Raw genomic sequence first — 72,089 nt, 5'->3', positions numbered from 1 at the left:
ATAATATATAATCTATGTATTCAAGATAGGAATGTTTCTGAAGGAAAAAGCAAGAGAAACCACTGATCCTGCCGATACCTGTAGCCATGACTTCAGAGCCTCCCAGCTGATGGAATAAGAGATCTACCAGAACTTCCATTCATTTATTTGCCTAACATTTACATAGGTCCTACTGTGTGCCAGGCACGGTGTCAGGTGCTAAGAATTCTGAGACAGAAACTGCAGTACTTGCCCTGAAGAACTGCATTATCTTATAGGGAATAAAAGAAATAACTTCAATATAGTAGGATAGAGATTACCATGGGCCACTCTGGAGCATCCCGGATGTTCAACCCTACCCTTGCAGACATTTTCAGTTACTTTCAGGTAAGCATGGAGCTCTTAGGAACAGGCCATACATATGTTACACAGGGCCCCATCCTAGACTTGCCTCTTTCCTCTCATTTTTGGTACACTTGATATAGGGATTAAAATAAACAATGTATGTAAAATACTTAGATCAGTGCCTGGAATTTGGGGAGCACTTGAAATGTTAGCTAACGTCATTTCTCCGTTTATGTATTCATTATACTCTATGCCAGTCACCTTACTAAGAGCTGAGAATACTAAAATGAAAATACAACCCTTGACTTTAAGGAGTTTATAAGACTAGTGGAGGAAATAGATATGCACATAAATAATTTCAATGCACTATGGTCATTGTTAGATTAGTGTGTTAGGAGTAGGAGGGAGAACTATATTAACCTTGGGGAGCCATGTATAGCTAGCCTTTGAACTGTCAAATATAAACTAGATTCGGCCAGGGTATCAAGAAGAAGAAGAACATTCTAGGTAGAGGGCACAGCATGAGTACAGCATGCAGTGCAAGAGCACATAACCTATTCAGGAAACTACAATAATTCAGGACTACTGATGTATAAAGTGCAAGGAGAGAAAAGCTGGTACAAGGCTAGACGGGTAACAAGATCCACATCAGGAAAGGCCTTGCAGGACATACCAAAGAAATTAGAATGTATATGGTAGACCAGGGGTGATTCAGACTGGTAACCTGAGGGCTTTTTGGCTAAGGGACATTTTGTTTGGTTTGCACAGAATTTGAAAAAGTAACATACCTAGACAGGTCACAGTGCAAACAGCTGAGCACATATTTTACTAACAGTCCATGCCATGAGTTTGTGTTGCCTGCAGGTGTCTGTGTTGCAAATCCATTCAACCTGATGGATCATAAAAACCACTGGAGTGTTTTGAGCAGGGGAACATCACCATATTTGTGTCTCCCTGGTGGTAACATGGCACATGAGGTAGGAGAAGTAAGAATTAGCAATAGAGACAAGTAAGAGGCTTAAAATAGTCCAGATGTGAGAGCCAGAATGAGGGCAGCAACAGAGGGGATGGACATAAGATTGATTTGAGAATTAGAAGAATTGGCAGGACTTGGTAAGTGATTGTTTACGGATTTTGTCGGTTGGTTGGTTTTTTGGTAGTGGTGGTGAACAGGAACAAGAGGGAGGAGTCTAGAATGACTCTCAGGTTTTTACTTGGGCAGTTGAGTGGATGGTAGGTGGAGGTACAACAGGATGTACAAGATGTGAGGGCAGCTTAGGGAGCAAGACTATGTGCTGGGTTTGGACAGGTAGAGTTTGAAGATTGTGCTGGATATTCTGGCAAGGATGGTGGTTGGGATGGATCACAGACCAGTGACAAATTGTAGAGTTGAAACTGGAATTGGAAAGGTTCTCAGGTACTAAGTACATATCTCTTACAACTCACAGACCAGGGCCTCAAGCCTGGAGTCAGGGTAAGAATGCATTAACTCTCCTATGGCTGATTGAAAGAATTATAAAAAGAATAATAGTGATAATAACAGTAACAGTAATGCAATAATTGCCTTTAATAGAATTCCAATTGTGTGAAAGCCTGGATTAATTCATTTATTCTTCATAATAACCTCATATAATAAGTGTGTTTAATGTCCCCATTTCATAGATGTGGAAACTGAGGTTTAGAAAAGTTAAACAGCTGGCCCAGGTCCCATAGTAGTAAGGGGTGGAGCTAGAACTTAACTGTCTTCAGAGTTCCAAGCTGGTTACCATGCCACTATTCTGACAGTGTAAGCAGATAGTGTAATATGTGGGATACCAGAGAGGTTGGTCTCTTTTGATAAAGCGTCCACCCTCTCTCTCAATCTGCACCTGTGCCTGAAATTTTAATTTTAGAAATGTATTTCCTAGGGTCTATAAGGTTTAGGAGAGAAAGTTTCTCTAATCCCACTATTCCAGGCCTAAAAATCTCTGGGAATTGAAGACCAAGTCAGAGTTTATAGAGGTTCTCAGCCTGATTATGCTTTAGAATCACACAGGGGACAGGGCTGGCCCAGTGGTGTAGTGGTTAAGTTCATGGCTCCACTTTGGTGGCCCAGATCCTGCCGTTTGCGGGTTCAGATCCTGGCCGTGGACCCCCACACAGCTCATCAAGCCATGCTGTGGTGGCATGCCACGTATAAAATAGAGGAAGAGTGACAACAGATGTTAGCTTGGGGTCAGTCTTTTTCACACACACATACAAAAAGAATCACTTGGGGAGTGTTTTTAAAAACTACTAACGGGCTAACTGGTCTGTGGATCACTCCCAACATACACACATGCACACGTACACACATTTTTAAATGATGATTCAGATTTGCATCCAGGATTGAGAACTCATGTTCTCAATGTTCCGTGAGATGCAAATTCTCAGTAAAATGCAAATCAGAATGGACCTCTGAGGGTGGGCCTCAACAATCTGAGTTTTATCAAGCCCTCCTGGTGATTCTGGTCAGTGCTTTCATGGAGTTAATGAGCAGCCAAGGAAGAGTAAAACAGGCACAGGGAGAGGATTCAGCTCCAACCCTGGAGCAGGAGGGAAGATGATGAAAGGGGAGCCTGGCCAGGTGACTAACTTCTCTTCTGGACAGTTGGAAAAGTCTGATCTGTCCTTCTTGAAATGTGGGCTCGCTGGTTGTGTTCATTCACACAACCACTTTTGGGAAAAGGGAACATGGAAGAGACATTTGTTAAGTACACGTTACATGCCAGGCAATTCCCATACATAGTTTTCCTTAATCTTCGCAACCACTCTGTAAAAGGGACCTCTTTTATCTTCGTTTTATAGAGGTGGCTAAACTGAGTGGAGTTGGTTCTGCTTCTCCCCCCGGAGGTCTTGTGGGAGGTGACAATAGCCAGCTGGAGAGAAAGGCCAAAGCCTATCTCCTCCCTGGAGCAGCTACTAAGAAAGGTGAAGTGGAAGGCACTGCCAGAAGGTGGCTCCACGCTCAGTCTCTCCCTTCTGTCTCCCTGGGAGTCAGGAGTCTAAGGATCAAGGAGACCGAGGCTAAAGCAGACACTGTGCGGACTAGGATTCGGGAGACCTGTGAGTTGGAAGACTAGGTTAACCAGAATTTATTTTTTCATAGTTTTTGAGGGAGAGGAAACAGATACCACTTGCTGGGAAAGTTATGTGAAGGGAGGATGCCTTCTCCTCATCCCCAGAGAGCTAAATGGAACCATATTGGGCCCTCCCCATGCCACTCAGGGGAGATGCCTTTCAAGGGAGTGGAGTGAAATGTTTTATTGAAGAAACTCCAAGAAGGGAGGAAAGCAGCGCAAGAGAGGGGCAGCCTGACAGGTCGGCAGATGGCAACAGCCCCTTTCATGCATGTGGCTGAAAGCTGGGAGCCAGTCCCTCTGAAGGCATAGCAGTAGTCCACAGGTCCTGATGCCTTTCATCTGCCTTCTCGCAGCTTTGGACTGACGGGAACTAGGAAATTCACAGCAATCCTATGAGAAACAAATGGGGGCCCACTTTCAGAGTCTACTTAGCTGATAGCAAATGGAATGGAAGCCCTGGAATCTGCAAACTGGGGCCTTCTACTCAGTTTAGCCACCTCTATAAAACGAAGATAAAAGAGGTCCCTTTTACAGAGTGGTTGCGAAGATTAAGGAAAACTATGTATGGGAATTGCCTGGCATGTAACGTGTACTTAACAAATGTCTCTTCCATGTTCCCTTTTCCCAGAAGTGCTCAACAGCTATATGGTCAAAATATCATTAACTAGTCAGTTTACTTTTCAGGCCAGTTTTCTCAACTGAAAAAACAAAAAAAGAAATAATGATACCCTCTTCTCCTGGGGCACCAGGAAACCACAAATTTGAGTTCCCAATTCAATCAAAGGAATATTATTAGTTAGCAATAACTGCACTGTGGATAAACTTCTCAAGTCCTGATATTGCCACTACACGAGGATATTAGTGAATAATAGGTAAATATCTCTTTTCATTTGACAGTTTACACAGCTTAGAGTCCATTTCAATTATCATGGTCTGTACTTTTACAGGTGTTATCTTACCCAATTAGATAGTCATCAATTGCAAATTTATTAAGCATTTTAAATAATATTATGAGATAAAGATGGCCTCCCTAACTGAATTGCCATGATTACTTTTAGAATGCTTCTAGGGGCTGTGGCCTCAGGAACACAGCCCTTCCCATACGGCTCTAGAGTCACCATGCTTTCTAAAACAAAAATCTGGTTAAATATTCTCTCCGTGGAAACACGTCTATTGAAATGTTCTTAAGACTCCTCTACCCATCAAATCCACCCTCCTACTCTAGTCAGAGTGAACATCTAAATTATAACTCTAACTCTGCTTAAGACCATTTACAGCTCTCTGTCACCTACAGAATAAAGCCTGAGCTGCTTGGCTTGTCATGGAGGCTTCCTGGCACACACGCCCTAGACCCTACTCACACCTCTAGCCTCCTATCTTACCCTCCCACACTGCCTTTCACATTGTAATACTGCCTCATTACTTGTAACTCCACCCACATTATGTGGGTTCATGCCTCCTTCCCCAACTTTGCACCTGGCTGGATCCTATGAATTCTCTAAGATTCATCTAGACATCATCTTTGCCAGAATGCCTTACTCTCACCTCCACCCTTCCTCTGCGTCTCCAGAGCACCAGTTTATATTTTCATCATATAGCCCACAGATGTGAAGATGAACGAGCTTTACCCTATGGCAAGGATAGTCCCAAAGATCTTTCCTTGACTCCCTCAGGACATGTTTCATTTGGAGATTATTTCGTTGTGGATCTCTAGTTGCCCTCCCAAGGTCTCAGAATAATATATCTGAGAAATACTTAGTATATAGACTTCCTTCCTTGTTTCCTTTCCTTTTTCCCTCCCTCCTTCTATCCCTTCCTTATTCCCTCTGTCTCTGGGGTCAGAATGACTGGATTCAAATCCAAGCTCCACCACTTATTAGCTGTGTGACCCTAGAATAGCTTCTTATCTTCTCTGAGCCTTATTTTCCTCATTTGGAAAATGGGAAGAGTCATATTCTCCAGAGAGATATTCCTCTCACCAGATTGTCTAAAGGATTAAATATAAGTACGTATAAAATACTCAGAACAATGCCTGATACAAGGTAAGCACTCAAATATTTGCTAATATTATTACTAACTTTCTTTGACCTGTTGAATGAACAACTAAATAATAATCAACATTTAATAGCAATTCCTAACCCTGGAATCTAAGTTAAGCTGACTGGTATTTTGATGTGGGCCCAACCCCCATTCACTTGCACAAATCCCTCTGTCTAGGATGCTGCAACCAACATTCCATACCAGAACTTCAGTCATTTGACTTCAGACTTGTTCCCCCTTAAAGTCTTATCAATCATTTATAATGCTCTCATTGAAGTAGTCCTAGACAACCCCAGCTGGAAAGAATAATAACTCATATTTGTATGGCGCTTTACAATTTACAAAGCACTCTCACAGACTCTTGTTCTTTTGATCCTCCTAACAGCGCTGTGGGGTAGGAGGAGCAGTTATGATTAGGATTGTTACCATTTTAAAGAGGAGAATACTGAGACTCACCGAGTCTAGGAGCCTTGGTTCCCACAGCTGGCAAGGCCTGGAGCTGGGCTCATCTTCAAGTTTTGTGGTTCCCGGGTCTGAGCTCCTCATGCTCTACCACGCTTGTGTAAGCTCTGAAACTCTCCAGCAGTGGTACAGGACTGGGGCATCCTCACACAGGGGCCTAATACAGCGTTGTGGAGGCTGGCAACTTATGCTTTTGTACTGATCAGTTTAGAGACTCGGAATGTCAGGGTGAAATGGGACTTTAGAGACGATCTGCTCAAGAACCCAGGACTGGAATCAGATTTACTGAGTCCATACCCAGCATTGCCACTTACTGATTAACCTTGAGAAAGGTATTTAACTTCCATGTGCTTTAATTTTATCAGCTGTAAAACACGGCTAAAAATAGTAGTCACCTAACAGAGTTGTTGACGGATCGAATGAGAGCATTCATTTACACACTTAATTATGAATATTAGCCATCATCATTAACATGTTCAAGTCACAGCTAGTAAGACTATTTGTAAGTTCATTGTCCATTAAAGATGTAGAAGACTAGGTCACCTGGACCCATCCTCACATTTTATAGGCAAGGACACTAAGACCCAGTGAGCCATGGTAATTTGCACAGCCTGGAAAAGCAGAGACTGGAACCCAGAGACTGGATCCCTCACTGGGACCTTTCACCATTTACTGTGAGTTCCATCCTCTGCTAGGTCTGTGGGAAGGTTACTCAGTCGTTCAACAAATATTTATGCCTAGCCCTGAAACAGCCACTGTGAAGGATTGCAAACATTTCTAATTTAGTTGGATTGGCAAGTGTTAAGTAATAACGCATTTAAATCAGCACTTAATTGTTAGAACAATTCATATAAGGCCATTGGTGGGATGCCTGAAGCATGTGGGAGAGGAAAGGGCTACATTAATTAAGTAATGTAATGATTAGCAAGCATTTTATTGAGCTCCTAATTGTGTCATGCATTTACTAGGCTTCAGAGATCCATGGTCTCTACTCTTAAGGACTTCACAGTTTAGATGAAATGACATATGTGTAAATGAATAATTTCGACACACTATTTTATAAAAATCCACAAGAAACTATTTACAAGGACTGTGAAAGCACAGATGACTATAGGAGCACTAAGGAGATTATTTCTAAGTCTGCCTAGGGAAAAAAAGGTCCAGGAAGTAACGCTGGAACTGGGTTCTGAGGTACAAATAGGAGCTTGCTAGTGTATAGAAGAAGCCACTTACAGGAAGAAGAAAAAAGGCTTTGCAAAGGCCTAGACAAAGAGCATGGCTCATTATGTAGGGAACTGGAAATTGTTGTACAGCTGGAGTTTAAGGTGTGAGCTAGATTGTGTCAGGCAGAGTCAGGAGAAGCATGCGAGGCCAGATCACGGCAGTCTTGACTACCATTCTTGAAGTTTGGATCTTATTATGTAGAAAATGAAAACCTGGCACAAATTTTGAGTGGAGAAATAACCAGGGAAGACTGGAATCTTTTTCTTTATTCCAGTGGGAATTTTCTGATGTTTCTATAATGAACATGGATTACCATGATCGTCAGGAGAAACATCTTATTTCAAAAAAAAGCAGGATCACTCTGGTATCACTGTGGAGGGTAGACACAAAATCAAAATGGAAACAAACAAGTTAGGAAGCTGTTGTAGTACCTCAGATGCAAATTGTTGAGAAAATAGACCAAAATTGGAGAAGGAAGGCAGTGAAGGCATCTAATAGAACGTGAAAGAGGGAGACTGGCCGGGGGGGGGGGGGGGGGAATGCGTGGATGTGAAGTGGCTGGAGAGGAAGGGGTCCAGCACAACTCCCTGGGGTGCTGGTTCAAGACTCAAGTGTCTGCCAGCTGCTTTTCATGATTTCTTTATTTTCAGCTAGACTGAGTATGCTCAGAAGAGAGAAGTCTCCCTCAGTCTCTTCCCCTGTCTCATTCAGAGCCCCGCTCCTCTCTAGCTCTCTGTGCTCATGGACCTGAAGACTGGGGAGCATTGGAATATGATGGCTCTGGTTAGAGTTGTCAGATAAAACAGAGCACACCCAATTAAATTTGAATTTCCTATAAACAACAAATAAATCTTAGTATGAGTATGTCCTATGCAACACTTGGGATATGTTTATATTCTTAAAAAGCCACTGTTTATGTGAAATTCAAATTTAACTGGGCATCCCGCATTTGTTTTTGGTAAATGTGGCAACCCTAGTGCTGCAGGTGTGTGTGTGTGTGTGTGTGTGTGTGTGTGTGTGTGTGTGTGTGCGCGCGCGCGCGCGCGCAGTAGAGAGCAGGAACAGAGAGCTATAGCGAAGTAATGGAACGTACAAAAGACTAAAGTGACCTTAAGGAGCCTTCATCCTGACATAGGAGGCAGGTAAGGCACAAGACACAAAAAACGCAGAGTCACACTAAGGGAGGCAGTAGAGCGGAGTGACTTACAGGAGAGACCTTCTGAGGATCGCTGGCTCCCTTCTTATCCCATCTCTAGAAGCAACAATCTGAATCTGGCTTCCTATGTGATTTCCTCATGGACAGAACATGCTGATCTGGGGACAATCCCTTCTGACCCACATGAACAGGACATAGAGGACATTATTTAGTGCATTAATTTTGTGTTCAGACAGTCTGGGTTCAAATTCTAGTTGCATGGCCTTTGGCAAGTCATTTACCCTTTTAATATATTTTCTTCATATGTAAAATGAAAATAATAGAACCTACGTCAGACAATCCTTTTAGAATTAAATGGATGTAAATGCAATGCCTAGAACCTATTAATAAGATACAAATATCATTGTTTTCTCATAATAATAACAAAATCTTACCTTCAGAGACTACTTTAGTGCTTTAACATTCATTTTTTTTATCATATCCTCACAATAGCTCTGTGACATAGACAGTACAGGACAAGTTTGATTGTTTCCATAACACAGATTTTTTAAAAAATTAACCAGCTTGGGGGTCCTGCCCCATGGCCAAGTGGTTAAATTCGTGCACTCCACTTGGGTGGCCCAGAGTTTCTCTGGTTTGGATCCTGGGCGCCGACATGGCACAGCTCATCAGGTCTTGTTGAGGCAGCATCCCATATAGCACAACCAGAGGCACTCACAACTAGAATATTCAACTATGTGGGGTGGGGGGAGGTGGGTTTGGGGAGGAGGGGGGAGGGAGGAGGAGGAGGGAGAGGAGTGGGAGGAGGAGGAGGAGGAGAAGGAGGAGGATAAGAAGACGAGGAAGGAGAAGGAGAAGGAGAAAAGATTGGCAACAGATGTTAGCACAGGTGCCAATCTTTAAAAAAAGAAATTACACAGTTTGGCCAAAGTCACAGTGGAGCCGTTGGTTAGCACCTGAACCAGGACTCCTAAACTGATACAGTACTAGGACTAGAAGAGAAATGGGATCATCCAGTGGTTCTCAATGAAGGGCGTTTGGAAATGTGAGGGCATTTTTTATTGTCCCAATGCTTGGAGCTTCTGCTGGCGTCTAATGCCTGGGCCCAGTGCTAAACATTCTTTAAGCACAAGACAGTCCTGGCCCCAGATGCCAATAATTCCCTATTGATAAACACCAGTATTCCTGCCTTCTCAATTTGTATTGAAAAAACAAGAGGCCCAGAGTGGTTAAATGACAGGCTCTCAATGGCTTTCACATGGGTGATGATCAAAAACTATTTGTTGAGTGAGGGATTAAAAAGAGAAATGGAGCCCATTAAGGGAACTTTCTGCTTTCACTCCTCTACATGGTGAATGTGGTACCTGAACACGTTGGCATGGCTGTGGGAGGGGAAAGGCCACTAGGTTCCAGTCTGTGATGCACAGTTGACCATGTGACCAAGAACACTTCCCTCCTTAACCTTGAAGACTCAGGTTCTCCATGGCAGAGCTACGGTCTCCCATCCAGTACCCTGTGGTGCCCCTCACACAGATGTGATGAGGACTAGGAGGAGCTTTCCAAATGCCTCCGAAGGGAGGCACTCACCAAAAGCAATCAGACTTCCCAGACCTATGGCTCTTGCATCCTCATGCTAAACGTGCACAAGAGAACTGGGGGCCCCAGGTGCCTGAGCAGGTGGCCTGGCTGGGTAGGGGTGGTCAGCAGCACTAGGACCCATTGCTGGAGCTACGCCATTGGCTTTGGGTGCACAGTTTACAGCTAGAAGTGGTCTTAAACGGTATCTAATCCAAAAGCAACATATTATAGATGAGGAAAATAATAAAAATGCAACTATCATCTTTTCATTATTTTACTACATGTGGTGCCATGCTAAGCAATTTACACATATTGCCTCATTTGACTCTCACACCGACTCTCTGAGGTACGTGTTTGTATTCCCAATTTACACATGAGGAGAGTATAGAATACCAGTAAATTTACTAAAGTCCAAAAGATGAAAGTGGCAGGGGTGGGATTTGAATCAAGGTCCATCAGATTCCACAGCCACTATACTGCCTTCTGGAAGAAGCTGAGCACAGAAGGGGCCTCACCCAAGAGGGCCCCTCTGCCTGGAGAGTCTGGCACTCCTGTTTCAGTGTGTTCTACCAAGCGGCTCTGGGTCAAGCGTAGATGTCAAGACAGGGCAGCGTGGTGTGAAATTCCCCTGCCTGTCGTCGTGTTGCGGGGAGCTCGCAGAACTTCCCTTATAGCTTTCATTCCTCACCAAAAAGCTGCCATGAGGACGCGATGCGAATATTAAAGCCCTGGGGCTGGAGGACTTGCCTCCCCACCCCCAATCCAGAGCCGCAGGACATCAAAGCGAAAGGAAGCGCGCGCGAAAAGGGGAGGAGGTAAATCTCCCGGGCCCCTGGGCGGTGCGAAGCCCTGCGGCGCCCCCGCCCGCGCCCCTCCAGCTGTGGGTCCCGAGCTCGCCGCCGCCGCGCTCTCCTCGCCCCGCCCCCTCGCCCCACCCCTCGCCCCGCCCCTGCTGCTGGCGGCTTTCATGTGGATCAAGGCTGGGAAGATGACAAGCCTCCTGACTGATAGATACACGGAGACTTCGCTGGTGATTTATTGGCTTTCTGCACCTGACGAGAACCACTAGGCCTATCTAAGGAGGGAAATATATGGGCTTTCATGACTCCAAGTGGCAGCCGCAGGGCGAGCATGTGATCTCAAGCTGGGCAGGGAAACCGGAGCTGTGCACCGGCCTGTGTTTGTAAGCGGGCCTAGGTCATAAAAGCGTCAGCACGCGATATATTTCTTGCGGGGGATCCTCTCTGGGCTCTTGCCAGCGCCTTCGCTCCCATGGCTGGCAGCCCAAGCCGGGTGAGGGTGTCCCCAGACACCTTATCCTGGGCTTTATTTAGCCGGGTGCCCTGAGTTCGTGATCCCTCCACGCTGCTCCTGAGCGCCTGATGCTGGGATACCGGCTGGCGGTGGCCGCCAAGTGCTCTCGTCCATACCCCAGCCTGGAGTCTCACAATCACGGCTGGCGCTGGGGACTTACTAGCTCAGAGCTGGAGTCAGACCTACATGGGAATTCTGGAGCTATTACTCATTAGATGGGAGCATCTTAAGTAAGTTACTGAATTCCCTTGTATCTACTCCCTCATCTGTAAAATGGGAGTGATACTACTACACATTGACCGTGGTAGGGCAATGATTTATTTAGGAAGTGAAGTTCCCACCCAGCTCTGAAGGGTGACGTTGTTAGGAAGCAGCTAGGGAAAGAAGCAGGAAGGACAGTGTGGCTGGGCTACAGAAAGTTAGCAGGGGAATGTTGGACGTGAGGCTGGGAGCTCATGGTATGGAGGCTCCCAGCTCCTGCTTCCCAAAACTTAAAAAGGTCCAGGGACAGAGGGGGACAATTGGGACGCAGAAATAAAGTTAGCTTAAGGAAGAGAGAAGCCTGGGCTCACAATCCCAGCTCAAATCAACAGCCAGAAGAATTGCAGAGGAGGTCTGGTGTTGACGTGGCACCGTGTGGTGATGCCGGAAGCTTCTCCAGAACCACCTGCTTGGCACAGTGGTTCCATTTGTGGGGGAGGTGGATGAACACAGGAAGGTGAAGCTAAAATCTCTATAACTAGGAGAGGCACAGGGGTCAACACTACCAAGGACATTCCAGGAGCCCAACCCAAGCTGAGGTCTCAACTGGGAGAATCTGTGTTCAAAGGCATCGTCAAGGGCAACAAGATGAGCAGCCTAGTCAAGTGATCAGACTCTAGGCCTTATATCTTTAAGCTGTGAGTCCTCCACATTCTCAGACAATTCAGGGTGAGGATGGGGGCAAAGAAGAGGACACTGGATTTACCATTCAAGGGTAGGTGGGGAGGGGCTTGAAAAAGAAAGGGGATTAAACTGCATTTGGACCTCAAACTGGTGAAAAAGATTTTATGATGTTGATGAATTCCAGTGCTTCTAACACCAAGCATTCTCTCTTCAGTTAAAGTACAGGCTTGATACTGGGCCCACAATGCTCAAGAAATGTTCGTTGGTTGTTCTTTCGTAGAACTGCATTCTGCCACGATATTTGGAGACGGGCTAACTGAATTTTGCTTGCAACAGTTTTTGAATGTTTAAATTGATAATATGCTTTACTGTTGTCACTCATCTTCTGTTCTTTATTATTATTTTATTGAGGTCAAATTGGCTTGTAACATTGTATAAATTTCAGGTGCACATTATTATATATCAGTTTCTGTCTAGACTGCATTGTGTTCACCACCAATAGTCTAGTTTTTACCCATCACCACACATATGTGCCCCTCTTACCGCTTTTACCCTCCCCCAACCTCTTTCTCCTCTGGTAACCACTAATCTGTTCTCTTTATTAATGTATTTATCTTCTACATGTGAGTGAAATCATACAGTACTTGTCTTTCTCTGTCCGGCTTATTTCACTTAGCGTAATACTCTCAAGGTCCATCTGTGTTGTCGCAAATGGCACAATTTTGTCTTTTTTATGGCTGAGTAGTATTCCATTGTATCATCTTCCTTGTTTTTCATCTCCTGCCTTAGTCTTGGAAAAAATATTTTATGAGTAAATGTTCTGCTGGATGACTTCATATAGGTGTTCCATGAAGAAAGAAGTGGCCAAAGCAGGGAAAGCCACAGCAATAAAAGCTATAATATGAAGTAGGTATTCACAAGATGAGTCCATAGCTCTCCCTGCATGACCCAGGTGGTACAGGATGGGGGGGTAGCAGTCTGCTGTTGCTCCCCACATCCAACCTCACTACATATGCATCCACAAGCAGGGCCAACACCAGCCCACAATACCCCTCTGGTGCATATTAGACAAAGAGGCCTTTCCCCAGAGGGCCTAGTACTTTGCTAGGGCCCATGGCTTAGGGATCAGAACACAGGCTGAATTTCATCCCCCAATGATTCCCTCTACTGAGGGGCCTCATATGTGGCCAACCTGTACAATCATACAGGAGACCTAGCCCTCAAGCTGCCTCTCCATGAATGGCCTTCCCTGGACTTCCAGGCCTCCCTTGGGCTCATTATGGACACCTGGGGTTCAGAGCCATGGGGCTTCCAGCTCCCTCATTTCTAATCTGTGTGATTTGGGGCTCATCAGTTAGTCTTTCTGAGTTACTTTCCCCTTTGATAAACTGGGGATAGGATTGCCTCTCTCACAGGGCTTTTGTGAGGGAAATGTGATTCCCACTGAGCAATAATCTGGATATTCGAGGCCCACCCCCTCATGTTTCTGATGACAATTCCATTTTACAAGATTGAGTATTATGAGATCATTCTAAACCTTTGAGCTGGAAGGAGATTTAAGTCAGTAGGGATGATTGGACACAGGTAGTCAGCCCATGCTGACGGCAGGACTTTTCTGCAGGTGCCCAGCAGAGACCTCCCAGGTCCTCCTGCCACAGGCTTCATCACTGCTTCTGCCCACATGTGGCAGGGACAGGCCAGTGGTCCCAACTGAGAGCCTCCAAAGCAAGGCCAGGAGTTTGCTCCTCCCAGATTCCCCAACACTCAACACACCCCATGGGCTTGTCACCAAGCAGGCCCTCAGGAAAGTCTGTAGTTCTAGGCTGGGCTGCAGTGGAGCGTTGTCCACTTTGGCAATTGTCAATATTCCTTCACTGCGCTGAAGATCCTACTGTCAGTTTGGAAATTTTCTCAAAAGATTTAGATGGTGCCTCTTCTTGGACTTTCATGAGTTGTGTGAACACAGCAACCTTCCTCATCTTTGTCCAGCCCATTGCTCCTAGACCATGGCCTGTACAGTCCAAGAAGACAATGATCCAAGAGAAAGTGCCAAGGCATACTCGGTTCTGGCAAATTCTTGTATTTAGAATTCAAACTCTCACTTAACATCCCAACAAGAATAAAAAAAGACCTGGTGCCCAGAGAGGAGTCAAGGGAATGTCTTCATGTGTGATTTGAGGACACAGGTATCTGGGAGGGCGGCCTGGGAGAGTCTTCCTGGACCCAGCTGTGAGGAGCGTCTGGGACCACATCGTGAGCCTGACTTTCCAAGGCACCAGCTTCCTCCTAAAAGGCAAGGTTATAGAGTAGAATGTTTGAGATGTGGGCTGTCCAATGAGGCTGATTGCGTTAGCCAGACTGAGGGTAACGTGTCCCTGTGCAAGAAACTTAACACCCTGGACCTTCGTTTCATCAGTCCCAGAAGTACCACACAAATATGTGCTTTTACCCAGCTGATAATAAAACTGAGTGTTTACGTAATGCTTAATTTTCCCCCAAGGAGGTTTTTAAATTATCACAATATCTGAAATGTTTGTTCTGTTTGTGCGTGTTTTATGACCTCTATCTGTGGTAAAAATCAATACACAAATACTTTTAAATTCTAAAATAAATGAGTGTAAGTTACCTGATTTTTGTTTGTTCCATAGACGGCCATCTGGAGTCAACACACATTTACTCCAGAGTCTGCCCTTGGTCAGGAACTGAAGAGGTCACAGTTCTGAATTCAGATCAGGCCCCATAAATTCGAGCCTGCAGTCTTCCCCTGGCACACCTTGGCACTTATTTTCTAAACTACATTGTTAAGTCAAAGATTTCAAGGCATTCATCCTTCTTTACTTTCTATCTCAGCTTTTTGATATTTTAGACATTTTCCACCGGGGGGAGAATAAAAATATTAAAGACAAAACAAAAGAACTTTCTAGTGAGGAGGCCAGTCTGTGGTTTGGGTCTTGAAGAAGAAATCACGAAATCTGAGTGTACTTCCTATTTGAGCATTGATTGTCTACATGGAAATGGCAAATCTTTCATACCAGGGCAAACTTTTTCTGTAAAGGGCCAGATGGGAAATATTTTAGGATTTGTGGGCTATACAGTCTCTGTCTCAATTATGCAACTCTGTTGGTGTAGCAAAAGGCAGCCATAGATGATGCTATAATGAATGGATATGGCTCTGTTCCAATAAAACCATTCACCAAAATAGGCAGCAGGTCAGATTTCGCCCAAGCTATAGTTTGCAGACCCCTGCCTCATGCCATCTGTGCCTCTGAGTATGAAAATGGACATACTAAAATCTTCCCTTAGAGCTGAAGCTAGCTATAACTAAACATCCATCCTAGCTCCTGTTCAACCCCAAGGTTATGTCTCAGGAAGAGGCCTGGGGGTGGGAGGACAAAGAGTGAGACCAAGTCAGGCCAAACTCCTACAATAAGACCAGGGTGGTCTACCTGTCCACCTCTAGTGCAATGCCTGGCACACAATTGATACTTCCTTTGTTTTGTGAATAAATAATGATTTAATTAATTGGTTGCTTCCTGGGAATGTGAGTTTGCTGTTTAGTTGACCCAGAGCACCCTCGATCTCCAGCTCAGTCACCAGCTTCAACAGCCTATCCCACAATCAACCTTCTTGCCAAAGCCAGTAGTGAGAGCAGTTATCTGGGGCCATTACCTGATCAATTCAAAAGGCAAACACAAACTGCTTTGGGAACCAGGGTGTCCCAGACACACTGAATTTCCTGACTTTTCTGCAGTTATTCTTTCCCATAATGAGCCTTCTGCCATCCCTTGGGGCCAGTGGCAGTTGGGGAATCAGTGACTATTTGATGCTGATGGTTTCTAAATGGATGGAGGGTCTGCCTGCATCTGACTATCTTAGAACACCTTGTTCTTGTTGTCCCCCCTGGTCAGTCCTGGACTGTTGGTGCCTCAGCCAGGTTTGGAGCTGAGCAGAAAAGGCCACTGAGCAAAAGGAAGAGGTACCTCACTGTCTCCCATGACTCCTCCATCACTTTTGTCTGAAAGGGATGTCTAGCTTGAGGGCTGGTGGGGCAGACAGATTTCCGACTCTGCTCCATACTTCTAATATTACTTGCTGCCATGACTTATCATCTGTGACTTGACATGTTCTCCACACAGAGGCATGCTGTACACATTAAGACATGCTTCCTGCATTAGGAGTCTTTCCTAGATTGAGGATATTTTCCTGGTGCAGAATTGAAGACGGAATTGAGATATTCAGATTGACCCTAATATTTTGGGGTCTAGAGTAGGTTTGGAACATTTTCTTCCCTTTGAGGGTCTACTTCAGTTCTAAAGAGCAGCAGCATTTGTAACGAGGGCTTGATCTGGTCCAGGACACGCTACAAGGAGGGCATGCTATCCCTGCAGTGGATGACTGTTGCCTCCCTCACCAACCCTGGCCTAAGTCTGCCTTTCTCCTTCCCCTTGCACATGGGGAGAGGCTGTGCGCTGGAGCTCACGGCTCACCTGGAACGCCTCTGGTTGCTGAAGGGCTGGACGGAGCCTCTGAGACAACCTGATGGATCATCTCATAAACAGAGCCCGCAGGAAGGAAAAGAAAATTATGCCAGCAGAATGCACTTATGAGAAATAGATACGTGTGGTGCAGGGAGAAATGCTTTGATATTAAAATTTTTTGTAACTTAAAAAGGCATGAAAAATGATACCGACCACTAACTAATCAACATTCCTCTGCGAATGCAGCTTCAGTTCCTAACCAAAAACACATCCCTGCTATTGTCTTGTCTGGATCCAGATGCAAACATGATTAATTAAGTTTCAGGCGAGGAGTGGGAGGGGGGATGGCCGGGACGGATGGCTTGCTGAGGATCATTTTTATACACAGGCCTGGGGAGAATCCCTAAGGCTGTGTGCCTTCCCCCATGTGGCGGGGATTGCCTTCCATGCACTGACAGCCCAAGGGTGTGTGAGTGAGTTGCACCCAGACCAGAGAGGCTCCAAGGAGAGTTTCTACAGGCAGCAAGGAGAGGCTCTTGGTACGCTCCTTGCACTGCCCAGTGCAGCATGACAGAGTGGCAAGAGCGTACGAGATGTCTTGTCGGGAGACCTGGCTCCGCTCCCCACACTGCTGCCAAGTAGTTTGGGACCTTGAGTAAGCTGCCTCAGTTTCTGCATTTGTAAAATAAAAGGTTGGATTAAATGTTCCTTAAAGTCTCTTCCGTTTCAGACTTTTTAGTGCCTGAGGTCCCTCACTCATAGCAGGTGTTTATAAATTGATTACCAAGGCTGTCAGCAATTGTCACCTTTGGGCAAAGGAACCTGCTGATGGTGGGGCTGTGAAGTGTCCCAGGGGGGCGTCTCAGCTGCAGGTGGCTGAAGTGCAGAGATCTGAGCTGCACATCCGAGGCCCAGCCGACCTACCTTCTGATCCGTGCTCCACCACACTCAGCCTGGTGACAAGGAAGGAGACAGCTGATTGCTCTGCGCCTCACTGTCCCCATTAGAACACAGAAACACCAGGCCAACTTACCTGAGGTGTCATGAAGCTGAGCAGTGGCACTCTGTTCTGTTCTTATGCTAGCTGGTCAGAGAGGACAGTGATGGTACACAGCGTCGTGCCTTCTCCAGGAGTCTGCTCCCCAGTAGGAGCCCCAGGTCACTGGACACTGTAATTGAGTGGTTAAGGGGGCAGGATCCAGAGTCAGACTGTCTGCATTCAGATCACCTCCCCAGCATCCTAACCATTAGGCAAATTACAAACCTCCTTTAGGTTTTGTTGACCTCATCTGTAAAGTGGGAATAATAGTCATAGAACATACCTCATAAGGTTGTTGTGAATATCAAGTAAGTTAAAATATACAAAATGCTTATATTCATGGCTGGCACATTTGGTAAGTGCTAAATAAATGTTAGTATTATTATTGAGGGCCCCTCTCCAACTTTGGGTGCCCATCAAGTGTCCCTTTCATATGTACTTAGTTGTGTCTTCTCCCAGAAGGGAGTAAATGGAGCTGCCTAAACCTTTAGCTGCACAGAGTAGGCTCATTCATTCATTCAGCAGACATCACTGAGTGCGCACAACGTACCAGGCCCTTAGCTGGGTTTTGGGGAGACTATGTTACCTGGAGCTTTCAGCTTGAGGGCCCTGGGCTCACCAGAACAGCACACAGCACACGTTTTCCATGCATGGTGAGCAGGAACAAGCTTGTGCATGGGTGAGAGAGTTTTATTAGGCCTGCTGGACCCCACCATGGTGCTGGTGCCAGGTATAACACCAAAAGCTTCCCATCAGACTTTAAGGCCCTGGTGTGGGGATCTGAATCTGAGCCAAGACTAGGGTTTAGTGAGCTATTTTATTGGGGGTTTTACTGCCTCCTTCTAAAGCCAACTGATTCCACTAGTATTTACCCCCTCTTGATGTCAGCTGAGAATGACCAATTTTTTAGGTAACTAGCAACACCCTCTCAAACATTAGGATGATGAACTGCTCAGTTCAAGGTCTATAATTCTCAATTCCAGAGGAAAGAAGATGGCTTTTACATATGCGTTTCGTTCCTGGGAGCATCTATGAAACATGCAGCATTCTCTTACCTCGCTGGGAAATCACTTTAAAAATATCATCTCTAATCCATCTTCATGTTTTCAAGAGTGAGTTGATTATTCCCATTTCCCAGATGGAGCAACTGAGAGCAGAGTCAGGAGTCAGCTTGCCCAGGGACCCAGAGCCACAGAGGGAGTTGGTGGTGGGGCCAAGAATGAGTTCTTATTTCCTGCCTCACAGTCCATGGGAACCTGGGAGTGACCTTTCTGGGCAACGTTAGAAACATGAACATGTGAAATGGAGAATTTAGACTGCAATCCCCTGGACCAGGTCCGGCACTCTAAAGTGAGTGTCCTGCTCCTGTGAAACACGTTCTAAGAGTTATTTACTGTTCTGAAAGTGATTAAGGTGAGGCAGATCTTCCATGGAGGTTCCAGGTGAATCCGAGCCCCATGGACAATGACTTTGGATTCATGTCGACAAAGACTTAATCCCTACAATGTATAGGGCACTGCTCTGCTGGATTTTTCACAGGGAACAAGAGGGGAAGGAATTTCTCTTGGAGGAAGCATGCAGATGACTACAGAAATGACACTTTGGTCCCCAGCCTGTGTATGAACCAGCTCTGCATCTGCGTGTCCCACGCTCTGCCTAACCTCTCAGGAAGCCTGAGGCTGTAATGCTGCCTCCCGTGGCTGCCGGGCCTCCTATCCTCATTCTCTCCTGGGCTGCTCCCACTCTGCTCCAATTTCAAATGGCTCCTCATTTCAGGCTGCTTCTCGGGCTGTGGGACTTGGCCTTAGTGTTTGTGCTGGGTTTCCCTGCTTTCTGTTCTCAAGGCCTTGGGTTTTGACTCACCCCTACACACACACACACACACACACACACACTCCCAGGGATCTGAGCCTTCATTTTCCTCCCTCACACCACACCCCAGCACTGAGTGGCTTGTCTGGGTGCCCAGAACTTGGGCCTGGGGCATGTACAGGGCAGGAGAGGGACCCCCAAGCTCTGAAGTACAGAGTCTTGATATGAGGGCACCCCCTCACTGGCTCAAGACCTCAAGCTGACCTCTTGCTTATCTCTCTGACTTAAGGTCCCCCATTAGACCTTGAGCATCCCTGAGCTCGCCTGTGCCCCTCTGGGAGCGGCTGTGTTCTCGGCATGTGCAGGTCTGTGTCTGCACAGACTCTGAGCCTCCTAGGTCTTAAGAGAGCCCAGCTCCCTCTCACCAACTAGAGGTAATTAACTTCTCTGGGGCTCTATTTTCTTTTGAGTAAATTAGCAATACCTTCTGTATGTGAGTGTACTGAGACTCCAGCAATATGGTAAAGATCTTCCTACACTCTCTTTAGTACAGAAACGCTGTGTGGTAGGCTCAGTCCCCATTTCATGGATAATAAAACTGGGTGGCTCAGGGACATTGTGTAAAAACTCCATTTATTCAGCTACTAAGTGACTGAATGACAACTGAAAAGGCTAGAATGGAAACCCATATCGGTTTGATATGATCTAAGACTGGCATATCATTCAAAAACAAGAATGATATTGTTGCTGTTTTCAAAGAATTTATAATTTACTAGAGAGTATGAGAGAAGAACTGGTTGGGTTTCTCAAAAAAAAAGGAAGAAAAATACCTCTTTGCCATATGTATATATGAAAACTGGCACAAGCTTGCAGACATTCTTTCTAGACATAACTGTATTGGTAGAAGGTGGATTTAAAAGAGGATAGAGGTATGGTAAGTATTTGAAGGATTTTAGTTCCATGGTGGACAGAAGGAAAATATTTACAGATATTGAGAAATGTTTGCTTGCCTTTCCAACGTAGGAGACAGAAAACTCCATAAACAGACTGCCTCGGGCGGATGGGAAGGAAGCACCCATAGAGACAGGCAGGATTTACAAGCGTATTGTATTAGTCAGTTCAAGCTGCCATAACAAAATACCATAGACTGGGTTAACAACAGAAATTTATTCTCTCCCAGTTCTGGAGGCGAAAAGTCCGAGATCAAAGTGCTGGCATGGTCAATTTCTCACGAGGACTCTCTTTCTGGCTCGTAGACAACCACCTCCTCACTGTGCCCTTACATAGCAGGGAAAGAGAGAAAGAGAGAGAATAAGCTCTCTGAGGTCTCTTTTTTTATAAGGTCACTAATCGCCACCACCACTCCCCACCCCCACCCTGTGACCTCATCTAAACCTAATTATCTCTGAAAGGCCCCATCTCCAAATACCAACACATTGGGGGGCAGAGCTTCAACATATGAATTTCAGAGGACACAATTCAGTTCATAGCAGGCATATAAAATTATTTTGTCAAATATCAGATCAAAGCTAAGTTTCTCGATATCAGATATCTCAAGAGTCCGTTACACCCCTATGTTCATCACAGCATTATTTACAATAGCCAAGACGTGGAACCAGCCTACATGCCCAGAAACTGATGATTGGATAAAGAAGATGTGGTATATATACACAATGGAATACTACTCAGCCATAAAAAAAGACGAAATTGGCCCATTCACAACAACGTGGATGGACCTCGAGGACATTATGTTAAGCGAAATAAGTCAGTCAGAGAAAGACGAACTCTATATGACTCCACTCATAGGTGGAAATTAGTATATTGAGAAGGAGATCTGATCGGTGGTTACCAGGGAAAAGGGGGGGTGGGGGGAGGGTACGGAGGGGGAAGTGGTGTACCCACAACATGACTAACAAAAATGTACAACTGAAATCTCACAAGGTTGTAATCTATCATAACATTAACAAAAAAAAAAAAAAAAAGCTAAGTTTCTCTAAGTTTGGATTGCTTAGACTGGAATTAAATGAGTTAGTACAAGGAAAGCGCTCAGAACTGTGCCAGATCCATATATGGACTACATCAGGTTCTGCTATTATTATTGGAATCCTATTTGATATAGCTTTAAACACCAGACATTCACAAGACTATTCTTGTAAATTACCTATTTATGTTGGCATCATTAACAGCTTTTCTTTCAACATCTGTAACCACTTGAGTAATCTTATCAGGATTTGTGGGAAGACAGTTGACTTTTCTCTTCCCACTTTATTTGCACAACCTTCAATAGGAAGATAACTTAGTTGTGTGGAGGATTTGGTGAAACTATATGAGATTTTAATGGTCTTTACAGATACTAAACCACCTTCAGAAATATTACCTGAGGTAATTTTTGTAATCACCTTGAAAGAAAAGTATTATTATGATCCTTGTCCCTAATTTGAAATGAGAAAACCTTGGCTCAAATGGATTAAGTACTCAAGGTCACCTAGCAATGAATAGACAGTGTCTGGACTACACCCAGGTCATCTCACGTCAAGGCCAACGCTCTTCTGCTTAATTCACAGGTACCTTTTTAGAACAAACAAAATTCCTCCTCTTCAGCATTACTGGGACAGCATGAACTTTACTGGAACAAAGATCAACCAGCAGCAGAAGCAGTGACAGCAAACTGAGTTTGGAATAACATGTGTGGTAGTAATGGACATGTTCCCTCACACATAACCTCACGTATATTGTTCACTTGAACCCTAAATAGCTTCCTGTAAGGAAAATACTGAAGAAACTGGGAACAAAAAGTCTTTGGCTTCAGAAGGAATTATCCAGGCATAAGACAGAAAAAATATGAACGAAGCTGTGAGCAGGCAGCATCCATTTTTCCTGTCTTCCTTCCATCTGCATCCTCCTCCACTTCCAAACCAACAGATGAAGCCCTCTAAGCTGAGTGGAGAGGAGAGTTGAAGAGGAAATAAAAGTATTAGGAACAGCATAGAAGTTGTGCATCCTTCCAATCTGTCCCCTCCTCATAGCCAAATCACAGATGTAAGTGTGTGTGGTAGGGGTACACAAAGGAACCCCTTTTAAATTTGGAGATCTGAGAATGGATAAGACCTATGTTGCTACCTGCGTGAAGTCCAGAGAGACCCCTAGCCTGACCCATTGTTTTGTATCAACTGTAGAAATGGTGGCATGACATAATGGAGTCAGAGGCTACCCTGAGTTTCCTGCACCCCCGAAGGGATGAGATTGCCACCTGAAAACATCCAAGGCTCTGAATGAGACACAAAAGATATCTGGGACAGAGCAAGCCCCTGGGGCCTTGGGACCAGCACAAGCAAACACCACCTCAGAAGGACGCAGCTCCTGAACAGGACTGCTGACGGTCTGGGAGGATGCAGCTGCATCTCAGAGGGCTGCTGGTGTGCAGGAGGGTATCTTGGGTGGATCTAGGACAGGGTACATCTGAAGCCGCAGGTCCTCAGAGCACCAAGGCAAACCAAGGCTGGCAAAGTGGGCAGTGGGATATAATTAGACCTTCTGTTTTTTGAGCCTTATAAAACTGTTCTGTCTTTTAATAGGGATGAGCAGGCAGTGTAGGCTGAGATGGCTTCATGCCCTGGTGAGCAAATGAGACTATTAAACTTTTGAGATGTATATCCCTTAAAAGATCTGAAAGGCCTGCAGTTCTTTCTTTGCTCATTAAAAGATGTTTGCTCATTAACCTATGTGACTTCAGACTTTGGACAGTGTGGGGATATGGGAGAGGTATGCTGGAAGACTCCTTGTGCTGGGGGAGGAAGGATAGTACAGGCAGAAGAATATCCTTTGCTCTCAAATCTCTGCCCCTCTGTAAACACATAGCCAGCCAGCACTCCTGGTTTCCTGTCAGATGGCTCATGGCATTGGAGGAAGAAAGGATTCTTCATCTGAACAAGGAACAGGAAACAGAAAATTATTGCCCTGATTGAATGAAGCCTCGGGGCTTAGATTTTCATCACATAGCTAACGGTTGGCAGTGGGGGGAAAAGGATTATTCCAAAAGAGATTTTAGGAAGGTGAGGAAACAGAATGGTACTGCTAATCCCTCTGATCCACTGACCGTTTTCCAAACAGGAACCAGGACACTTTCCTCAAGATCTGTAACCATATACTTTGGAAAATTAGAAAGAAAATAAAAAGGCGAATGAAGGGAGGAAGAGGAGAGTGGCAGAAAGAGATGAGGCAGATCCATTTATGAGTGGTTTTTATTCGTACACAAAATTATCTATATCACCAATTCAGGGTACCTTTATGGCTATATCTCTATTAATTTTCCAAAAGCTCATGTATGTTGCATTACCAGGGAGTCCAGAACCTCACTTTTTAATCCTCCTCCAGCATCTCACCCACATCTTCAGATTGTCCCAGAGTTCCAGGAACTTACCCAGTTGCAAGGAGGTTTATAGTTATCTTCCAGAGAGAGAACTGAGCATCCACCACAATCACTGTTGGCCCTGCATGTCTTGATAGTTACTCTTGACTTCTGATGTTGTGATGACCCTACTCAGATCACTATAGTCCTCTGCGCGAAGATTACAACTCTTTTTTTTTTTTTTTTTTTTAGGAAGATTAGCCCTGAGCTAACTACTGCCAGTCCTCCACTTTTTGCTGAGGAAGCCTGGCCCTGAGCTAACATCCGTGACCATCTTCCTCTACTTTTTTATATGTGGGACGCCTACCACAGTATGGTGTGCCAAGTGGTGCCATGTCCGCACCCAGGATCAGAACCTGCTAACCCTGGGCCGCCAAGAAGTGGAACATGCACACTTAACTGCTGCGTCACTGGGCCAACGGGATTACAACTCTTTTGGACTCACATTTCCTTGCTCAACCTTCAATCTCCAGAGCATAAACATTGGTGTGTAGGTGGTCGTGCTGGAGGAGCCCCCTGCAGGAAGCTTACTACACTGTGCCCAAACCTACCCTTCCCTACTCTGCTAGATTGCATCATCGGTCCTGATTTTTGACCCCTCCCTACCTACATCCATGTCCTTTGCCATGTATGTTTGGAGTTTCCCCACTAAAGGACAAAGTATATTCCCCTGCCCTCTTAATTTGGATTTGTCCGTGTGACTCGGCTTAGCCAATAGAAAAAGGAGGAAGTGACAGTGTGTCAATTCTAAGTCTAGGCCTTAAGAAACTTTATGTATTTTCACTTGTTGAGCCACAGCAGCCAAGGCCAGCCTAGATTAGCTGAGCTCCAACAGACATATATGTAAGTGAGCAAGCCTGTGGGAGATCAGCAGGTCCGTGTAGCTGAGCCCAGCAGAGATCACTAACCCTCAGTTGACTAGCAGACTCCTGAGCTAAAGAGTGCATATTGGTTTTACTACCAATATTTTGTGGTTGTTTGTTATGCAGCCTTAGTGTAGTCATTGTTAACTGACTCATGAACCTCTGTGTTGAGCTCAGGCCATCAACCTCAATTCTCCATTTCCTCAAGATAATTTCATTTTCAAGGATTTCATAGATCTTTCCTGTCCCTGGCCTTGGTGGCTAGCCTGGTCCATCTCCAGTGGATCACCATAACTTTGCTCCTTGGGACAGAGGGTTGAGATCTCAAGCTCTGTTTTCCCAGAAAGCCCCTGGGATCCTTTTGCAAATAATTCCTAGTCCCTTGCTCGGGCTTCCCTTCCTGAGGAGACAGGCAGTTTTATGAAGGCTCGAAAAACAGAGGGTCTAATTATATTCTCCTCCAGGAAAATTATAACCTGATCAGTCAACTCTTATGTAACTCACAGAGATTCCTCAGGATCTGCCTTTACAGAGCCCTGAAAGCTTCTCTGGCTGGAAAAAAAGTGTCTACAGTACACTGTATTGTTTAAACCTAAGCCTTGGAGTGACATCCTATTATACATATAATTATAGGGCAATAATTTTATGAACTAGTTTTACATTCAAGAGAGCCGAAGCATAGAAAGGTAGATATATTTATCTCTCCACATTCAAACACCTGAGGAAAGACAGCACCTGGATCAGAACTAAAATCTTCAAGTTCTCCATTCAGGTTTCTTGACACTTTAACCGTGTTGGGGTGTCTGAGGGAGTCCAATAAATAGCAACCCTCTTTCCTGCCCACATTCTGTACAAATTGACAAATAAAACAAAAGACTGGCAAATTGAGACAAAAATACCCTTTGTTTCTAATAGAGGCCAGGTTGGAGGATGTGGCTGTCTGTTAGCCAAGTATACCTGCCAACATGGATGCCACTGAGGAACAAGACCTCTCCCCTAGCAGAGCAGAACAGAATGCTTTCTCTCTGTGAGCAACTCATTCTTAGAGGAAGAAGGACGGAGCTGAGCTGAGCATGCCTGGATGTATCAGTCAGTTAAGATATTCTATCTGTCCCTGGGGAAGTATGAGTAACGGAGAGGAAGAGGCCAGGAGTTACACTAAATGAGCTCCCTTTAACAAATGGAAACATCAAGAGTTAGGCAAAAATATTCCTACAATACACCATATTTATTTAATATCAATCTAAGTTAGGCTTCATTAGAAAAGCCCCAGTCCTATTCCATAAAGCCAGATAGATATGTCTACTCTCTCTATGTTGACAAAGACAATGATAATTTTTCAAGCCTTAAACAAACTGAGGTACTATGAAGTGGAGTGAGGTGGGGTATATACTGAACCATCCTGAAATCATATCACATATTCAAATGTCAGTTCTGCCTCTCTATAAAGTTGACCTGGCTAACCCTGACATAAGGAAAATCCTCTGCATCTCATCAATTTGCTACCTAACAAGAGTTTATCTTAATTCTAATAAAGTTGTCATTTCCCATCCCATCCTCACCTTCAATGCAGAATGTTCTTCTAGGCCCAGACTGGTTCATCTTCTAGAAAAATCATCTGTTAGAAGTATCTGGATCTTAAATAGGTTGCCATCTTAGCATATTCCTAATACATTACCTATCCCAGCTGCTTATTAGCTCCTTGCAGCCAGTGCACAATGCACAATGCAGGCTTAAAGAATAAGAAGTGATAGATGGATTCTCCTAACCATGGCAGCACAGATTAGCGAATGCCAAAGCCTTTTATAAAGTAGGTGGAGAGCAGGAATGGTTCTCATCATATCCTGTCTCCACCATCTTGATTCATCTACAGTGAAAAAGGAGGAGGGTATGGTGTGGAAATGTGTGTGTGTGTGTATGTGTGTGCACATGTGTGTGTGTTTCAAATTGCATTTTTTGGCTACATCTCCAGCAAGATGATTAAAGAACTTTAGCTCTTTGCAACCAGCTCAGCCAAAAGTTTGACTATGCTTCGCTTTCCCAATATGGTTCTCATTTGCTTTCAACCTCATTCATTTCTTATTTGTCTCTCAGAGAAAAAGGCAGCAAGAAAAATCAACCTTGGGCTTCGTTAATTAAGGCCTACATTCTTGCTGGTATATTTCAAGAAGACAATCGATTCCTTTTGCCCCAGTCTCCCCGGAACTTTATAATGTGGTTCTATGCATTCGTCAGGGCTCCTTGCAGCTTTGAGGCCTCTCCGGGTTTGGTGGTCCTTGAATTCGTTTTCATATGGAATTGTGGACATTGTATTAGTTTATAAAACTAATATTTCTCTGCAGAGCTCCAGCAAGCAACTACTAGAAAAATCTCATAAATCTTCAGTGGGAAGAAGAAAGAAGCAAGGATTTTTTTTTTAAAGATTGGCCTTGAGCTAATATCTGTTGCCAATCTTCCTTTTTTTTCTTCTTCTGCTTCCCCCCAAAGCCCCTCACTACATAGTTGTATATTCTAGCTGTAGGTCCTTCTAGTTCTGCTATGTGGGATGCCGCCTCAGCATGGCTTGATGAGCGGTGCTAGGTCCATGCCCAGGATCTGAACCAGCGAAACCCTGGGCCACCAAAGCAGAGAGCGTGAACTTAACCACTCGGCCATGGGGTGGCCCACAGAAGCAAGGATTTTTATCTGACTTTGTGATTTTTATGATTAACAAAAAGAAAAAGGTAAGCACTAGATCTCTCCCCTGACCCCCATCAAACATTCTCGTTCTGATTCCTTGTTTACTTGGTATGTGAGGTCCTGACTCATCTTAAGGTCAGTCTCATTTTTCATGATAAACAAAAGTAAAAGCAGGGAACTTCAGGGTTATTTTCCAGAATGTGGAACCAGACAGAGTCAGGAAGAGAAGCCATATGTCTGCCTTCTCAAATCTCTTTTCCTCTTTACATTTATGCCTTCTGGAAAGAAGACTGAATTTTACCGAAGCCTCTTTTGTCATTTCCACTGAAATGAAAATTTCAGGCTGGATTCCTTAGGCAAAAATTGATCCTTAAAGATAGTTCACCATCTATTTATTCAACGGATGCTATTCTTCTCAAGGCAGTGGTGTGAGGGTTGTAGAGATTCAGAGATGAACTCACAACCCATAAATAAGGAGTCCACACACAGGACAGATATGGAACAGAAAAAAAGAGAAGCAGAAAGGGATGAGGAGGGGAGTTAAACATGCCCCCTTATGTTGTTGATCTCGCTGTCCTTGGTTTAGTTGACTCTTTCTTCATACATCATCACAATTCTGACCTACTTCTCTAGCACTGCAGCCAGATGAAGCATGGTTAGGGTGAACAGCAAGAGTGGAAACAGCCTGAGTGAATTAAAAGAGGAAGTAGAAGCAGTGATTACAGACATCTCTTTTTTTTAAAAAATCTTTGAAAATAGAATTAAGGAAGACTTTGAGTGTATAAAAGGTTAAGTTCTCAGTTACCTGATTATTTTGATGCCATAGAATAGTTGCTTCCCTCTAGTTCTATAGATCTTCAGTTTTCTAGAACAACAACAGCTAATGTTGCTTGCGCTCCAACTCAGTGCCAGGCACTCTTGTAATCTTGTACACACATTTTTTTAATTTATTTAATCCTTATAACCACTTAGAGTACCTACTGTTGTTAAAGCCATTCCACAGAAGAGGAAACTGACGCACGGAGATGTTCAGCAATTTGACCAAGACAGTATGGGCCAGTAAGAGGTGGAGGCAGAATTCAAATACAGCTGGACTGGCTCTAAGCCCAAGCTCACACCCTCATGTTACCCTGTTTGTAGACTCAGTTCTGTGGTAGCACCAGCTTTGGAAACTATGGGGCTCTTTCTTCCAATGTCTGCCTCCTTTCTTCCAATGTCTGCCTCACTGGGCACCACTCAATTTCAGTTGCTGCAGCAATGGAGGGCAGAGGAATCAGGAAGCTCGTCAAAGCCCCAATTTTTCCTTTTCTCAGCACTCATGAATTCTCATGCAGTGGTCTTCTGCTGTCTGCTCTGTCCTGTTGAACTTCCCAGATCACAGCCACTGCCACCTAAGATTTGTTAAAAGCTGGAGTGTCGGTGGTGGGCAAGGTGAGAGGCGAAGCTGGACTGCTGGGGGAGGAAAATGGCAGTGCCCCCCAATCCTCATGTCCCCTGGCAACAAAGCCCATTGTTGGAACCAAGACTAGGCTCCAAGGCCACCATTCTTCTCACTCTTCCTACTTTACCCTTCAGAAGAAAAATACTCAAGCAGGAAGAGAAGATCTAGGTCTGGGTTAGAGGAGGGCTCTGGAAGCACAGAGTGGGTTCTGCCAGTGTGCCCTGCCTGGGATAGTCCCTCTGGAAAAGCTTGTCTTCCCTGTCCCCTGCTCCAACCTCCACCACTGGCCACCTGCCAGTTTAAGAGCTTAAAGACCCATGTTATCATGCCACTGCTTAGCTAGTGAGAAAAACATGCTAAGCTGTCTCGCTTTGGAAAAGAAGACTATGGGTCTACAAGTTCTTTTTGTGGTTGAATTACAACCAACACTCCTCTCTGTCTGCTCCTACTCTACCTTTCCATGCCTTTACTCAAGCCCTTCTCAGAATTTTTTGTGTACTTCTGTGCCTCCTCCGTATATTTTACATTCACTGGGAACCAGTACTCTGCCATATTCATCTCTCCATCTTCCACACCCACACCTAGTACCTTTCTGTATCAGTCAGGATGTCAGTCAGGAAGCCAGCACTGTGCACCTTCCACACACGAGGCACTGAATTGGGTTATCCACATATTATCCTACTGAATCCTCATAAAACGTCCCCTAAAATACAAACTATTATTCTTTTACTACAGATGAAGAAATCAAGGCTCAGAGAAGTTTGGTAACTTGCTGAGGGTTAGTTACATGGATAGTGAGTAGCAAAGAGAGAATTCTGTTGGCTGTTGACAATGGCTATAACCTTTGCAGTAGGTCCAAGTCTCTAAGAAATTTATAGGAACAGATCCTCAGCCAAGAAAATACTTTGCTATGATCTGAGGCTTTGGGCTCCACATCTCTGTGAAGTCTCCTGGTGAGGCAAGCATTTGTGAGCAGCAAATGCTCCTTTGTGCTTCTGGCCTAAGGCTTCATGAGAGAAGCAGGCCAGGTGAGTCCCTTTCCCCTAGGCTAGTACTTCTCAGGCATTTCTACCGAAGTATGTCTAATGACAGAGGAGGTGGAAACTCAAGTTAGGATTGTAATCTCAGGAGACCTGGGAAATTAACCGATCTTTGCCAATAGAGTGCAGGCTTCAGCAAGTCAGCTAGGCTGGGAATGGTCCTAGGAAGCTCTCCTCCACTTCACCACTACCTGAGACCATGACTTTATGGAGCAAAAAGTGAGAGAAGGCTTCAGACTCAGGCTCAGAAAAGGAGATGCAGACCAAAAGCAATACAAGGAAGAATAAAGATTTTAATGAATAAGTTAAGAGAACAATCCTGGGCCAGCCCAGTGGTGCAGTGGTTAAGTGCGCACGTTTCGCTTTGGCGGCCCGGGGTTCGCCGGTTCGGATCCCATGTGCGGACATGACACTGTGCGGCAAGCCATGCTGTGGTGGGCGTCCCACGTATAAAGTAGAGGAAGATGGGCATGGATGTTAGCTCAGGCCAGTCTTCCTCAGAAAAAAAGAGGAGGATTGGCAGATGTTGGCTCAGGGCTAATCTTCCTCGGGGAAAAAAAAGAGAGAGAGAGAGATGGAAATACCTACCCATTAATTTTAGTTGCAGTGAGAGTGGGCTTCTCATGACAGACTGCATCCATGAGCCCTCCAGAAGTTATAGGTAGAAAATAATAAGTGAGAGTAAGGAGCTATCCCAGCCTAGAGAGCAAAAAAGCTTGATAAATGCTGCATTCATCTCCTCTTGCCAGACACAGAGAACTTCACAGGTAGAGGAGAGAGAACATCCCACCATACCTAATTAGGTTCCCCTGGTGGGGAATAGAAAGAGCAGGGGCAGACCCAGCTGAGAATTCTGCCTGCCCTCCCGGTCACCTTTCGCTCATTGCTGCCATCTATGATCCAGTTCCTTGGCCACCCAGGATCTTCCCAGGATCACTGCTTGACTGGGATGGATGAAGCCAGTGTGGGGATCTAGGGCCTCAGCGGGCAGTGAAAGGCTCCCTCTCTCTGTCAGCCACCAGGCCAACCTCTGGGAAGGAGTGAGTGATAGCCTGGATGCCACAAGTAAACAAATACTGTCTTCTCTTCACTAAATTCTGGACAAGAGAATTTGTTAGCGCAATTTGGAGCAAGCTAGAAATCTTTTTCTCAAAACAAGATGTACTTGAGATTGAGGATATTTTTGACCAGACTTCTAGGTGGAGGCTGGGACAGAGTGGGAGAGGAAGGCTAAGGAATAACAGATTGGCCTGGCAGGACCTCTCCCTGTGAAAAAGGATGCAACCGGAGAGGGGGACTGGACGGCACTTTTCAGGACCTTGGTGTTACGAGGAAGGTCAAGTGGGAAGCGAATTGGAGTCAAAAAAGTCCAGGAAGTGTGATGAAGGTTTTGGGGGAAAATTTTCGCTAAAGTTGCCCACTTCTGAAAATGCTAAGTATGGTTGGATTTCTTACAGAAATATGGATCTGATATGAGGTTCTTGGAGGGAAATCAAGAGGGTCAAGAAAAGAAAACAATAAGAACATAGGAACAAGAAGCACAGAAATTCTATGGAGAGATCAAGCTTCCTCAGACCTGGAAAGTGAGGTGTGGGTCCAATTTTACTTAAATCTTCAAAGGTCATGGAAGCCCAAGTGATCTATGGGTTACCTGCGCATAATAATATTGAACTCACAGGATTGTTGTGAAGATTAAACCAGCTCTTTCATGCATTCATTCATTCATTCAACAATAATAGATTATATTTATTGATTGCTCACTATGTGCCAAGCTATTCAAAGCACTTTACATGCTTTCCCCCAGCAGCCTGAGGAGATGGCTACTGACATTTTCCCCAGTTAACAGACACCTCAGAGAGGTTGAAGGACTCACCTAATGTCACATATCTAGCTGGCTTTGAATCCAGGCCAGTCCTACTTCACTTTTAATCACTAGCCCTCAGTGTGCCGGACACTGGGTCAATTACTAGAGATGCACCGATGAAAAATACAGACATGGGGTTTTCCCTAAGGTGCTCACAATCAAGTGGGAGCAGAATGTAGGAAGCTTTTGCAGGTAGTATCCCTTTACCAACTTCAGGGATTATCACTTGAAAAACAGGACATGCTATCAACATGTTGGTTGCCAGAGATAATATTCAAAATATCATTTGCATATAGTATGGGCCGCAACCAATCAGCCCTGAAGCCAAATCTTGAGATGTATCCAGGCTCACCGTCCCAGGCAGTTAGCCTGGTAATGAAATGCTTCCTCATTAGGCCTGGGGGGCTTCCCTGGTGGGGAGTAGTCTTTCCTAGATACATCCCGTGTATGGTGGTGGCATGGGGGAGGGGGAGGGATGGTTAGGTTGAGGAGGAGCAGGGAGATTTCAAGGGGATAGGAAGACTGAAGAATATTAAGAACAGGGAAGCAAAACCAGCTTGCAAAAAGGAAATTCACAAAAACCAACTGGCCAAAAACAAATTAGCCAAAAATCAGTTTTGTAAAATCATTAATTTGTTAAATGATCAATTTGCCAAACTAGCAATTACCAAATTCTTGTTTCTGTTAGCTACTCATAGTTTATAGCAATTCATGTTGCCTGCCATAGTTTCAACTGACTTCGTGGAACTTTCCTAAATTTGGTTTCTCAGAGGCTTTTCCACAGCCAGAGGCACTAGGTATCATAGAAGAAGTCTGCATGTAAGAGAGCTCTCTGTATGTGTTCTCTTGATGAAGGAGTGGTGAGTTTGGGCTAGAGACACTAGAATCCTAAATGTCAAGTTAGTGAGTTTGAACTTCCTAGGAGGCACTGAGGAACCATGGTGTGCTAGGGTGACGAGTGTACATGACACCTGCAGCAGTGCCTGGCATACAAGAGGTACCGAATACATACCTGTTGAATGAACAGACCACCTTAAGATATTCCAGCTTCTTTTGCTTCAACTGAGGTGAAAGGCTGTAAGCAACCTCCTCTTGAAAGCAAAAGTCAATGACGCTGATAGGAGTTCTGCTTTGGTTAGGTAGGGACCACAGCTGCATCTTTTTTATTAGGGTATAGGACTGTCAATGGTTGTTATATTATCATTATGTAATTATGATCATCATCATCACTTGAAAAGTAGCCACCCTGCAGAATGGAGCATGGAAGGTGCTGGGCCTATAACTCAGAGATTGATTGCTCAAAATTATTCTCTGCTACTAACCTTGAAAGTCTGGGGGTTAGGGCGGCTCTTTGGTATCTATAAGTTAAAGTATTGAAGGGGTTATAAAAAACAATGTATATAAAATCTCAATTTCATTTTCTTCTTTCCAAATCATTTGTCTATTGGGTTATTATAAACAAGAGTGTGAGAATGTTCAGAATGTGTTTAATTCCATTGAATTTGAACACAAGACACAAAGGGCTAAGATTGCGGTGCATGAGTAAGCTTCTTATCCTTTCTGAGCCTTGGTGTCCTCAGTTGTAACGCCCATAATGCCTACCACAAAATGTTTTTCTGGAGATCAAATGGCACAGGGCATGTGACATTTAAATGAGGTGCTCCTTCTCTGACCACACTGCAGGACTCTCTCCCACAGTACCTTGTATGTTATTTGAAATAGATGTGGTCCAACTGTCTAGCTTATTGTCTTAATAAAACTATTAAAATAAGTATAATTAAAAGGAAATTACATGTGAGAACTATTAAGTCAGCAGATTTCAAAGGTCTTTGAAAATTCCTCTTGATACCCAAATATCAGCCTTCTGCACGTCCTGCACCTCACTCGCAGGCCAAAGGAGTGGATACCTTCGTGCTGCAGCTTCCACTGATCTGTCCCAATCCTGGCTCTCAGCTGCCCGCTCCTCACCCACCTTCCCACCAGGCTCAGGGCCTGCTTCCTCTTCCTTTCCTGGACTGACTGCTATCAGCTCTTTTGGCTATGTGCTTGCCCCTTCCCTTTACTCTGAAATCCATGGTCCTTAGGGAGAAGAAGGGCCTTCATAACCTCAGTTGTCTTCCTTTGGTCACCCTCCTAGTTTTCCTACTCTGGCACTTACATCTTGACTTCTCTCTTTTTGGTAGGAGGGGACTTCTTTTAATCTCTATGTCTTAGAAAACCCCTGGCCCCAATCAGTTGGCTCGCCTCACTCTCTTAATGGCAAATTCTTCTCCGCCTATTGTCCAGTCATCTTCTCCTAAAACAACAGCTTCCAGGTCCAAGTCTGACTTCAACTACCTCTCTGAGATTCCTTTGCTCATTTACATATATTAAAATTACACAAAAGCTGCATATATATTATGCACATATGTGATATATAGAATACATGCACAAGTACATCTAGTGCAGGGCTTGGCACTTTGGAGGCATTTGTCTCATATTCTATAACTACCTGTTCAGTACAGTAACTAATAATTACATATGGCTATTTACATTTAAATTTTAATTAATGAATATCAAATAAAATTAAAATTTGGTTCTTCAGTCGCACTAGCCAAGTGCTCAGTGCTCAGTGGCCACATGTGACTAGTGGCTAGTGTTTTCTATATGAACATCACTAAAGTTCTATTGGGCAGCCCTCCTCTATGTCATCTGTTGGTGTCTTTCTGCATCTCTCCGTATTATTGTCAGATCCTTGGAAACCCAGAAGAGACGTATCTTCTAGAAGACATTACTTCTAGAAAGTGCTCGTTCTTTTTCAATTCCGTTCTGCAAAACCCAAGACCAAGACGGGTCTCAGCACAGACAGAGCCTTATCCTGGGCTCCGGATGGGGCAGACTGGAGAGCACTGTTTTGCAGGCATTAGAAGGAATCACAGGTTCACTGTTCCCACCGCTGAGCTGCAGCCCCTGGCTTCTGCGTGGGTGCTCTTGAGACTCTCAGTGAATGGCAGTGATGACATGTTTAATGAAAGGTAAATATTTACGGTCAGTCTCCGGCAGATGTACTCCGTGGGTGGGTGGGTGGGTGAGTGGGTGGGTCAGCAAGGCCAGCAGCACAGGAGCTGGGATGCCAACCATGGTTATGCTCTGGATCTCACCCGATGCATTGTTGTGTGCCTAAACTTGACCCTGTTGTTCTGAAACCAGCGCAGGTAGGGAACCGGGTGACCAAGATACCATAAGCAGCCCTCCAACTCTAGAAACAATGTAGTGTACTTGGAGCTGGAGCAACTTTCCTTGCGCTGATTTTGAAAACTCCCAGAGAGGCACAACAGAGCCACCCAGACAGTCTCCTGGGACACTGCTGGCATCTAGTGGAAGGACAGGGAAGCAGCTAGCATGCAAATACTTGGCACTCACAAAGGGAGGATCTCAACCAGCCCTCACTTCAGATTGCAGGTTTCGCATTCCACATCCCCTGCTCTTGTTAGAGTGGTTGCCGGCAGAAAGAGAAGCCACAAGAATGGAAAGATGTCGCTCCAATTCACCCATACACCACCCACTACACTAACAGACCCAACGCCCTGATTTTATAATGTATATTTAGTTTTTGCCCCCTTTACTGTCCTAAAATTGAATTCATAGATAATATAACCTGTGTACATTACTATAAAAATCAATATAATGTCCTAACTATAATATAAAGGTCAAAACATGGATTTTTAAAATGTGTTTCAATATGTATATATTCACACATGAACAGACTAGAACACGTAGTTGGGTCACATGCTTGCACCCACATAAAATGATTGTGTGAATTTAAGAGAAGTAAGAATATCAGAAGCCACTCTATGCAAGAAGTACAGGAAAGTCAAAGAGCAGAAACACAGGTGGACGCTAGATTAAAACCTTGTATTCAAACAAATAATAACAGACCAACCTGATTATTTGTATGTGATAAGAGATAAAAGCAAATAACCGTAATGGAAGAGAAAAGGAGATGTATTTTACATTTGGCTCAATGGACAATGAAAAAAAGGAAAACAGCTATAGGAGGTGAGACACAAGCAGAGACCAAGAATGCAGCAGAAGCAGGAACTCAGGAAGTATCTAAAAGAAATATCAATCCTCTGAGAAGCTATGGAAATATGGAGGGGAGGGATGAGAATTTCCTGCTGTATGTGAGATGGGAGTCAGAGCCAGTTGATTTGCTATTTGATATTGAAGAGTGGGGTGGCCCTGTATGACTGGAGGATGAGGGACACCAGGGAGGCTGAAACTTGGGTTACAGATCACAGCCCAGGTACTCTTGCTGTCACTGTGTGAGCTTTATCAGCAAGATATGGTGCCTAGTTCAACAAAGGTTGGTTGTCAACTGAGTGGATCTGCCATTTGATTGAGAAAGCTGCCATATGTTTGATGGTGCCCTTGTGTAACTCAAACAAGTAGCCTGCTTAATATTGAGGCTCTCATTTACTAAGCACCCACTGTGATAGGTGCTTTATATACATCACCTAATTCTTGTAACAACCGTGTAAGGTGTTCACATATTATCTTCACTTTACAGGGACAAAAACCCAGATTTGGAAAATTAAATAAGTAATACAGTCAAGCTCGTGGCAGGATGTAGCAGAGCCAGGATTCAAACACAGCTGTATCTTATTTGAATCTCATGCCCACCCTAGCAAGCAGGTGGGTAGAAAAAGGAGTTACTGTTCCCACTTTGGTTTTGAGTGACCTAAAGCCAAGAGAAGTGATGTGACTTGCTGAATGCTGTGCAGCTGGTGTGTGACCTCCCTCTCTTGACGGCAGAGTCCGTGTCTTCTACCGCGTTTCCATCACATCTTGTGATACTCACTTCATGTCTTGTTTCAGGGATCTCAGAAATCAGCTTCAATCTTAAGCAAATTAAATTAAACTCTACTAGTAGGATATGAGAATGGTAATTTATCAACCGGTTCATAATGGAGACCAGAAATTTAAATGTCACTTAGGGTATTTAATTAAGATCTGTGCTTAGTATGGGAACAATTAGCTAACAGACTGCAAATAAATTCTCTGATTACGCAGGGATGGGATAGTAACTTGTTACAAAGCTACTCTTAGAGATGAGAGTGATTTTGCTTGAACATCTGTCATCAAATTGGTTGCTGAGTTTGATCCTGCATGGTGGGCCAAGCTGTATCACCTTCCTCCCTCATTGCTCCTTGAGCATCCTTCCTAATTTTGCATGCTGGGTCTAAGGTCCCAATGTTTGGAAAACCCTTTTCCTACCAGAGGTATTCAAGTATGAAGCATCTCTTGGGGACAGAACACATTCTGAAATCTGATTGTGAGAAACAATGTTATGGTCCTTCGAACTGTTCTCACTAAGCAGTGACCATGAGCTAATAGAATGAAGCTTAGGTGAAGTGAAATAACTGAAACTTTCATACACTGGGGGTGCGAGTGTAAAATGGTACAATCCTGGGAGAACTTTTCCTTACAAAGTTAAAAATACACCTACTCTGTTACTCAGCAGTTTTACTCCTGGGCATCTATCCAAGAGGAATGAAAACACGTTCACAAAAAGAGTCATATAAGAATGTTCATAGCAGTTCTATTCATAATAACCCCTCAAACTGGAAACAACCCAAATGCCCACCAACAGGTGAATGAATAAACAAATTTATGTTATATTAATACAATAGAATAAATACTAAGCAATAAAGAAAGAATAAACTGCTATTCACACAAGCAACGACATAGATGAACCTCAAAAGCATTTGTTGAGTGAAAGAAGCTATACATGCGTAAATAATCATTTAATTGATTCCAATAATTTCAAGTTCTAGAACAGGCAAAACTAAGCTCTGGTGATAGAAATCAGAACCTGATCAGCACTGTGAGCAGGAGTGCATTGACTGGAAAGAAACAAGGACATTTCCTGTGGTGATGAAAATGTTCAATATCTTGATTGTGGCGGTGATTACACCAGTTTTGTCAAAATTCATCAAACTGTACACTTAAAATGCAGTTGCTTTATTGTGTGTAAATTATATTCTAATTAAAAAAAAATGAAACCTAAGGTTGTTTCAGCTCCTCGGAAACCGTAATTGTTATCTATTTCTGCTTCTGCCTTCTCTCCCACTTCTTTTTTTCATGCCTCAGGCCTTAAATGATCAAGAATCATACCAGCAATCCTTAGCAGAAATAATTGGGGTGGAGCCTTGGGCAATGGGGCCATCTGTAGTTTAATGTTTAAGATCATGGTCAACCCCCTATGTTCACTGCAGCACTATTCACAATAGCCAAGATATGGAAACAATCCAAATGCCCATCAACTGATGATTGGATAAAGAAGATGTGGTATTTATATACAATGGAATACTACTCAGCCATAAAAATGACAAAATCGTCCCATTTGCAACAACATGGATGGACCTGAAGGGTATTATGCTAAGCGAAATAAGCCAGACTGAGAAAGACAAACACCACATGATTTCACTCATATGCAGAATATAAACAAACACATGGACAAAGAAAACAGTTCGGTGGTTATCAGGGGAAGGGTGTGGGGAGTGGGCACAGGAGGTGAAGGGGAGCACTTGTGTGGTGACAGACAAGAAAAAATGTACAACTGAAATTTCACAATGATGTAAACTATTATGAATCTCAATTTTTAAAAAAAGATTGTAGTCAACCCATGATTCTAGGGAGTCAATGAAGCAGCTTGTGGATAAACAGGTTTGAAGCAGAATGAAGTATAAGAACAGCCACGTGGAGTGTTCATGGAATCTGAATATCCCTATCCTGAATAGCCCTAGTTCAAGGAATGAACCCTGAGCACACACAGAAGACCTCCAGGGAAAGAGGGCTTACAAATTTAGCGTATTAAGAGCGAGGGAAAAGGGTACCTGCAGGCAGCTGCTTTTCAGAGGCACCAAAGTCTGCTCTTTCCCATAGTGGCACAGCAGGCCTAGTTAGTCCATTTGGACCTAGTGCAGTTCATTCATCATTCACAGTGGTGTGCTCTAACAGGAGTCAGTGGTGCCATGTATGGGCAAGAGAGGAACTGATCAGAATCTTCGGACTTAGTAAAGCCACCCCCCATGAAGCTGATTATACCAACATGACCTGGTATGCTCACTTGGAGTTTGGCCCTTGGATCTACTGAGGTCATTGCAGATTCAGCAATGTGAACATCAGTCAACATTCCAAGAGCCAAAGATATCATGACCTTTGCATTAAATTGGCCATACTCTTCCAGTGAGACCCATGGCAGAAAGGAGAGAGAGGAGGGAGAAGCTGGGTAGAGATGGGAATGAATGATGCTGACTGCATTCTATACTGTTTCTTTGTCTGAGAATTCAGGTTTTAATATCTGTTCTCTAATTCTACAGCAAATAATCATCAGGTGCCTACTGTGCATGAGACTTTGTGCTGGACAGTGGGATTCAAGGATGAATACAACCTGGTTCTTGGGCTCAAGGAACTCAAAGTCCTGCAAAAGCCACAGCCATAATAGACCAATTGGAACACAGTGTGATGAGTTTCACTCACACACACACTGCCAGCTCTGCCTGGCAGCGCTGGAGAAGTCTTCATGGATGGGGAGACACATTAACTGAGTCTTAAGGACGAGTAGGAGTGATAAGAATAATGCAGGAAGAACACCAAGTATAAGGCAGAGGCATGAAATTAATGTGTTTAGGTGCAAGTAGAGGCAAAAGTCAGCCAGTGAGCAGTGAGAGTTTTTGTGAAGATGTGGGCAGTCTCTTAGAGTCCCTCACTAGCTGGGCCACTGGTCTCCCACTCTTGGCAGGCCCTGGGTTCAGCAGGTCTGAGGCCTCAGCTAATACCCTTGCCCTCATTCATGTAGAAGCAGAAACTGTGGGCTCGGTTTTGGACCCAAGGACTGGGGTTGGGAGCAGAAAATAGAGCTAAACTTATGTTAAAGGGCCAGCTGAAACACCTGTTTATTTGTGTTACCCACTTCCTTGGTCACTTCAACCAGAAGCAATCTCTTCCTCCTCTGGTCTCCTATAAGCTACTCTCTGTAGTATTAAGTAATAACGTAATAGGTGACGGTGGACTCTGGGGCCAGATTGCCTGGCTTTGAATCCTGACTCTGCTACTTGCTAGCTATGTGACCTTAGACAACTTGTTTTTTTTTCTCTGTTTGCCTCAGTTTCCCTACCTGTAGAATGGGGACAAAGATGATCCCTCTTACTCATAAATTAATATATATAAGGCCCTTAGAGCGCCGTGGGGCACATAGTAAATGTCCTATAAATGATGTTGATTATTATTATTAAAGGTAACACTAACTTCCAGTTATTGAGCACTTACAAGTACTAGGCACAGTTCTAGGCCCCTTACACACTTTGTCACAGCTCAGCTGTGAGGCACCCTGGTGTTTTAGCACAGAGAACGTCATACTGTGAGATGACTTTAGGGAGGACATTACTGCTTTCTCAATAGACGAAACTTTCTCTTCTGCACCAACTTTCCCTCCCCTGTGACCTCACTCACATATAAACCTCCCAAAGAATACAAACCGTCTCCAAGATGCCAACAGCTCTCACATCAACAGGCTGTTGATCTCAAGTCATCTCACATGTGGACACCCATGCCCATGACCCCAGACACCCAGAAGATTCTGAGATCCTAAATCTTGTCCTATACCCAGCACCCAACTTTCTCCATGATCTTAGGAAGGTTCATAATCCCAGCTCTTGCTACCTAGCTCACCTCCACGTCCAGAAACTCCATCTGCTCCCAATCAAATCTGATCTCTGTAGCAAACGCAGCAGCTGGAGAGACACTTTTCTTTCCTACTTTATACCCTATAAAACATACAGCCCCATGACAAGCTGTTGGCCTATAACCATGCTCTCCAGCAAGCCCTTCTTCAGGCTGTCTTCCCATCCCTCCCTGTGATTCACTCTGCACAATTGCCCCCACACACGGTGCAGCCACAACCTTATAGCCTAAAAGGGACTCAGTGGCTGAAGAAAGATGCATACTGCCCCTTGGTTTGACTTGGCCCCATCCATGGCTGGTTTGGTTTGGGGTTTCAACAATCCAAGGTTAATATTAACCTACCCACAGCTCCAAAGGGTCAGGTAGGACTTTAATCCTGATGGGCTGGGACACAAACCTCAAAGTCCAGGGCTCATCCAGACTTCTGGAATCAGCTCAAGCAAGATGGATGGCAGGGACCAGGAAGGCCCAGAGTGCTCTGCATCATGGGACACTGGGCATTCCTTTCTGCTCATGGATCCATATTTTCTCTCTCAGAAGCTGGGCCGTGACTGTTCAGGAATTCTCTTCACCCAAAGAAAGCAGGCACATTGTTCAACAGGTACTCCACGGCTACCTGAGAAAAACCCAGCATCTCTTTACAACCTCATCCTGAAACATCTTCTAAGCCCACTGATGCTGCCCTGTCAAACCCAGTGTCAGATCCAAGGTTGGGCCTGTCATGAACCCAAATCTGGAATTCAAGAAATGCTGCAAAAGAGCTCACCTCAAATAGCTCTGCCTGTGGCCTTCCATGCCTCCATTGAGATTAATTCCTTTAGGCTAAGGCATCATAGCCTGACATCAATGTCGCCTTGGAAGAGAGGATGTTCCTTAGCTCAGTGCAAGGATCAGATTCAAAAGGTTCCTAGGACCTCATACTAGATTTAAACTTGAGAATCTAATAGAATAAATTCCGCTATTCTATCTGCTACCAGAGTGTCATAGTATTAACTCATTAAAATGTGGGAGATGTTGTGTGTGTGGAAGTCAGTAAGTAGCTGCAGGTTTGTGCTCAGGTGTTATACTCCAGGATCGGTGTTCGTGCCCTCCACACTGGAACATCTCCTGGAAGGGAGAGAGGAGGCCCAAGAATGGAAAATGGCCATGGAAAGTCTGGATCAGAGGGCAGTGAGCAGGCCAGGTGATGTGAGAGCTGACTGAGAGCGTGGGCTAGAGGCTGATTGTGGAAGGGTGAAAAGTGCTAGGAAAAAGGGATTTCCAGAGCCCAGAACAAGGCCACTTCTGAGGTAATACTGCCATCTAGTGCTGATACAACAAGCAGCAATTACCCTCTAAGAAAATGAAGAATGAGCCTCGAGTGGGAAAAATACAACAAATCAGCAGGAAACTTATTTTTAACTCCAACTACAGATTCTAAAAGACAGGCAAATCCCACTGCCACAGTCCTCAGAACAGCCTGAACTTTCCACATACCGCCGAATGGTTGCTACAGCTAGGTTCAAACCCCAGTTCTGCTCATTACCGATGAAAGGCTGGGGCAAATTAATTAAGTTCATTTTCTCTTCTGAAAAATAGGGAAAATAATATTTACCCATACGCCTGCTGTGAGAATCAAATGAAATAGCACATGCAACATGTTGGGGATATCGTAAGCACTTCATAAATGCTAGTTGTTGTTACATTCCTAACGGGGTATGGCAAGAGCTGGGACAGGAGCACAGAGGAAAGTACCTGGATAAATTAGATAGTAATTAGTGATCTTTAGCGAACCCCACAGGACTATTCTTGGAGAATTCATTTTTTTTTCACGTGTTCTCCACATTTGCTTTTCCAGCCTTCTGCCTACATTACTGCAGCATTTCTCCACTCAAAAACATGAATGGTTCTCCCTACCTCCCCTACCAGTCTCTGGTCAGGCCTCTCACACCATCCTGCCTGACTCCTCACTGCTCTCTGCCCATGGGCTCCAGGGACGTGGTTGCTCTTAACCCATCCTTCCCCCCCTCCCCAGACCAGTCTTTCCTTTACGACACGGGGGGCTTTTGAAATCCTCTACGTGAACTAACCCAGTCCCTTCGTCTAACCATCTTTGATGAATTGGGAAAATATATAGTTGGGGAGCAAATAAGCAACTATTTTATTTTGAAGTTTAATTTTTTAAGGAATTTTGCTTAATTATGAGGGAACTTTGTAAAGCACAAAATGTTCCTTTAAAAATTAACCTTACTCTGGCCTAGTTGCTGATTTACTTCCAAGCTGGATGGGGTTCCCATGTAAAGATTAATTTTTAGCCTTGACCCACTTCTGTACTCCTGGGGCTCTGGGTAGTGATGTATCTTTCCAATCACAGAGTAGTGAGTCTGGCTTGGAGTGGCTGCCTCCAGACACCACTTATCCCAGGTACTGGAAGATGCTAAGATCAGGTTTGTTGTTGGGTCTTTTCTGGGAGTTTGGAGCTGAGGAAGGAGATGAAGTGGCAGGTAGGATCATCGTCAATGGTAACTGTAGGTTTCCAAGGTGAGAGGCTTGTAGGGACATGTAGTAGACACTGAAGGGACTGGTAAAGGAAGGTTTGCTTGAAAGACACTATACCAAAGCTTACGTCTAGCGAAGTTAAGTCTCAGAACCACCTGGGGAAATATTTATGGGTGTCCTTTCGAGGGAAAATGGGTCAAAATATGCTTACTTGAAAGGGTGGTGGAAAATCTAAAAAGTACACCCCTTGCCTTCAGGTACTCCTCGTATCATGACCACTGCTTCCTGGCCTCAGGTAGAGGAAAACACTGACATGGCTACTGCTTCTAAAAGGCAAAAAAGTGTGTGTTTCTCAAACAATTGGACTGGCACAGTTTCTTTGGGGAATAAACTTGTTTGGAAATAGGTACCAATTCCCTGTAATGAAGAGCCTCCTGAGATTGTGATTGAGTCAAGTTGAATCTATAGATCAACCTGGGGAGAACTGCCCAAGAACAGTGATCAAGTCAGGGCGGTGTTGGTATAAGACAGACAAATAGATCAATGGCGTGTAATAGGGTCTGGAAATAGGATAAAAGGAGAAATAGCTTTTGATTATATTCTACCTCCTAGCAGGAAGCACAACTCCCAAAGTCTTTCCTCTTAATCCCTAGGCTACTCTGCATTTTACAAGATCCTTTGATTCTCACAAGATCACTATGAGATAGATATTCATATCTTAATTTTATAGGTAGATGAGAATTGGAGATGGCTAGACTAGATGGAGTAGAACATCATCAATGGGATACCGTTTGAGAAACAATGGGAATATTCGCAAATTCCCAGAGAACTTTTCCCAGAAAAGGATTTCTGTTATGCTCTATGTCATATCAACTAACAGAGAACGAGCTATTGAAATCTGTCTTCTCCTCTGACTCTCAGCTTCTTGAGAGCAGAGATTGACATCATATTAGTTTTATTTTAAATCTCTAGTGTTTAGCACAATGCCTAGATAAATTATCAGATTATGTTTGGCTATGCTGTAGTAAAGAATAAACCCTGAAATCTTAGTGACACAAATATTTGCTTCTTGCTCATATGAAATCATCTGATCTCCAGGGCTGCTCCATTCCAAACAGTGATTCAGGGATCCAAGCTGCCTCTATCTTATAGCTATGCCTTCTGGAGGCCATGGCCTCTAGATTGCTGTGGCACGAGAAAAGAAAGACAGAGGATCACATATGAGCTCTTAAATTCTTGGCCTAGAATTATCACATTTCACTTCCACTCCTAGCCCATTGGCCAGAACTAGTCATATAACTCTGCACATCTTTAAGCAACTGGGAAATGTTGAGGAGCACATAATGAGCAGTAAATGCCTCTGCCTTCCCGGCTAATAGCACGTACTCAGTAAACCTTGGTGGAGAAACTAGCGAGTAAATTTGACACAAGGTTCGAACTACACTATCACAGAATTACTCAAATCTTGAAGCAACTTTCAACCTCCAGAGCCTCAGATGAGTGTGCACATACCATCAACAAAAGGAATAACACAAATGGATCTACTACTTATTGATGATCTACTCTCTACAAGGCATTGTTCTAGAAACTTTATATGGGCTATAGTGTTTACTCCTCATGAGGGTCCTATGGGATAGCTGTTAATATTCTTCTTTCACAAATAACTTTTTCATGGAATCATGGTGAGCAAGTAGCAGAGCTGAGGTTTGAGCCCCTGTTTGCCAAGTTACAAAGCTTGTGAGAGTATCTTCTTGCCTCTAGGGACTCCTTCAGGTATTGATGCCTTATGGAGACTCATTAGCAGCTGAAAGCAATGGTCTTTAGAAATACAACCTAGAGTAGCTGCCATAGTGAGTGGTGCTAGGAGGAGGGCAGAGACAAAGCTCCATTCCACAGCTGGCTTTCTCCGTCCCCAACTCTTCTACCCTTTCTCGGCTCTCTCCTGTTGCGTCCCAGTGACTGCCGCTATTAGGTATAGAGACACCAACAAGACCTAAAGTCAGTGGGGAAAACAATAGAGTTGAGAGCTTGTTCTGAACATTTGTGTAGTTTCTGACATCTGTTTTGCACATTCCACCCTTTTTGAGCAAATGAAGGGGCAAGAGCAGTGATCTTTACACAGGACACCTTTCCCAATGGTCTAGATTTTGTAGGAATTGACCAAGCTCACTTTACGCAGTTCTTCCAACCCTACAGAACAGAGACCTGAACGTCTCCTAATATACCACTAATACTCTATACTAGCTCAAGTATATCTAAAGAAGGCAGAAGGGTTCCTGGTCAGGCTTTGCCATTCTCATCTTTGAGCATAGATAGTTCAATTGCATTCTCTGGGTTTTAATTTTGTCATCTATAAAACAGGCTCTTGAACATCTACTTTCTGATCACCCTTTATCTCACCAGGTTATTGTGAGCATCAAATGGAATAATAGATGGAAGAGTGCTCTGTAGACTGTTAAAATTGATTTAAATGTTCAAGGTCGTTATTTATGACAAGTATAGGGGAGAAAGAAATATTCCTCTACCCTCCAGCTTCTTCTGGATGCTCTAAGCATTAAACTGACATGAGACAGAATAACAGGAGAAAATCAAATTTTATGACATGTATACATGGGAGACACCCAGGAAAACTGAGTAACTCAACAAAATGGCTCAAGCCACCATCTTAAATACCATCTTCAGCTAAAGATAAAGGAGGATGTTGGGAATAGTGGTTTAGGACCTCAAGGGTGAGGAAGGCAATTCACATGGAGATGGAAAAGCAAATGTTTGGTAAATAAATGTTTGTCATGCCTTATAAAGACAATGAGAGGTAGAGAGGACTTTGATCAAATGGGCCTTGCTAGGTTCCTCCCTGTCTACCACATGAAGTTCATATTCTACTAGAGTTATCTATGGTGATAGCTTTTGTAACAGGCTTTTTATTTTAAGTTCTTTTAGACAGTTGGGGGAAGGCCAAAATTTCTTCCTGAATCTTTTGTTCTCAAAAATAATCAAGCCAAAAAGACACATTTTGGGATAGCAAATACTCCTGCCCTACGCCAGCTAAATAGTGAAATTTTCTTCCTTTCTGATTGAGTTATGATTTTGTGGAGGGAAGGAAGCAAAGCTGCATACACCCATGGCATTTTAAACACAAGCTCCCTCAGTCTATAAACTACACTTGTCTGTACACATTTGCTTCTTTTGATGATGCTTAAGAGCCAGGCTATGGAGTCAGAACACATTATTAAGATGTGTGATGTTGGGCATAAGATTTTAATCTCTCTGAACTTTAGGTTTCTCATCTGTGAAATAGGGATAATAATATTTATGTTTGGGGATTATTACAAGGGTCGAAACATTAATGAACATAAAACAGTTTACACAGTGCCATCATTGCAATCTTATTGTCATCATTATTATTAAGGAATCATCATGCTGTCTCCAAAGGTCTTTGTGTAACCAAATTATTCCACTGCTCAATAGAATAAGAACATCTCTAACATTTCAAAACACCATATGAGGGGCCAGCCCTGTGGCAGAGCAGTTAAGTTCATGCACTCCGCTTTGGCAGCCTGGGGTTTGCCGGTTCAGATCCCGGGCACAGACATAAGCACCACTTATCAAGCCATGCTGTGGCAGGTGTCCTATATAAAAAATAGAGGAAGATGGACACAGATGTTAGCTCAGGGCTAATTTTCCTCAAAAAAAACACACCGCCGTATGAGCTCTTGGATCAATGTCTCCCAGAATGTCCTAAACGGTCTCCAAGACCTCATAGAAAGCACACAATTTATAACACACCTGTGGTCCAAAACTCTACTTGGAAGTCATTTGTTTGGAATTCAACACATATTTTCCTATAGAAAGAAAGCTATTAAAATAGCGGTTGGATTCCCAGGTGACTGGAAAATACCCACTTAATTAACAAAGTAGCAGAAAATTGGCATATTTGCAATGCAAATGAGTATAAAGCAATGTTGTTGCATTTCTAGTCATAGGCCAAAACTGAAAACCAAGAAAATTGTGTAATAAATACTTCATTTATTTTTCATAAATGCTGACGATGAGGAAAAGCAGGCTTAAGTAGAGAAACAGAGAGCTTAGTGGCAACTTAAGGAAGAAATCTTAAGCTGCTTCTGAGGGTGTTTTCGAAGGTTTTGGAGCTTCTTTACCCAGTCTAAGTGCGTCAAAATGTTTTTATTTTTTTGTTCTTGATCCAAGGGACTCCACAGCACTAATCTCATCTGCCACTATGGAGTTATTTTTGGTTTACAAATGGAAAAGGAAAGGAGATGGGAGAGATTAAGGAAATGGGAGAAGTGGTGAGAAAGATTTCTCAGAAAAAATCAGCAAATAGTTTGGAGAAATTCAGGAAGGAGGAAGAGGCATCTGTATGTAGTGAGATGGATTACCTGGTCTGTGAGCAGGGAGAACATGTGGATGAGAACCCATATCCTCCTGTAAAAGGGAAATGGCGTCGTGACTGGTCAAATAGCTCCTCACAGAAGCCGTAAGATGGTCCCACATGCCAGAACAGCTTGTAAAAAGAGAGGCCTCAAAGTTGGTGAGGAAGAGGGAAGGAAGGCTGGGAGCACCCAGGTATTCGGTGTTAGGAAATAAGCTCAAATAATGTGCTGGTTTCCCGTTTTGTACTTTATTGCTACAAAGTAAGTGCTGAACTAGAATGTTAGCATGATCTTGTCTAAACAGAGATCTTTGCATTTACAAGCAAGGGAAGCACAGAATGTGAGGACTTGAAGGACCTCGGCCAGATCTTTAATTTCTGGTGGCTCCAAATCTGGTAGAGATTAAACTGAAATATATAGAAAACTATAGTTTTTCAAATGAGGAAATGAGGCCCACAGAGAGGAAGTAACTTGCCTATGCTCATGTAACTAGTAAGTGTCAGCAACCTCCCTGAAGCAGTCTGCCACTAACTCTAGTCTACTAATTATATAACCAAGAGTTTACCCTGTACTCTAGCTTCAGCCCTTTTTGCTGATCTTGGCTAACCAACCAGGGGCAGAAGGAGTAGAGGAGGAGTTGGAATGATGAAATCCGTGTGGATAAGTCTCTAAAACCTTAAGTTATGCCAAGAAGTTAATTCTCAAATAAGAAGTGAATTCCAGGCAATGTTGCTATCCAGGCTATCCAGAGGTAATTGTCAGAGTCACATACTATGTCAGAAAGAGCACTGAATAAGGAGACAAGAGACATAGGTTCATTTTTAAATTCTGCTATGGTGTCAGCTTGTGCACATCTCTCCATCTCTCTAAAGACCCTCTCAGCTCCATCAAGCACAACCATTCTAATTGTCTTATAATTCTCACCAGTCAGGATTTGTGATCATTATGGCTTGGGGAGGGGGGACAGTGGGTAGCTAACGAACTAATTAGGTCAACATAGCCCCAGGGTAAGCATATCCCTAATATAAATGTACCTCCTCTCAGAGCCTCAAAAGTTCCTCCAACCCATGATAACCAAAGCTCCTAGAGTGAAAGGAAGACATGAGTCACTCCCCATCACTACTGCAAAAGAGGTTCTGAAGAACTGAAACATCCTGCTCCTCATGGTAGAACATGCTTACAGGTCAAGAGGGGAAGTTTAATGACTGGCAAGGAAAACTGGCTAATGAGAGTGGCTGAGGGGTGGTGGGCTGAAGAGCAGAGATTACTTTTATGCAAAACAGAATAAAACAAAAAAAGTGGCCATCATGACCTGGAATGGGTCCTGAGTCCTCAATTCACAATGTGTGAGGGCTCAGGGAAGAGGCCAGAACTGATCCTGGGCAGATAGAAACCCCAGTCAATTCTTGCAGCATCTGACTAGACTGGTGCCTGTCAGACCCACACTAGCCCGTTTGTTCCTCACTCCATACAGATGGAATCTTTAGTTCCTCAGGCCACTCCAAAGTTAGAAACAGGCTGGTCTCATTTTTACTCTATCTGGTCTGATGTTCCTTGGAATCTAAGTCCTTCACTCTGACCTTTCCTCCCCGTTTCGGGGACTCCCTGGGGGCTCACCTCCCTCAGCCACAGGTGGTATTGATTCATGTCTTTGGTCCTGACCCTGCCTGTGGGCCCAACAGCTCTGGGACCCTTCTGCCACCATGCATTCCATGACCAGGGCCTCCTCTGGCTATAACTTCTCCTTTCTCAATACTGCCATTGCTATGGTGATGGCCCTAGGCTTTGCAGTCACTCACCTTGAGGTTATCACCCCATATACAACAATTAAAGCTCTTTCAGCCAACCTGGAACAGTGTAATCTCTGAAACAAAGCCCTCAAAGTGTAGCCTTGACATTATGTCTACCACCCCTTTGGGAAACTGGGCATAAGTTCCCAGGGAACTAACTCAGAAGGTCTTGAAGGATACCACCCTGCAGTACCAAGCACCTAAAGGGGGTCATCAGAGGCAGCCTTTGCTTCCCCTCTGGCCTCTCAATGACCTACCCTGCAATTTCCACTCTGAGACTTCTTTTAGAATGCCTAGGAATTTTTCATACAAATAAAAATTCTGATAGCCAAGAGTTCCTGAAGTGACACCAACATGAATTGTATGAGTTGCAGGGGAGGAAGAAGTTCTCCTCTACCCTTATAGATTCTTCTGGCTGCGCTAAGAATTAAATTGACATGAGACAGAATAACAGGAGAAAATCGAACAGATTTAATAACATGTATACATGGGAGAAAACCAGGAAAACTGAGTAATTCACCAAAACGTCTGAAGCCACCACCTTAAATACCATCTTCAGCTAAAGATAAAGGAGGATGTTGGGGGTAGTGGTTTGGGATTCAAAGGGGAGGAAGGCAGTCCACATGGAGATGGAAAAGCAAACATTTGGTAAATAAATATTTGTCATGTCTTGTAAAGATAATGAGAGGACTTTGATCAAATGGGCCTTATTAGGTTCCTCCCTGACTACCACCCCTAGTTCATATTATACTATAGTTCTCTATGGTGATAGCTCCTTCCTGGAACAGGCCTGCTATCTTAAATCCTTTTAGGCAGTCAGGGGAAGGGTCAAAATTTCTTCCTGAGAAGTTTCTTTTGTTCTCAAAAATAATCAAGCCAAAAAGACACATTTTGGGGTAGCACAGAATCAGATGAAACCTTCAAAGGAAGACAATTTGTTATCTAGCCTAACTGCATTAGATCAAATGGCAATATTGAAGAAAGCAAACTCTGCCTTGAAATGTCTACTGGCCCCAGTCAGTGTCCTTCCCCCTTCCCGTGGTTAGGGAAAACTATTTGAACCTCACATCATTAGCAACAGGTACCACTGAATGTCCTTACTCTTAGACTTTAGTTTCCTTATCACTGGTATGCTAGTTGTGCCTCACCATTTTTTACCATGAGACAAAATGCATGAATGGATTAAATGAGCTCAAGTTCTTGATCAGGGTGCAAGACACTTTTATCCATTCCTCCCCTTTCTCTTCCTCTTGGACTGTTGGGATAGAGGAGAAAAGAAGAAAAAATACTGAAATGGAGATCAAATAAAATGGAAACACAAGAAAGCCATTAGAAAACTTGGATCCTCCCTTTAATTTCTGGTGTCTTTAAGTCTGGTATGGATCAAACTGGAACACATAAAAATGTATACTGCTAAGTCTCCCTCCCAAACTTAGAGAAAGCTTTGAACAACGAAGTTGCCCTTCTCTTCAACTATAAGCCTTATATTGGACCTCTGATAAAAATAGTGGGCTCAGCACTCTACCAAGCTTTATATATGCTATGAAAAAAAAATGCATCATAATCGTATTTTCACCCTAAGAAATTCTTTAAAATTCAATATAACAAGTAATTTATGTGAACCAACTCTTTTTTTTTTTTGCATCATGAAATTGAAAATGGAGAATGTTTATCTTTAGACATTACCAGAAGACATTATTCTGAGCCTTCCCCTGTAATAATTTATGGCCTGATATTTCACAAGTTATTTCATTTCCTAGCCCTCATTTTCTTCAAATGCAAAATGAAGAGATTAATACCTTCTCTACCTACTTTACAGGGAAGTGTAAAGGAAATAGCAGATAGAAAAGAAAATAGTAGACAGAAATGAGATAAAATAGTGTTTAGTATATATAAAGATGCTTTCAGATGACATAATTCACATTGTTCCAGGCAAGTAATCCTGAGTGCATTTGAGCCATTTCTCTTGGATTAGACACAAGCATTGTTGAGTTTCTATGCTAGAAATCTGCAGAAAAGCATTTCTGTGAGTGTGTAATGTATAGGATATGGAGATTTGTTGAGAGATCAGGAGTTGAAACCTGGTGGAAAATTCTCATTCAATAAGGCAGAGAGATGACAGACGGGGAATGTTAAGTTCAAGTAATGAACATTTATGAACAGCACCTCAGCGTCATGTACTAACCTAATGCCTGGGGCTACAAAGTGTGTTGGGGGGGTCCCAGGTTCAGTGATTCACTAGGAAGACTCATGGCACATAGCATATAATTGAGGCTATAATTTATTACAGCGAAAGAATGGAAAGCAAAATTAGCAAAGGGAAAAGCTCAAGGGGCAAAATCTAGAGGAAACCAGGTCTAAGCTTTCAAGAGTCCTCTCCCAGTGGAATTAAGCAAGATGCACTTAATTCCTCCAGCAATGGATTGCGACAACATGTATGAAATTTTATCTACCAGGGAAACTCATTAGAGACGCAGTGCCCAGGTATTTTGTTGGGGGCTGGTCATATAAACACCCTCTGCCTAACCCATACCAAAACGGTAGCTTCTCCAGAATGAAAGCAGATGTTCAGCATAAACCACGTTATTTGCACAAACAGTTTAGAATAGTGAGCTATCCTTATCAGGCACTGGTGGGAACCTTCCCAAAATCCAAGTTCCCAGACTTCAGCCAAGATCCAACCCTGAAAGCAGGCCTTTCAAGGGATAACATTCTCAGTCCTGTTGTGTTAACTCTTCTATGCACACAGAGGTATAAATTAGTGATTAAATACAGTTGGATAAACACAATGATTAATTCATTCAACTAAAGTTACTGAGCCTTCGAAGAGTCGAATAGGAATAAGATAAATTAGACACGGTTGCTATACTTTGTCAAACTCAACTCAGTACCTCAATAGCTCCCTGCCCACCCATCGACAGGGTGCATTGCCTATAAAAAGCTCTGTGGCTGTGCTCCAAATTCCTCCCCCTAGCCTCCATCTGGATCCCACCGCACATCCCAGGAGCTCTGTTTTCTGTCTGTCATATAACTTCTTTCTGCTTAGCCCCTTAGGTGGGTGTTTGAGGTTACTTCTCTGTTTTACATGACTAGATTCTGATGTGGCCCTAGATGCCCTCAGGTCAGTTCTGCTCCATCCCTACTCCCACCAAGATTTCCAGCACCCTACTTTTCATTTGGCCTTCTTGGCCCCCTCGTCCGTTAGAAGAGCTGCCCCATTTGTGTTTGAATCCCTAGTTCCTAGGGCTTTTTCCCATCTCTTAGTCAATGACTTAAGTCATTCCATTTCTACTCATGGCCTTTAACTAATATTTACCCCACTGCCAACTGCCAGGGAGATGTCTAGAGCTGTGAACTACAGATTTCTCAGTCTTTCCTGATGGAATCCTCTCATGCAGGAGCTCTACATTCTGTGACTGATTGCAACCAGTGCCTTCAGCATATCTGCAGCTAGTATTCCCATTGCTCTTGCCCCTACTGGAGGGATTTACCCCCAAACCTGCCCTCTCCTCTTTCAGGGGTGGTTGTATCAGAAGTACTAACCTCCAGGTTTATAGGGTTCAGATTGGGGATGGGAACTAATGGAGGTAACATATGTTGTTTTCTTGGTGTCAAAATTAGCAACATATTCAATAACCCAACTGAGGAGTTGAAAGATGTCAGCTTCCTTCCCCACATGAACTACAGCCCCAGGCAAATCATACATCCAGAGGTTCCTGGGAACTCCCATATATAAGTATCAATTCAGTCCCAATTTTCCTACCCTGATGGATCTCCCCCCAAAAAGGCACAGAGGTATGAAATAGCCCTCCAGTATTCAGTGACTCAAATGACAAGGAAAAGCCACAGAGAAATGGAGCTGGTGAGACAGTTAGATGCTGTGTCCTGGAAAGCTGTGAATGCCATGATTTTGGCCCTTCAAAGACAAGAGGCATGATCAGACTTGCATTTTAGAAAGATCCCAGGCAGCTGGAGGGAAACAAGATGGAGAGTGAATCTGGGGGCTAAGAGACAAAGATAAGAAATTCTTGTAATAATCTTCCAAGAGGTGGTGGGGCCTCAAGTAGGCTTGAGGCAGGGGGCATAGAGATGAGGGGACAGACATGAGGGGTATTTCGAAGACCAAATAATCAGGACTTGGGGATGAGGGTGGGAGAATGGAGGAGTGCAACATGACTCCCTGCTTTCTGGCTGAGGTATCAGCATCTTTGCCAGTACGTCCATTGAGATAAAGAATACAGGGGGTTAATGCTGAGTCCATAGCTTCATGCTGTAGCCCCTCTTCGCTCTCTCCTCTACGTCTGAAGTATTCTTACTGGTTTTTGTTTGTTTTGTTTTGGTTTATCCTTTGAAGCCCCAGAAATGCCCTTCGTGTGTTTGACAGACTTTCAGGCTCAGGCACGGGAGCGCCTCTCTAAGACAACTTGGGATTATATTGAAGGAGGAGCTGGTGAAGGCTTCACAAAGGAAGACAACATCGCAGCATTTAAAAAGTTTGGTCTTCTGTATCCTTTCTATTATTAAACTAGGATGCACTGGTTGAGAGCTCCTTGGAAAGTAGCAGTTTTGGCTGCTGCCTCCAAAGAACAGAGTACTCAAGCTGTAATAATGGTTTTTGTAGTTGTTGTTTTGCTTTGAGGGGAGGTTGGAGCGTGGACAGGTGGGTGGGGAAAGGATGGATACAGAGAGAGAACTTATCTCAGTGCCTCTGCAGAACTGGAACAAGTGAGTCGCTCCTCCTCTGTTTCCCAGAAGCTTTGCCACCTGACGAGATAGGACAAGAAGGTCACCAGTCACTTGGGCAGGGAGGAGAAGCTGCTGGATAGCCCTAATGTCTTCAGTTCCTAAACTTCTAGTTTTGAGGAGATAATGTACGACAGGAAAGAGGACTCAGGTTAGAAGAAATATGAAGACCCAAGGAGTCTTAGGGATGAAAGAAGAGCAATTCAAGGGTTGGACTGGAACAGCAGGGGATAGGTCATGGGTCAGTAAACCACAGCCCACAGGCCAAGTCAGGCCCACTGCCTATTTCTGTATGGCCCACAAACTAAGGATGGTTTTTCAATTTTAAATGGTTGAAAAAATCAAAAGAACAAGAAGAACTTGTGACATGTAAAACTATATGAAATTCAGATTCTGATATCCATACATAAAGTTTTATTGGAACACAGCCAAGCTCAGTCATGTACATATTATCTATGGCTGCTTTTGCATGACAACAGCAGAGCTGAATAATTGTGACAAAGACTGTATGGTCCATAAAGCCTGAAATATTTACTATCTGGTCCTTTACAGAAAAAGTTTGCTGACCCCTCTGATAGAGAGGTCAGAAGAAAACTGAAAAATGGGATGCAAGGTGAACACTATACTCTGTATTTCCCTACCTAATTAGCCCTTTACCAAGCACTTTAATTGCTCTATCTCATTTTGTCTTCACAAGACTATTAGGAAATTTGGATCGTTGCTCCAATTTCACAGATGAAGTAACTGAGGCTATCTAACTCAAGTTTGCACAATCAGGGTTTCCAGAAAAATCTTTCTAAGTTTGTGTACAGAAATAACAAGATTTTGTGAAAAACAAGCATTTTTGGACCCTGAGGCTAAGTATCTATTGGTCTTAAAAGCATATTTTAAGTATTAATTGTGAATTTTCCTGCCTTCTTCTAAAGCTGTATTTAAGTCAAATCTTCAAATGAATTAGCCGCTAGTAAAAAAAACAATAACACCATGATCGTTCCCTGAGATTTGTCCTTTCAGTGACCTTTTCTTACTTTGCGGAGACTTGATTCTAACCTTAGAGGGAAAGAGCCTGGAATTCCTTCCTGCTTATTCTTTTCTTCCCTAGTGCTTGATATGATGAATGAATCAAAACATCCAAGTGCTGAGAGTCTGGTCAGGGAGGCATGGCTCAGAGACACAGACCTTTGACAGAGCAAGACAGGGAATGGTGTGGACACAGGAGGTAGGTTAATAAGGAATAGGCTTGGGAGAGGCTTCCTGGAGAGGGGCCTTCAGTTGGTCTATGCTGCCTAATCAGCTACCAGCCAACTGACCCCACCAGAGGTTTCTTGGAACACAGTCTGGTCTAAACCCGCACCAGGAATCTGGAGGCCTCAGTACCAGGTAGCACCCGCATGCTGGAGAGTAATCCCACTAATAGAAAATCTCTTTGTTGTCCAGCGCAGAATTCGCCTCCGTCCCCGGTACTTAAAAGATGTGTCAGAGGTGGACACCAGGACCATAATCCAAGGGGAGAAGATCAGTGCTCCCATTTGCATCTCACCCACAGGTTTCCACTGCCTTGCCTGGCCTGATGGAGAAATGAGCACAGCCAGAGGTATGAACAAACCCCACCTTGAGGCTCCCTTCCCAGGGGCCCTGAAGTATGCAGGAGGTATCCTTCAGAGCGTGGCCAGGCAGCTCCAGGATTTCTCTACAGAAAGGGCCTAGGGACAGCAATCTGGTTAGAATTAAGGAGGGTGGAAAAAAGAATGCTTAAAGCTGTGTTTGTGAACGTATCACCTAAGATCGAGAAAATACCCATTTTCCATAATAAACATGGTTAGAGTGGGAGAGGGGGCTACAGATGATTAGGAGATTTGAAATCCCACCAAGCCACCCCACAGAAAAGGCACACTGGCTCCTCTGACACACTCTCTGTGGGGAAAAGGATGCTTAGTGTGGCCTCAAGGGGAGGGCTCTCTTTCACCCCTTATGGGCCAAGGCTGGGGCTGAATGGTGAGCCTCTGAAGTTCAGATGAGGAGAGTGTCATGACATTAGGTCCTAACACAAGGCCCTGGCAGGTGCTCTTATTCAGATGTTCCATTTTCTTTCACCTCAATTGATTTTGTCATCTTATTGGACAAAAAGTTTCTTGTGGGGTATGTCTCCTTCCTAGTAGCACCTCATTCTCTTCCCTTATTCCCCACCACCACCAAAAAAATAATAAGGAGTAGAGAAGAGCAGAGAAAAGAAGGGAAGGGAAGAGAGAAGGAAGGAGGAAGGGGTTAAAAATATTCCTGTGGCTTCTCTGTAATCTTTGTCCTGAGTCAAATCTGTTTTTTCGCAAGTTTTTCAGAGCTTCCCTGGGCTCTTTTCCTTTGACTCCATGATATAGGAAGCAATGAATCCAAGAATTTTCTAGAGCTGAAAGTGACATCCATCTGGTTAGGAATCAAGTCTGGCTAGGTTGAAATACAAATAGCCTATATGAATATGACTACTTTACTAAATCTTCATGGTTGAATGTGTTGTGTTGTTTTGAGGGTGGGGCAAAAGAATGGGTTATCTCCTGTTGACATCAGGAATTGAAAATATTAATTCTTGATTAGGCAACACTCTCTGCCCATGGATTGTAGAATGGTAGTGACATTAACCTGTTGGAGAATCGTACAGAAAATGATTAAAGCAAGAAATGTGAAATATGCTATGCAGCAGCAGCAGTTGTCCACGTCATCATCACTATCATCATCATTAACCTTATTATCACCAGCATTTATACAGTACATCGCTTTGTAATTTAAAAAATGCTTCCATATCTAGTATCTTCTTTAATCTCCCACTAACCCTGTAAAAGAGGCATTAGTATTTCCTCCATTTTACAGATAAAGAAAATGAGACTTAAGTTCACAAAGGTAAAAAGTGGTAGAACTAGTGTTCTTCTCACTTTGGATATCATGATTTTTCTAGTACAAGCTCAGTCTTCTCCATTGGAATTACATTTTCTCATCCTTTGTCCTCTTTAATTCCCTTCTGCTTCATTAATGAGTTCACCAGAAGCCCATTTCCTATCTCAAAGCTGCAACATGGCCCAAAATGGTTCTGAGGACTAAATGAATCTCAGTTGGAAATATTTTAGTATGAACTGCAAGGTTTGTAAGACAGGTTGTACAGAGGGGGACCCAGACAGCTTTAGGCCTCCCAGTCTGATCAAACGCCTCCTATCCCTGCCCCATAGAGAAGCAGAATGAAGTCAAGATGTATCTTCACTCACAGGGCAAGCTGGTCAGAGGCAACACAGACTCCTAGGGCTTCTCATCCGAGTCCAGAATGCCTCTATCTCCTCCAACCTGAGTTGTGTCATTTGCTTTGCAGCTGCTCAAGCAGCTGATATCTGCTATATCACCAGCACGTATGCCAGCTGTACCCTTGAAGACATTGTTGCTACTGCCCCCAGGGGTCTCCGGTGGTTCCAACTCTATGTGCAGCGCGACCGGCAGCTAAACAAACAGCTGATCCAGAGGGTAGAATCGCTGGGTTTCAAAGCTCTGGTCATCACTGTAGATGTACCCATAACTGGCAACAGGCGACATGACATTCGAAACCAAGTGGACTTGAAGACAAACTTACTGCTGAAAGATCTTCGATCACCTAAAGAGGTAGGAAAGATACCAGAGCCAATGGGCGAGCAATCCAGGAGGCACCTTTCCATCCCCCTTTCCTCCCTTCTTTCTTTCCACAAGAATTCATTGAGTGTCTGTTCTGTGCAAGACACTGGGAACGCAACAGTTCAAAAAGTGGATTTGGTTCCTGGTACCCAGAAATTCCAGACAAGCAGAATATAAGACAAAATGTTCTCATGCCTGGAGTTGCCCATCCTTTCACCAGAAGTGTTCTGGCCAGGGCTGGATATGGAGAAATAAGAAAGCTAGGGAAAGGATTTTTTCATGAAATACGAGAGTAAACTAAACAAGTTCTTCCAACATTTTCTGCTTTATGACACACTTAGAAAACGATAATTTTGGATAGCATACTTAGATAAACTGACCCTCTGAAGAGGATGCTCACACCCAATATGACTGGCCCACGGAGTATAGCCAGCCCAGGCTCCATCCTGCTGCCTTGAGAACTGAGGGGTCAATATCTCTGCACACCTAGAACTCATCCCTGGGGCACCAGGGTACTGCAGCACACTTGTTTGGAAACTATGAATAGGTGACTGCAAAGACTACTTCCCTCATTAAAATCCTACAGTCAGGGCCTGGCCAGATGGCATAGTTGTTAAGTTTGCATGCTCTGCTCGGGCGGCCCAGGGTTTGCAGGTTCAGATCCTAGGTACAGACTTAGCACTGCTCATCAAGGCAGGCTGAGGTGGCATCCCACATAAAATAGAGGAAGACAGGGGCCCGCCCGGTGGCACAGCGGTTAAGTTCACACGTCCACTTCTCGGCGGGCTAGTTCGGATCCCGGGTGTGGACATGGCACCACTTGGCAAAAGCCATGCTGTGGTAGGCGTTTCCACGTATAAAGTAGAGGAAGATGGGCACAGATGTTAGCTCAGGGCCAGTCTTCCTCAGCAAAAAGAGGAGGATTGGCAGTAGTTAGCTCAGGGCTAATCTTCCTCAAAAAAAAAAAAATAGAGGAAGACTGGCACAGATGTTAGCTCAGCGACAATCTTCCTCAAGCAAAAAGAGGAAGATTGGCAACAGATGTCAGCTTAGGGACAACCTTCCTCACACACACACACACAAAATCCTACAGTCAGATGGGATGGAATGCCCCAGAGAAAGCAAGCCATGGTAAAGTTGGAATCCTTCGGCTACAGTAGAGATAACAATACCAGCCTTTTCAGCAATGAGCAGCTGTGATACCCAGCCAAGTGACTCAACAGTTCTACTCATTAACCTCAAATGGGCCTTGAGGTTTTCTAGAATCCTGATCTCAGATTCCAGGGACATGTTGTGATTTGCGGATATTTGGTTCACATGGTGAGCCAAGGATAAATATTGGGTAATATCTGATTTAGGGTTATTGAGGTATTGCTTAGTTCTTATTACTCTGTGCATATCTCAGCCATAACACTTTACATTGGCCTACGAATGCTTTTGCTTACCTTATCCCACTTACTAAACTGTGAGTTCTTTTAAGGTAGGGACTGCCTTATTTGTCTCTGTGTCCCCAGATCCTGATGTCATTATTGAGCAGGGACACAATTAATGGTTAAGGAATAAGCAATTGAAGTAGAAATTCTTTTTACACAAATTTTGTTAGGAAAAGGAGCTAGAAGTAGTATTGTTGCTCCTCTTTTCAAGTTTATAAATGGTGCTCTCCAAATGTGTCTCATCTTTGGAATGGATCAAACAGTCTTGAAGGAGTTCGGGACTAAGTTTCTCTTTTATTCCCCACAGAGTTCAGGGCCTTGTCTCCAGATGTCCTCCATAGACCCATCCAACTGCTGGGATGATCTTTCCTGGCTTCAGAGCATAACTCAATTGCCCATCATCCTGAAAGGGATCTTGACAAAGGAGGATGCAGAGTTAGCTGTGAAGCACAACGTCCAAGGCATCATTGTTTCCAATCATGGTGGGAGGCAGCTTGATGAGGTTCTCGCTTCTGTAAGTAGGATGACTTCAGAGAGGGTGTCTTTGTGAGTGGTGGGTGTGTTTGTGTCCACAGCAAGGTACTCTGTGCAATTTGATGCATACTCCCATCTCTCTTGCCTCATACGTTGCTATGTACCTGTGAATTTTAACAACTTCTAATCACTGATGATAGCCTAGGGGCCGGCCCCGTGGCCGAGTGGTTAAGTTCGCGTGCTCCACTTCGGTGGCCCAGGGTTTCACTGGGTCGGATCCTGGGCAAGGACATGGCACCACTCATCAGGCCATGTTGAGGCGGCATCCCACATGCCACAACTAGAAGGATCCACAACTAAAATATACAACTATGTACTGGGGGGATTGGGGGAAAAAGCAAAAAAAACACCCAAATAGAAGATTGGCAACAGTTGTTAGTTCAGGTGCCAAGCTTTAAAAAAAAAAAAAAAAGATAGCCTAGTGTGTGCCAGGTTATTTTTAGAAATTTTACATACATCACCTCTAAATCTCACAACAGTCTTGCAAGATGAGTATTATTATCCCTATTTTACAGATAAGGATACTGAGTTTAAAGATATTAAACTCTTGCTCACATTTTGACAAGTTAGTAAGGGGTTAAGGTGGAATTTGATGGGACAGATGTTCTAAAGCCACTGAGGTCTCCTGCCTTCTGGAAGAAAGTGTTCTGCTTGAAGTTTGCCTGTTGGCATAGTTGTAACTTCATGTTTTCTCATATGACACATCCCAGGAAGGAACAGTCTCTCCCTCAAGCTAACAAATAATGTCTTTCACAAGAAAACTTTAAAATATCCTAGGAATCCTTTGCTAAAAATCTGACACAGTCTGTAATTTTTTCCCCTAACTTATGAATTGGGGAAATGGGGAAAGAAAATGAAGAGGAGGGAGGCAGGGAAAGAATCTTTAAATTGGAATCAATTGACTTATTTTCATGGGTATATACAGCTTGTATTTTCTCAAGAGATTCCTCTATTGCTGCTTGACTTATTTTAAGAAAGGGAAGTGGGGTTTGTTTTCTCTGAAGTTTTTTGGCCTTTTTATTATATAAGTAAAACATATTTACTGTTTACTGTTTATAAATTATAAAATATACGTAAGAAAAAAAGAATAAGATAAAAATCACCCCTAATTTCATCACTATCATTAATAACAATATTTTGGTAATTGTTTTTATCAACTTCTTAATGCAAATATAACATTTTGGGTTTAAAAAACTACATATACTATTTTGTAATTTTCTTCTTTCACTTATTAATATGTTAAGAGCATCATTTCAATGTATATGCTTCTCCTATTTTTAATGGTGTGTGGTATGAATGGACAATTTTTATAACCAACTTCTTGTTGTTGAACATCTGGATTGCTTCCAAGCTTTCGCTACTTTAAACAACACATCGGTGACCATCCTTAAATCTTTAGTACATTTTCAATTACTTCTTTAAGACCAATTCCAGGAAATAAAAAAGCTACATGAGCCAGTCTGTACATTCCAAGGTTTGTGATGCTTGGAGGTTTAAGGTGCCAATTACTCGCCTCCTCCTCTCCACAGGCATGGAATGACATGGAGATCAAGGGGCACACTTAACTGTGGCTCTCTGTGAGAGCAGAACTGAAGGGAAAGATCAGGCCTCCTGCTTGCCACCCCAACTCTTCACCTATGCCCCCAGCATAAAGCAAGTCTGTAGAACACACGCAAAGCTCTGTCACCCAACTCCTGCCATGATGCCCTCAAACCCACCTGTCACACACCCAGTAACTGGCAGAACAGATAGTACAAAAGAGCCTCACAGGCTCTGAGCAGTCCCAACTGTGCTTATCAGATTAGAGTGGAAAGCAAAGAAGTGGCCGTCAAAAACAAGTAGCAAAGAGGGTAGAATACCGAAATCACTCTAGTAAAACATTATACAAGAGGCTATCTCTCATGAATGAGTTTAGCTAGTCTTGCTCCCTTTGGGAGGGCTGAGTAATAAGTGGAGAAAGAGGCTGACTAATTCTCCCACTGCACTTCAATAAAGAATGAGTGTTGGCAAAGGCAGGAGTCAGAGAGAAGAATTTCTCCTACCTCATCATGCTCATCAACATGTTGTTCTCCCAAGCCTCTTGACTTAACAACCAAACCCCAGGTCACCCAGGAACAGGACCAAGATTAGTGTGAGGCTAGCGAGGTACCTGCCTCTGGCTCAAAATTTAAGGTGCCAGAAAAACTTAGTAAGATAAATAATAGTTTAATGAATTATTTTAAAAATGAAAATTAATGCCAAAAAAAGCCACAGTGAACAAAATATCAACCTTATAATAAAGACAAAATCTGTCGCTGTACTTGCATAACCCCGCCTCATTCATCTCACCATAATCCTGGCCCTGGATCTAATTTATTTTATTTATAAAAAACAAGTCCCCAGCCCACAGGTCAAAGTTTCCATTTGATTTATTAAACATTGAGTTCAAATATTATTTGTCTTAGTTTTTCGGCCCAAGGTAACTGTCTCACTCTTCTCACTCTAGTCCCCTCCTGGTGAAGCCCGTGACTCTTTGAGCAAAGTCTCTGTGTCTGTGAAACCCCTTGTGATTCCTCCTAGGACTGGGGAGAAAGATAAGCTAGCTATTGTCCCCAGAAACCTCTAATGAATGTCCTGCTTTGACCTATCAAAAATTAACTCTAAAGCCATATTGGACCTTAGGCTGAAATTCACTCCCTAACCTGTATCTCAAATTCCATCAGCTCCATTGTCCAGTATGGCTCCAGCAGAAGAGTTTGCACAAACACATTTCTTTTTCACAACATCATAGAAATAATACCATGCTGGCGCCATAAAAATACCCTTATTTGAACATGCATTCTCTCCATTAACATGTAAGTCCAAAACATATTTAATTCTCCTCCACGTATAAATTAAAGTGCAAAGTTCTTTCCTCCCGGATTTCATACTCTGCTGAGTCTTAGCCAAAGGATCTCATTCAGGTAGAATTCTGATTGACTCCCTCAGCAGCAGAAGTCCCCCTAGGGCCCAGTTGCTACTCCTCCTCTCTGGTTGTCCCTCAAAGAGGCACAGAACAGGAGCCCTGAGGCAGTTCCAGAACCCTTTCCCCAAGTCTTTTCTCAGACTCTGCTCTCACCCCTCCTCACAGACTTGGAGGTGCTCAGGAGCACAGCTGGGTCTGGGGCACCTTGGGGCAGCAAGGTCTGTTGGCCACAGGTCCTGAAATTGAAGAGGCAAAGTGAGAGATAAGGTCCAGTGGAGAAACCAAGCCAACGTGATAAGCTGCTTTTGTTTTGTCTTTCAAAGCCTTCAAATCTACTTTTACAATGTTGCTGCTGCAATCCTATCCCATGTCTCAGATAACCCGTGAGGGAGTCAGGAACAAGTTGCTCAAACATGTGTAAGGAACAATGTGTAGCCCAGTTACACAAGAGAGGCTGCGGTAAAGACACTTGGGCCACGGCCGATCACTCTTGTTTTGCCAAAAAGACTTAGTGCCTTAGTAGTGGAGAACATTTCTAGCCATACCACCTTAGAAACAGAGAAGGCAGAAGAAAATCAAAAGTCAAAATGTTCTTTGAAAAGAAGAAGATTAAAATGAATGGAAAATGTCTGCCTTAGGGTGTGAAGAGGAACCAAGAGGTTCTTCCAAGCTGTAGGCATCTGAACAAGTGAGTCAGAGAGAAGCTGCCCTCTGCAGAGCAGAAAATGGCAGGAGGGAGAGCCCACAGAAAGTTCCTGGGCCTTCGGAACGTAGCTGCACTGCTTTGATAGGCGCCAGCAGCCTCAGGTGCAGGAGGGGAAGAAGCTGTGAGATATGGCCCGGCTTGGACTTCCTGGTCCTCGCCCCCATTGAGGGGGCACTGCTGTCCCATGATGCCCTGAGAGTCAAAACAGAAATCCCTCGAGCCACACATGTCTCTCCTTTTCAGATCGATGCCTTGACAGAAGTGGTGGCTGCTGTGAAAGGAAAAATTGAAGTGTACCTGGATGGTGGGATCCGAACTGGCAATGATGTGCTAAAGTCCCTGGCCCTTGGGGCTAAGTGTGTTTTTCTGGGGAGACCAATCCTGTGGGGTCTTGCCTGCAAGGTGAGAATGGCAAAATGAAAACCAGCAGAAAGATAAGGTGCTTCTCATTGTTTTCCTTGCTTTTCTGTAGGTTAGCCCCCAAGCTTAGCCATTTTTCCAGGTGACCCAGGTTCCTGAAGAACAGTTGCACCTGGGCCATATCTCCATGATTCCTCTGAGCATGTTGCAAAATTTCAAGAGCTCTCACCCCTATCTCCCTCTTCGCTTCCCTTGATTCCTAACATAGTTCTAATTTCACAGATACCCCCCATCATCCCCACCACAGCTCTGAGCACACTTGGAATTTGTACTCAGCATATGGTCGGAATGTTCCTTCATGCCTCTTTTTGTCTCCCTGTCTCTCTCTCTCTGTCTTGGGACCAGGGTGAACGTGGTGTTGAGGAGGTTTTGAACATTTTAAAAAATGAGTTCCACACATCCATGACCCTTACAGGTAAGTTTTTACAATTCTTTTCCTGATTTGGAGCTGAAAGTGGGAGGTCTGAAGAACAAGAACAGCAGCCCCTCCTTCTGGCTCAGCTTCCCCCGCCCATTCGCTGCCCAGAAGAGAAGGCAGGGAAGAAACATCCCAGACAAAGACTAAGCACAAACTCAAAATGTGATAACACCTGCTACAAAAGCAAATGCACCTTCAGATTATGGGAGGGAGGGCTCCATTTTACTCTGGCCTGTTCAGATCACATCAGGCTTGTTGGATGTGATTTTGAGTGTCATCTTTTAAGTAACATTCATGGACTGTGAGAAGTTGAGATAGATAGTATGTAAAAGAGGATCATGGACGGGCTGAGGAGATAGATACAAACAGGAGCAGAGAAAGGGGAGAAGGAAAGCCTTGTCTTGTGTAACCACAGACAGCAAGACAAACATAAAAGTCTTGACATTACGTACAGGTGGATTTCAGTCAAAACTGAAATTCTTGTAAAGTAGTGCTCATAAAAACTTATACATTTTAGCAAAACCTGGAATCCCAGGGATCCTGTAAAATAGTGGTTCTCAAGTCATGAATGTACGTTCCCTCTTCAGGAGCGTTTGATTTGGATTTTTAGTTGATTTTTTTCTGATTGGCACAGTGACTGCAGGATGGGTACTGCAGGTACTTAGTGCACAGGGATGCCAACTGTCCTAAAATGCTTGGAGTGTCTCATAGAAAAGAACTGTCCTACCCAACGCCAGTGGCCAATAGCTCTGTCTTTGACTGTATTTGTTCTGTAGCTGGTCATGATTGCAATGTGAGAGGACAGAAAAGATGAACCCCATTAAGACTTCCATTCACTCCTCAATTCTAAACTTTAGTAATAACAGAGACCTTTTCCGGACGTAAGGAAATAATGAATCAAGAGCTCTGACATGAAATCAATACCACTTTCATGCCATTAACTTATTTCCACAGATGTAACCAAGCATTTGCCATGTGCCAGGCACAAGGCAAGACGTCCAGGCTTTTCAAGTCTGGTTTTAGTCTGATATTTAGACAAGTATCTTGTATTCAGTGTCCAAGTTTCCTAGTGTCCATTTGAGTTGCAGACTCAACTTTTTGGGCTTGAGTAGTACCAGCTGGAAAACTTAGATCAGCTTTAACACCAGCACCAGCCTAATTTCCACTGAGCAGATGAATAAAAACACGGGAAATGGATCAAGGCTTTGAGGACCAGGACCATCAGCTTTTGACTAGAACCCTATTACTCAAAGCCTGTGAAGATAAGTCAATAAATGATCCAACGTCACTGAGTCCCTCCCACGATGGAAGGAGCACAAGTGTGAACAGATATCATATTGGTGTCTTTTGCCCCTGGGAGGGAGAGGGTAGAGGGATGGGAAGACCTATGGGCTTCTGCAGATTCCAGGAGGCTGAGATGACTTCTGCTCCCCCAACTATTTTTTGATGGTGAAATGATGTTTGAACCTCTTTTAACAGAAACTTGTTGGGGGAATTCACAATAACAAAGCTTTTTTATTTCACCGAAAGTTTACACTAAACAATGACTGGGGTGTACGTGGTGGCTGGAAAATGTTTTTCTGAAATAGAGAATGGAGAGCCCCCTTTTTAAAAAGTGGCAGGGTAAAAAGAAAGGAAAAAGAGTATTGTGAGCAGTTTCATGCTTGACTTTTTATACTCCTCTCCTTCTAATCGTTCTACAATGAGAATGTCCTGTTTGAAATGTATAGAAAAATTAGTAACCACAACCAAATATGGGACAGAGAAGAGAGTTCGGGAAGAAGAGAAAGAACAGGAAACCCAGGCAGAAGGGCACCCCTCAGCATCGTCTGTGTGAGAATGGCTCCTCCAGGGAAGACGCACAGGCTAGTCCTGGGGGAGAGGAGATCTCGGATGGGGGCCTGTGCTTTTGCTGGAACTCATAAAAATACAGAATCATAGCATGAAACCCCAGAGATTCTGTCACCCCTTAGGCGTTCCCTGCACAATGCATGCAAGACGCCTGACACAATTGGCACCCAGGAGGTGATCTGTCGATATGACTTCTCTCTCCTAACTCCCCTAGGAAATGTGTATATTTTTCACTTATGACCCTGTGTCATCATAGCCATGGAAGAGAAACCTATTTGCCCTATTGCTGAAAACAAGATACGTTTAAAAGTAATGTTTTTCTAGCTGCAAGGCCAATTGCTGAAATTTTATTTGTAGAAAGGTTAAAATCATGATTTGTTTTGAAAATCAAAAATGTTGGTAATAAATCATATCAACACAAGGCTGCACAGACTTCACTAAGGTCTCATTCCTCGTAAAGGGAGAAGGCTGAATTAGAAAAGTGCATGAATCTTCTTGAAGTTTATTGTTTGGAATTACTCACTTCACTTTAAATTAACCAAAGCATTTTAGTGTGAATATCATTCTAATTTACAGTAATGAAAAAGCAAGAATAAATTGTACTTATGCATTCTCTCTCCAACTTTTCCTGAACCTCCACCAAGTGTAAGGCAGTGTCCTTGGTACCGTGCAGGAACCATAAACCAGTCTGATGAGAGCTTACACGAAGCAGAGTAACGACACAAATATTACTAGGGCTGACATGTGAATGGAGGCTTCAGACTGTCTCAAAATGGCATCATAACACTTTGATGCAAGTACTGAGACACTTTTCATAGTTCAAATATTGTTTTCACTGCAATATACAATCAAAGATTGTATTTTAGCATCTCTGTGCTCCTTGAGTAGGCTGGCCTGCTTTGAAGCCCCACTATTCTCTGCCCTGAAACTCAAAGCTCTCAAGATCATTGTCAGTTGTGAAGAGCACCACATCTGGCTCCAAAGTCTTGCTTCTGCTGAATTAGTTCAATTTGCTAGTTATTTATGTATCCCAAGCCTGCCGTTACTGTCCACTACAATCAACTCTGCATGAAACTCAGCTCTTTCCTCGGTCTCCATCTTTAGGAAAAGTCTCTCTCATTAGTTATATTTTTGTGAGTAATACGCTTCGCTAAAGTAATGTTTTGGAAGGTGAAGCTGCATGCATCATAGATGTGGAAGAACTTCAAGCGAAACATTACACATCCTGTTAAATTCTTTCAGCCTTCTCACCCCCAGGGATTTTTCACTGTCTACCTGAGCCCACAATTCTCCACCACAAACCATCATGCCAGTTTCTCTTTCTCCCTTCTCTCTTTACTTCTTATCTGAAGTGACTCTCCTCAATCCCTGTGTCTAGTCTCAGCTACAGTCTTAAATTTGCATTTTAATCAAGATCCTCCATGAAAGAAGGGTGTTTCACTTTACGGAACTTTCCTTGAGAAGGCAGTTGCTGTATGAAATACTCACCCCATCTCTTATGCTGTCCCTGAGTCATGTTCCTCTGTGACAGATACTTCCTATATTCCCGAGCCTTATCAAGACCGAGATAAAGGCCAAGTTGCATACATGAATTGATAAAAAGAATGCCAAAATAGTGTTTTTATATTTTTACCATGCCATTTTGACACGGTCATGTTAAAAGAGGACAAGGGCACAGGCGCACAAAATAATTCCCAATGCAATCAGAATCATGTTATTCATTCTGTGTACATAACATTTTATCAGGGTGAGCATGCAGATCAAGTCAGGCTTGTTCTCACTGCATCATCCCATTACCATGATGGGGTTGGTTACTGATGTCTTAGAGAAATGAACTTTTTAACTGCATTGTTCTTCTAGGCTGCCGGTCAGTTGCTGAGATCAATCGGGACCTGATCCAGTTCTCCAGGTTGTAAAGAAAGAAAGCTAATAAGCAGGCTGCTGAGGTTGCCCACAGGAGGAAGACAAACTCATAGCGTGCTGTGTGGTGCCATCCTGCCTAGGCCCCATCCTACCCGGCAGCTCATCCCTTGCACCTCTACCACTCTAGCCCCTGTACTTCAGGCTCCCCAAACCCCTCATCTTCCTCAAATGTGTCAAGGTCTTCTTTGCCTCACTGCCTTTTACATGCTAATCTCTTGCCTGAAATCCTCTGACAGAAAAGATCTTAAAAAGGTAGATCACTAATGACTGAAATAATGGGTTAAATTTTTTGCACATCCTATATATCTCTATGAAACAATTATAGAAATTTGCACTCTGTACAGAAGAGCTATACATATAAAATATTCCCCAACAGAAATCATACTCCAACCTGTAAATAATAGGGAAATAATATAGTTTAAAAATTAGGCTTTGGAGCCATACAGACATGGGTGTAACAGTAAGGACTGCTACTGACAAGCTGTGTGACTTGGGAAAGTTTTTCAATCTCTGTGCTTCCGTGTCCTCGTCTATCAAATGAGGATTATACCGCCTAGCCTGCTAGGTTGGGAGAAAGACTAAGTGAGATAATGTATGTAAAGTTTTGAGCACAATGCTTAGCACCTAGTAGAAGTTAAAGACAAGTTTAAAGTTTAAGTTTAAAGCTTAAGTTTAAGCTTTTATTATTATTGTTTGTCAAATTCCTATTCCTCTTTCAAGACCTTGTTCAAATGTCAACTATTCTTATCCTGGCTACTTGCTAGGTGCTTCCCATTAGACTTTGCACATTCCACTATTAAAATCCTTATTAAAGTGTTTTATATTTATTTATGTATTTGCATATCCCTCTCCACAAATAGACTGTACAGGGCTCCAGGCGAGAAATTGTATACTTGTACTGGGCTTGGCAGATAGCAGCATCTCAATGAACATTTGTGGGATGGATAGATGGGTGGATGGATGGATGGATGGATGGACGGACAGATGGACTGACTGAAGATAAATGAATGAAAGGGGAGATGGAAAAATGAATTGATGCCCTACCAGAGTAAAAACTTCCCAGACCACTAATCATCTAAAATACTCTTCTAGAGCAGGAACACCCAGCTGAATAAGATCTGGCACTTGAAGACACCAAGAAAGTTAGGGATGGAAATCAATGTCCTAAATAAACGACTTCAGAACTGGTTTCCCCATATTCTCTCTTGTTAAATTCTATTCTCCTTGTTAAATTCTATTCTCTATACAACAACCAGGGAGATTTTCTTTTAAGTACAAGCAAATCCTATGTCTCACCTGTTTAAAGCCTTTCTATGGCTTCCTGTTTCATTCAGTATAAACTATAAACTGATCACCAGCTCTCCAGGGCACCACATGATCTGGTTCTTGCTGGTCCTTTCAACTCACTTCTTCATCACTCTCCTCTTTCCTCACCTACCATATTGCCTCCTTTCTATCCCTTAAACAAACAAAACTTTTTCTTGCCTCTGGACTTTCACACTTGCTGTTCCCTCCACACAGAATGTCCTTCCCCAACCTTTTCTCATGGTTGGCTCTTTCTTGACATTTAGATCTCAGCTTAAATGTCACCTCCCCAATGAAGTGAGATTTCCCTGACCATCCTATCTAGAATAGGCCCTACTTTACGCATCACATCACCCTGGTTTTTCCCCTCCTGGCACTTACCACAGTCTGCAATCAACTTTTTTGTTTATTTGTCATTGTTCATCTGCACCAGCACAGGGACTTTAATCAGTCTTGCTCACCACTATATTCTCAGAGCCTAGAACCATGTCATGCCCAACACCATAGAAGGCTTTAGTAACTATTTGTTGAATGAATTGATCCAAAAAGGCAAAGCTGGATCAAACTGCATTGCCATATCTTGAGAATTATAGCAGTCCCAGAGGGAAAACAGTGAGTTAGGAAGACCAAGCTGAATGTGTCACTACTTAAGCCAACAGACGTGAAAAGTTTCCTATCATTCCTGGGCTGGACACTTTTCTGCACAAACCCATGCCATTTCCACCTTTTCCCAGCTTATCCCACATAACCCAGGGCCCAGTCGAGGGAACATTAGATAGCATGGGAAACACTGAAAGAGAAAACAGTCCTGTAATAGGCTCCCTGGTCATAACTCTTAATGCTAAAGCCACTTGCCTAACCCAAATGTATGATGCATATGCCACCTATGTATTTAGAAAGAGAAAATAAAGTATGGTGCTATTAGATAGTCCTGCTTGCCTATACTGGGGTGTATTCTATCCAGAATTCAAGGGAAGTGATCACCCAGACTCCCAAATCATCTGTCCCTTTGATTCTTCTCAAAATAAAAGATCTTAAAAGGCAGATCAGCAATGACTGAAACAGCTGTGGATTATATTCTTTGCACATCCTCTATATCTCTATGAAATAACTATAGGAATTTGCACTCTGGACAGAGAGCTATCCATACAAAATATTTCCCAACAAAAATCATACTCCCTATCTAGCAGACAAGGCAGGACAGACCAACCAGACAAAAGAAGGTAAGTAAAGCTAGTGTAGTTAGAAAACTTAGAAGAGTAGTGGATACTTTTAGAACCACGGACTTTGAGAAGAGGCTCAGGAGGCTGGGTTAGATGTCATTGTTAACGGGTTGATAAAAGAAAAAGGGTACTTGACCATGATCCTTGTGTTAGACCCTAACTTTTTATTCAGTTAAAAGTTTAAATTGGCTCCTTCACTGGTGAGCTGATGGTTAGTTTGAGGCCAAGGCAGGGTCTTAATTTGGCAGCAAGTATGGAGTGCTTGTGCTGAAAGTTGAGGGACATACTAAGGACATGCCATGTTTAGGAGCAACCACCTGGCTAATCCAGCAGTCACATTGCATTTTAGGGCAAGAGGCCTAAATGACGATGAGTCTTGAAGATGACCCTCAACACACCTTTTGGAGTGGCAACATGTACCTTGGAAAAGATGGAAGCTTTACAGGATCAAAAAGGAACATGGGGCAGGGGTGATCCTGGTGTAACCAAGCTCATGCACTGCTGCAAGGGATCTTGGGAAACTTCTTCACTTCTGTTCACAGAGCCAAGGTCAGAGACATGAGAAAACAGAGGAGCAAATGACAGCCTAAAATATTTGTGTTCATGACGTAGGATGCCACCATATCTTGCGGCCCATTAAATAATGTCTATTCTGTGTAGTGCACTGACCTCCAAGAGAAGTAGCAAAAAGAGAGTTTTGAGACAAGAGATTCAGGGACTCTGGAAACAAATTAAAAGAGACTACACCAGTCCTTCACCAATAAATAAGAAAGGAGAGATCTTTATTTTGGTCCCAGTGAATAGTTTTACTAGATAGATGTAGGCTTTCTCAATAAAATACTAGAGAACTAAACTAATTGCAGAGATTAAAGTCTAAGAAATAGTCTGTTAGCCAGGGGCCCCCAAGAACAGGGTATCTGAGAAGGGGCAGGCTTTCGGCAGACTCACGGGAGAACTGTATAACCCAGCCACTCTATGTAGCACATCACCACACCTAGACAGATTTTTGCTCTTCTCTGGCCCATTCCCCCGCCTTCACACCCCTGTCATTGATTAGGAATCAGCATCACATACAGTGGGGCTTGGTGCACTTTCCAGAACTTCACTCTCTAGAATTTCGCTTCTCCATCATACAACCATGTTTCAGACACCACTTGTCGAAGCCTCCTTCAATCTGTGTTAAGTCCATAACTTTGGTCTCATTATTCGCCTCACAACAGAAATAAGATGATATCTCAGTGCCAAATTGTCCTTTGTGGTGCAAAAGAATAAATAAGCAGCCTTCAAAACAAGGTTTGAAACAGGAGAAATCATTGGTAGAATAACACCCATCCCTGTCATTACTCCCACCTCACTCTCAAAAATGAGATTTTTTTTTCATACTCTGATTATCTTGCTGGCTGGTGAAAATGCTGTAAAATTGTCCAAGTTTCCCTGTAATAACTGTACTTATTATAGGGGCTTCTAAATAGGCATGATGGCCAGGTTGTCTCTTCAGCCCTGAAATCACCAACTGGGGACTTGATTGAGTCATTCCAGATTGGTTTGGGGTAAGAGTGAAACAAATCACAATAGCATACGGCATTAAGGCAATTTGGTATGCAGACAATGGAGTCAGCTTACTTTACAAGCGAATACAGGATAAGTCCTTCCTGTATACCTCTACCTTGGTGATAACTATTCTTTTTTGGTCCTGGGCACATATATACTTATTTTTTACATTGCTTTTACTTCTGGACTCAGGGCTAGATCCAAGATTCCAAGGGAAATGAGCTGGGATATTATAAAGATAGTGCCAAAAGGGTATTCTCATTGCCTCAGGAGCATGGACAGAGGAAGGCCTACAGTCA

At 43.6% G+C, this 72,089-nt stretch overlaps 1 protein-coding gene and 1 long non-coding RNA gene across 11 annotated transcripts; one reads left to right on the top strand and one right to left on the bottom strand.

Annotated features, from left to right (window-relative positions):
* Nucleotides 1-12,470: 12,470 nt before the first annotated feature.
* LOC103548381 (uncharacterized) lies at nucleotides 12,471-38,765 on the bottom strand. Of its 2 annotated transcripts, XR_011536718.1 has the most exons (4): nucleotides 38,587-38,765; nucleotides 20,424-20,691; nucleotides 17,596-17,731; nucleotides 12,471-14,370 (listed from the first exon to the last, which is right to left on the bottom strand). It is a non-coding gene; the product is annotated as an uncharacterized lncRNA (long non-coding RNA). The 2 variants fall into 2 exon arrangements; XR_544237.2 differs by lacking the exon at nucleotides 20,424-20,691.
* A 3,962-nt stretch (nucleotides 38,766-42,727) lies between these two features.
* HAO2 (hydroxyacid oxidase 2) lies at nucleotides 42,728-68,538 on the top strand. Of its 9 annotated transcripts, none has more exons than XM_008516132.2 (8): nucleotides 42,728-42,838; nucleotides 53,449-53,587; nucleotides 55,280-55,431; nucleotides 57,190-57,473; nucleotides 59,223-59,429; nucleotides 63,343-63,501; nucleotides 63,865-63,934; nucleotides 67,649-68,538. In XM_008516132.2, the coding sequence occupies exons 1-8, from the start codon at nucleotides 42,769-42,771 to the stop codon at nucleotides 67,702-67,704; spliced, it is 1,137 nt and encodes a 378-aa protein (XP_008514354.1). In that variant the 5' UTR covers nucleotides 42,728-42,768; the 3' UTR covers nucleotides 67,705-68,538. The 9 variants fall into 9 exon arrangements, with proteins under 9 accessions (XP_008514354.1, XP_008514357.1, XP_070463831.1 ...); XM_008516133.2 differs by having other exon boundaries at nucleotides 42,751-42,838; nucleotides 53,479-53,587; XM_070607732.1 differs by having other exon boundaries at nucleotides 42,769-42,838; nucleotides 53,449-55,056; nucleotides 55,275-55,431.
* The last annotated feature ends 3,551 nt before the right edge of the window (nucleotides 68,539-72,089 follow it).

Source organism: Equus przewalskii, unplaced genomic scaffold (assembly GCF_037783145.1).
Source record: "Equus przewalskii isolate Varuska unplaced genomic scaffold, EquPr2 ChrUn-13, whole genome shotgun sequence".
Lineage (NCBI taxonomy): Eukaryota > Metazoa > Chordata > Mammalia > Perissodactyla > Equidae > Equus > Equus przewalskii.
This window is presented reverse-complemented; position numbering and strand designations above follow the sequence as displayed.

Excerpts from the sequence above, each read along its gene's own strand:
- HAO2 (XM_008516132.2), top strand. The coding sequence starts at position 42,769 with ATGTATCTTTCCAATCACAGAGTAGTGAGTCTGGCTTGGAGTGGCTGC. Across the intron at positions 42,839-53,448 it reads CCAGACACCACTTATCCCAG|CCCCAGAAATGCCCTTCGTG; the intron begins GTACTGGAAGAT and ends TATCCTTTGAAG. Across the intron at positions 63,935-67,648 it reads CACATCCATGACCCTTACAG|GCTGCCGGTCAGTTGCTGAG; the intron begins GTAAGTTTTTAC and ends TTGTTCTTCTAG.